The 72,089-nt window shown below is 43.0% G+C and overlaps 2 long non-coding RNA genes across 3 annotated transcripts; one reads left to right on the top strand and one right to left on the bottom strand.

The window, feature by feature from the left end:
• Nucleotides 1-22,274: 22,274 nt before the first annotated feature.
• On the bottom strand, nucleotides 22,275-33,055 carry LOC103691317 (uncharacterized). 2 transcript variants are annotated; one of them, XR_590627.4, is made up of 5 exons: nucleotides 32,767-33,055; nucleotides 27,877-27,988; nucleotides 26,071-26,739; nucleotides 23,316-23,409; nucleotides 22,275-22,508 (listed from the first exon to the last, which is right to left on the bottom strand). It is a non-coding gene; the product is annotated as an uncharacterized LOC103691317 (long non-coding RNA). The 2 variants fall into 2 exon arrangements; XR_001836114.3 differs by lacking the exon at nucleotides 23,316-23,409.
• Nucleotides 33,056-33,743: 688 nt separating this feature from the next.
• On the top strand, nucleotides 33,744-67,220 carry LOC134483984 (uncharacterized). The gene is made up of 4 exons (XR_010061237.1): nucleotides 33,744-34,010; nucleotides 37,830-38,133; nucleotides 54,014-54,077; nucleotides 66,158-67,220. It is a non-coding gene; the product is annotated as an uncharacterized LOC134483984 (long non-coding RNA).
• The last annotated feature ends 4,869 nt before the right edge of the window (nucleotides 67,221-72,089 follow it).

The following is a 72,089-nucleotide window of genomic DNA, read 5'->3' as shown; positions in this document are numbered from 1 at the left end:
TTTTTGGGCCTTTTGTGCGACTCACAGATGTATTGAAGGACTGGGGCTTTGTTCTTTGCTAGTAGTTATCAGCTTGAAAGAGATGTCTCCTTGTGACCTGACCATGGCTGAGCAATGAAATTGTGTGCTCCCTGACATATTTTGGTAAACTTTTTTTTTTCTCCTCATTGCTTTCTAGGAGCTGGCCAAGGATCTCCATTGCCTTTGCCCCACCCCCACCCCACCCTGCAGTCTCTGTAGCTCACAGGGAGAAGACAGGGCATGCCCACATCTGTTTCTGACTCATGTCTTACAATGAAGCTAATCGCTAAAGGAGCCAGGGTGATGTGAAATGCATTCTAGATGATATTCATAATTTTATAACACAAGACATTTTAGTGTGGGGGGGGGAATACCTCAATCCAGAAAGTGGACAAAATGGTATTTTAAGGTCTTTCAGAGGCTCCAGTAGCTGTAAAATAGCTGTCTTCTTCCTTGGGGAGGAATGACCAGCATAGCTTGTGGGTATTAGTCTGTGCGTCTGGGATATTAGTTGATCAGGAGTTAGGCCATGGAGGTGACTCTGTTCTCTTTGGCTTTATTCTAGCAATAGGAATCCTTCAGCAAGTAGGGGAAAGAAGCCTTTTTTTAAAATAAGCATTTCACTTGATGAAAAATTCTGGGGCAGGTCTTACAATTCATCAGAGCTTCTCAGAGCCCTTAGATAGTAGGACTTGTTAGTTCAGAAATGCCAGGTGCATTAGCAGGGATCATCAGTGGTTTTCCTCTTCTGACACACATTCTCATGCTTGGGTTTGAAACCCTGGGAGAGGTCTACTTCTGCCTCCCCTATCATGTTTTGATATATCTGTTGACTGCCTTACTGGTGAGACTGGGCCTCTGAGAGTCCCAGCTGCCGTTTTGACAGGCTACCACCCTCACAACCCGGGTGTCATGTGTGCCCAAGTGTCTATGAGATGCCCCAGCTGTTCAGAATCCCACTATGCAATGGAGGACATGCTTTTCTTCACTTAGGTCTTTTATGATGCTGTATGGTTCCAAAGCAATGGTACACGGGCTTTATACACTTTAAATGGCTCTTCTGAGCAGTGATACTCACTTTTGCTTAAAGACACAAATTCTCCACAGGACTGAGGCATTGGGTGGGTAATTAGGTTGGGCACTAAAAGTGACAGGTGCTTTAAGGCATCAATAATCACCCTCCATGGCTCTGTTCCCGATCCAGCTGGTGTTTGATTCTTTTTCCCTCTAGGATAACATCTTCCTCAGAAGGTTGCTTAGCACTACGCAGATTGACCGGTGGCAGGTCTATCTTGCCAGCTTGTTGAGAACACAAAGCTGCCTCCTTCCATAGCCTATTCATATACTTTCCAAGAGAGATTACATCATACTTTTCTCTTCATGCCATCACCCTGACCAGTTGCTGTGTGAGAGAATTTGATGCATTCAACCACCATTTTGGCAACGTCTTAAGTGATAAAATACATTAATGAGAAATTCAGTCGGTAATTTGCTGCCATACCCTAATAGTGCAGTGATGTTTCAAAAGGTTGTAATTAGGATTAATTTGTTTGGTGGTTAATGAGGTCATCATGAATCAAAAATGTAGAGTAAAAAGTTAGTATACTTGCTCATTTGTATTCAAGAATATGTGTTGCTGATGAGACAGTCAAACACCAGGATTCAAGTGGAATTTATAATAGTTTCTAAAAGCTTGTACTTGGTCATTAAGCGAATGTTCTGGAATTCTTAGTTTGGCATTTCAGAGGCCCTCCCCCTTTTCTCCCCAAATCACATTCTGAGGTGTCCTAGAGGGTCATCAGAAACCCTTTTAGCTGAAGAGGAGAGAAGGAATGTTCCAATGTTTGCCCTGTTGAGTAGAGTCAATGCATAGAATTACAGGTAACTAGTGTGGTGATATTGCATTGCTTCCATAAAACAGTTGAATATTTGAGCAAATTGACAGTGTCACTTTCAATCTGTATACCATTGACAGAGAGGTGCATTGCTAAGTGTTTATTTAACCACCGAGGTACACCCGTAGACCCTAGAAGGGCATGGGCTATATCCTCTGCAGGAGTAACACTGGAAAACATGTACCTACCATTTATGTATTACATTAGGATGACCTGTTCTATAGCACAATTTTATATCTTTAGTGTTATTCTTTGAAATCCTACTGGTTGAACTTGATTTTTTTTTTTTTTTTTAGAAAGCAAATTTTGTTTTGCAAGGTGGATTTCCTGAGAACTCAAAAAGATTTCTTAGTAGTTGATATATTAATATGCAAACCTTTTTTACTATAATAAAAGGGCTTAGAGGTAGACATTATAAATTCCCCACGTGATATAAAAACACAAAGGACGCAGACAATTTTCAAAGTAAAGTCAAAGAACAAGCTTCAGCATGGAAAAGTGCCCCCCCCCCCCGCCCCCGCAGCTGTTCTAGAAGCAACTGGTCCCCTAGTCCCCTAGTTGTGGTTTGCCCTGAAGTTATCTGTATTTTGATGCTAATTCCACTGCCCTGAGGACTGCTGCCTAGTCAATGACTCAGAACTCAGGTGACTTCACCAGAACCACCTCCCCATTGAATTTGTAAAGTACAGGTGAGGGGCAGGTACAGGATAAAAGGAGGCCTGTCATTGGAGGAGAAGGAAGGATGGGCGGGAGAGAAGTTTGAAGGAAGAGGAGGGGACTAGGGGAGAGAGGAGGAGACAGAGAGAGGGGAGAAGCCTTGGCAGGTGATGTTAAGATTCTGCTCTGTGTATTTACAGGTTGTTATTAATGTTCTCAAGGGATGGATAGTACTGGGCATTGTGTGTTTAATTGTGGAATTTCCAGCAGATAGGATGGACTAGCAGGAGGAACTCTGAACAAACAGATGTATAAGTGTTCTTGGCTTTGGCCGTCATGGCCTCTTCTTTTAGGAATTTCAAGTGTATTGGGGATGGGAGCTGATGTCCAGGGATGGCCAGAGGCAGCAGCTGAGCTGTCTGGGCTAAAAGGAGAACCCACAAGCAAGCAGAGAGTCAGGACATATGAAGAACAAGAAGTGGACAGGCTGCAAGAGTAGAAAATGGCTAGCTGGCCATCGGCTGCCCTACATCCTCCTCAGCTGACCTGCATCCTCCTCAACTGTCAAGCTTTGGGCTGTGTGGAATCCTTCCAGTAACCTCAGATGAAAGGTGTGAGTGGGAACACAGGCACACAGTGTGAACTGCATTGCAGGGACCCTCATAAATGCATAGAAGGGAAGCTGCAGTTAGCCTGAGCACTCTTCTTCATGAGGCCTGCTGTGAGTATCCCTTGATGTATGTGCAGAACAGAAGAACAGGCCGTTTCAACTTAGTAATTGGACAGGATACGATTTGTCTAGCCATTCCTAGTCTCATCCTTAACTGTAACAGCTTTGCATTACTAAATAATTTAAAAAGTCATTTTACTGGGAGTTAAGTGTTCGTGGTTCAGGTACGCCATTTTTCAGGAATGTAACCTGGCATGAAAGTTAGGGAATCTTTGAATAACCTTCATGTAGCTGTTATCAAAGGTGACTTTGTGACACAATTTTAAGTCAGGTGTCTTGTTTCATAGCCAGCACGCCATGCAATTGTTGTTGCTGCTTCTCTTTAAAACATCTAGAAGGGCGCAGGAGCCATGGTTTAGTGGTTAAGAACATGTACCACTCCTTCAGAGGCTACTGTTCAGAGGAGCCACGTTCTAATCCCAGCACCCGCATATGTGGCTTACAACTGCTTATAACTGCAGCTCTGGGGATCTGACACCTTCTGCCTTCTGAAGGCACCCGCACTCATGTACATATCAACACACATATGCAAACACATGATAAAAACAAATCAATGTTTAAAAAAAACCTAAGAATGCATTATCTTTAAGGAAAAATTCCCAGACCAACATTTCCTTAAATCCCAGTAATGAGCAGGGCACTTTTGATTACTACTTCCTATTGGAACCTCTAGACTTGATAGACAAGTAGATATTATAATATTTTCCAAAGAAAGTGATATTAAGTGGCCAATCTTTTAACACACAGATAGAGAAGAAGGGCGCTAGACATAAACCCCATAAATAATGAGGATGCTGGCTAGGGCTTATTGAGCTGTAACCATGAGCTACATGCTGTAATAAGCCTGAAATTGTACCCATAATACAGATGAGAAAACCAAGAACTCGATAAATCCAAACTGCTACCACACGAAGAAGAGAAGCTTTAAAAGGCTATTTTGTATATTGATAGGTGACTTCGGGAGCTGTTTGTAGGTAGCAGCTGTTGCCAGGGGCAGATCTGGAGAACAAAATGGGATCTGGCCCGATGCTCAAGTAAGGTAAAGACAGGAAGCCACATATCATCAACCATCGGCACAGCTGTGAAGAAGGCTTCAGACTGGGAGGTGAGGCACCAAAAGGAGCCATTCTGGAATGTGATTTCTTTTCCTCACTAAGCAGGTGCAGGGCGGAAGCCAGGAATAAAAGAGTCAGCACCTGGAATTTAGGAAGCTCTGTGACGTATGCCTTTGCTCAAAGATGGAGTGGGTACAACTTGGGTTTCTACATTGAAAAGGTTGTCCTCTTAGACTATCAAGAAGTGACCATGTGTCTGAGGAAATGACTCTTGTTTAACATGCTAACTGCTCTTGCAAAGGACAAAGTTTTGGTTTCCAGCACCCACGTGTTGGCTTATAACCCTCTGTAACTCCATTTCCAGGGGATCCAAGACCCTCTCTGGCCTCCATGGGCACTGTATCGATGCTATGTGTTGCCCATGCATGTAGGTATATACTCATATACATAAATGAAAAATAAATAAGCTTTTAAAAAGTGAATCTGACTCCAGGTCAATTGGAGGACAACAAAGAAGGACCAATTATGGAATTAGACTGAGAGATATTTGGGCTAAATATTCACTTGTCCACCAGATTTTTTTTGTTTACTTAGAGCATATACCACCATGTCTTCCTTACATTACAAGGTTATAGCTCAAGGCCTCAATGGCTATGTAGGACAGAAAAGTCCTTTGCATAGTGCAGAGTGGCTACTGGAATTACCAGCAGTGTCTGTTTCGTGACACCTGAATTGTCGTCATCATTCTCTAAATAGAAAAAGTAACAATGAGATTACTTTCTAAAGCACTTGGGTCAACCAAGCATTTATTGTAATTGAAGACATCCTGGGGCTTCACAATTGGAGAGCATGGAATCATGTCTGTAATGTCTCTGAGCCCCACTTAGATCCTTTTAGCCCTCACCACTGAGGTCTTTCAGCTCATTAGACCAGTGTGATCATTTGCCTGAATTACCAAGAAGTCATTGCACATGAAGTTCTACCTGGATTCCTGCCTTCACCTTCTTCTTCTTCTTCTTCTTCTTCTTCTTCTTCTTCTTCTTCTTCTTCTTCTTCTTCTTCTTCTTCTTCTTCTTCTTCTTCTTCTTCTTCTTCTTCTTCTTCTTGGCTCTGGCTCATCTATGGCTCTCTAGGATTTCTGTTCCATGGAAGGATGCTTGTATCCCCAGCCCCACCCAGATCTCTTGCTTGACTTACAAGCTTACTGCACACCAGGCACTTTCTCCATATTCACCTGACATATCTGCCTGCAGACTTCAGATGCCTAAATTCATGCAGGCTAAAATAGGACCATCATCTTCCAATCCCCCCACCCCAAACCCTTCCATCCCACTCCTGCCCAAACCAGATGTTTAGGTGTCTGAGATTTGTGCCATTGTGGTTCTAATTGCTTATGCTGAAAATCTTGGATGTTCCTTTTTAGTCATCCCTCTTCCTGCCTGGTATGACAATTTAGTTTGCCCTCTTCAGAATAATGCACTCTCTAAAAGGTACCCAAAATGAGCCTTCTAAGATGCTGATTTGATGCTGCCATTCCACTCGTGTAGAGAACTCTTAATGGCTTCCTATGCTCTCATGTTAGCAGGATAATTCCATAGAGTGATTCATGAGAGGTCTTTGCTCATTTGGTACCCACCATTTCCTCCCTCTCATCCTAGCTTTCTGTCATTTCAGCATACCTTCATTTGTTCCTGCGTGTGTTACTCATTCTTCGTCGATGCAACTTAGCATCATGGTACCCTATACTAGCACTCACTCTGAGTCATCTTTAATTCCTTTAATTCCTGTTGTTTTTTCCTAGCTTAGATGTCACCTCATCTTGGAAGTTTTCATTGCCTTGGGAGTCTGAGTTAGTTATTCCTCCTGTGAGGAGACCTGTGGAGACAGGATCTTTTTCTTCTTCCTTGCTTGGGCTCTTGTTATGCACATAGCACAGTATATGACTTAGGAATGGTGCTCATACTATTTTTGCTGTGCATACCCTGAATCCAAAATACCTACCAAATCCACTGAGTAATAATGCCATCAGTATAAATTCAGTGAGTAAATGAAGCCTTATTTTAGGGTTCCCATATGCATTCCACTAATATGATGGCAATTGAGAACTGTTGCATATTTTCTTGTAATCTTTTGTCCCAGAGGCATTTTAATGGAAATTTGAGTCATTCCTTTCAAACTTGCTCCCATTTACTTTTACAACATGACTCCAGCACCTGTCTCATTCTCTCATGCCATATCATCCTTAGGGGCTATTGTGTTTCCACCAGCTTCAACTGTCACATCTGGCCACATATAGAACTGTTGCATGTTTAAGTCTTAAAATGCTGACTTTGGAAACTCTCCCTTCCTTCTTTCCATTCACTCACCACCAGAGTTAACATGGCAAATACCCAACGATCCTTGGAGCTTTCTAACATGGATGATCCAGGCCACCTGTCATGCTGCTTTACCTCATAGCCACAAACCTCACAGTCAGGAATTTCAGTGATGTGTTTGCCATACAGACAGCTACTTCATTCCCTTTACATTTAACCATCCACCAGCTGCGGATGACTTCCCAAAGGGAAGTCCCATGTGCTTGTCTTCTCGTGTTCCTCAGTTGTTGAATGACACTAGAGGAAATGGGCAGAGCAGCTTCAGCCAGTTCACGAGTTTAATATCATTAGCTGGATGCGAGAAAACTCAAGTGCAACTGAGAAAACCTTTCATGTATCCATCTTGTTCACACATGATCTACATCCTATAGCTGTTCTACAAGGTCCCTCCTCTTCGAGGCTGTAGTGAAGGTCTTTCCCACAACACCAATGGAGTCATAGAGTGCTACCTTCACTGAGTCACTTCTTGTTCTGAAATCACGGTGTTGGAAGAAGCAATGCTGAAGGAGAGCTTCCAGGGACTAGGTGGAAGCTGACCCTGAGAGAAGAATGGTGATATGAGAGATGCAGAGGTGAAAAAAATACTGAGAGAATTTGATTAAGGAAAAAGTTTAGTTCCAAAAGTAAATATCAAATGCCTTGCCTTTCTCCAAAGAAATTTAATAAACACTGCATCTTTCCTCTCACATTCAGGATTTACACATTTTAAATATACACATATGTGTATTTGTGTGTATGAGTGATGGTCATGTAATTCAAATGCAGATCACAAGGGGCAAAATAGAGATCTTGAAGGGAGGAGAAGAGAATAGAAAGCAATAAAGACAGCCAACTTTCAAGCCCAACCTGGGCTGTGCATCCCATGCTGTGGCCCAGGCTGACTAGAATCTCTCTCACCCCTCATCAAAGAAGCATCTTGCTGCAGCAGACGGGGATGAGTACAGAGATCTACATCTGGACCCAATGCAGAGAATCAGGAAAACCACAGGATGCCATGATTTATCTGCCATACAACCTCTCCACTTAAGACTCCGGGAGACTTTGGAAGAGGTGGCAGAAAGACTCGAAGAGCCAGAAGACCCAGGCGCTTGCTGTAAGGTGGTGTCTACCGTATATGCCAGAAGAGTTCTACCTATGAGCTTGCAGCAATATGGCTGCCTGAACAAGGCCAGCATAACGACATCAGTTGGCATGCCAGTGTAGACAGGGGAAATACTATGTGAGCTCATCTTCGGATGAAGACCTAAGAGAGGGACAATCATTGTCCTGCAGGGAAGAGCTACCACATAGGATGTATGTTATGTATATATGCATATATGTATGTGTGTGTATGTATAACAGTAATAAATAAGAAAATATTATAACTTTAGGAAGGAGCACACAAGAGGAGTTGTAAGGGAAAAAAGGGAGCAGGCATGAGGTGATACAGTGGTCATGTATGAGAAAAATTAAAATAATTACATTTAAAAAAATGAGAAGAGGGAACAGCAGAATATATGTGACGTGAAAGCTGAAAAGGGTTACAGGGAGAGGAAAGGCTCTGAGGGAAGGGCAAGGGTGAGCAAAATATGGGGTCTGGAGAAATGCTTGTGTGTCAGAGCACTTGCTTTTGCAGAGGACCTGGATTTCACTCCGGGCACCCACATGGGGGCTCACAACTGTCTGTAACTCTAGTTCCAAGAGAACTAATATCCTCTTCTGGACTCCTCTGGCCTCATACATGTACATGGTACACACAAATTATACACACACACACACACACACACACACACACACACACACACACACGTATATATATGCCACATACACATGAACTTTAAAAAGAACTTTAAATGTGTGTATGAAAATGCCCAGGAAAACCTGTTAAGTTAGCAATAGGTAAAACTAAGTAGCATGCTAAGTTTAAAAATTAATTAAAAATACTAGGCAAATTTGCATACTTGAAAAAAAGGACCCATCGGGATACTGGTGACTTTTGGCCTCAAATATACCATCACCTGAAGGAAATAGTTGTCCTAACCTGAAGGAGAAATTAATGGACCAAGAGTAACCAGACTTTCTGAGTGTCACAGCAACTCTCAATAGTATGGGTTGCCGTGGTATAGAAGATTCTGGAAAGTGTGTACGGGCATTTTGACATGCTGTCTTTGATAAGATGACACAGGATCTCCCATGGCATTTAGGAAATGCATACTGATACTGGCCAGTGCTGACTTGTACTTGAGAGATTCATTCCAATCTGAATGTTAGCCGTGATACTGCAGAAATCTTAGAGGCAAAGGCCATTTGTATACCTTTTGTAACTTGGCAGCCACACTTCGAACCAGCTGAGCATCTAGGGGTTTGTTCAGCCACAACTTGGGAAGTAAATCTTGCACCTACAATGTTGTATAGGGCACATTATCCTAAGTCTGTGGATGGCTTTCTGTCGACATACATTTTAATTTCAGAGATGCTTAATCTTCACTTCTGATTGACTTTTAATTGGCAGCGACTCCTAACACAGAGCAAGCTCAGTTATTAAAATGGAACCCTGCAGGGAATCCATTTGTAAAGCGATAAATCCTTTTACAGTGTGAATAATCACCCATTAATTGATCTGGTTTGTAAATTTGAATTTTCATATGCTGCATTTTTTTTTCCATGAACACGAGTACCATTATGGTCTCTTCATTATAATCTTAAGAGTTCAAGAGGGTCTAACACATATGAAAGTTAAAAAAACAGTATTTATAAGAGTCGTTTTAGGTAACTGTTAAGTTCTCCTCTTTTCTGTTTACAGGATGTCTTAAGCCACGCTGCTTGAATAAAATCGTTTGTGCCTTGCAACACTATTGGTCTGTTCACTTGATTTTGAAATAAAATAGCAAAGCTATTTGTCCCTAGGGAATCTCTGGGTAGCTAACAGGTTTGTAAGTCATATTTATTCCTAGAGAGTTTTCTTCCTATATCCTTCCTTTTACCACATGGTGCCATTCCCCCTCCCTCCCCCTCCAAATCTGCCAATCTAGTGCCAGCAGAATCTAGATCACCCCACCTCATTAAAGGCCCGCCTCTCAACTCAGTATTTTACTTTCACAGGACTGTGTGCAGAATGCTTCCCGTGACTGGCATGAAGTCATTATGAGAAATGGTCACTTGAGTGAGTCTCTCCGGAGAATGTTACAGGTGTCTGTCTGTATAGCTGATTCTAACAAATTTCCTCCCCAGCCTATTTTCTGGAAATGAACTCCGTTACATTAGGCTTTCCATTGGTAAAACCATGCCTGATAATATTCCATCCTGCAGCTTTGGGCATTATAGCAGTTCATGCAGAAAGGACTGGATTAGCCTCATCACAGATGATGATGGGGATAGAAATGTGCATGGAATATTATTACCAATAATTACAGAGGGAGCATTTAGACCGGTGTTCAATGCACGACGCCCGTAGTGTAGGTTATAACAAGAAGACTCACAAATGGTCTAAAGGCACCTGCTTTGGAAGCAATCATACCATAGGGGGTCTTGGTAGCCTTAATTAATGTGTAGTATAACCAGAGGAGGGATTTTTATTTAAGGTTGCTATGGTACTCCTCCACACCCCAGTTTCAAATTAGGCTATTTATTTATTTATTTATTTGCCTGCCCTGCTCAGAATGATGCAGGCATCACTCTCTGTAATATCTCTGTAATATATTTTCCTTCTATTATTCTGTCCTCGGATTTATTAATCCATCATTTTATTTTGTCCCATTTTTTCAAATGTTAGATGTGAGCTGTGATATTTGTCTTGGCTAGTAAAATGCAAGGGGCATGAAGATCCATTCCAAATGCGTCTTTTCTCGTGTTCTTTCATGTCTCAATGAGAAACTGGGAGCCTTACTTCCTTGTGATTTTATCCCCCTCAGACTAGCCCCTGCCCAGCCCCTGTTTCCCTTTTATCTGTAGATAACATTTGGGTCCTGAGAGCCAGTTAATGATGCCTCTGCCCAGACAGGTGGTGGAAGTCAGGAAAAGGAAGATGAGGATTTGTCAGAAAGAAAAAAGAAAGAAAAAAAAAAACAAAGACAAAAAACCCTAAGTGGTTGCTCCCTTAGCACAACACCTCTCCACCCAAAGAGAGTGGGGGACAAGGCAGAAAGAGACAATAACATTAAAAGCAATATTTCTGTCATGAGGCCTTCTCAGAACTGTGAAACTAACCTGTGTGTATTTTTTTTCCATAGCCCATAAAAGGGCTCACAGCCAGAAAATACAAATCCCATAGGCTGCTATTATGCTGATGACAGTGTAGAAAGGAAAGAAAATTGTTTCATTGCTGAATTGCAGATATAATTATGACATTTTATATATTTTGCAGAGTGTACCAAAGAGTAGTATTAATATCCACTATGCCCTGTAGCTGGAGAGAAGTTTGCTCCTAGGGCAGGGGACCCAGAGTCTTACTTCAGCGGGATTGAATCCCCCTGGTTGTTTGCTAATAGGAATTTTGTGGTTAAAGGAGAAATTCAGAAGCAGGTGATAATGGCTGCATCCTTCACAGGATCAGCTGATTCATACAAATCATTTGTACCAGCTCAGGGAAGGAAGCTAATTGCACTTGCACAGTGTCTTTCATTGCCAAGATCTGCAGCAAAAGTCTCGCTGCTTCCTTTCGCCAAAAATGGATACAATGAGGCATTGAAAGACATTTAAATACATAGCCCTAGTTCATGAGAGAGACGCTTGCGAGTTGATTTGGGGGGCCTTGCGAACCCACACAGAGATGACAAAGGTGAAACTCTTTGTGCACACCAGTGTTTGCGGGTTGAAGGGTTGGAAAAGGGTCTATGTGTCACAGGGATGGACCTATCTATCATTAATCCATGTAGCTCAGACCTCAGGGCTGAGTCCACATCCAATATTAAGAATTAAGTATTCCTGCGCAACAGCGAGCCAATAAATAAACAAACAACATTTTGGGAGATGCAGAACAGACAAGGAAATAAAATGTATAGTAATGAAATATTCATAACCTTGCATTTTATGGACCTCAAACACTACTTTCGTGATTTACACCATTTCTGCATACAGTAGTATGAGATCTGCCGAACACTAATAAAGATGGCATTAGTATACTATTGCCTCAGTGTCGTGGCAAACGGAGGAGTCGTCAGAACTGCATGGTGGCTGTAAACTCGAGTAAACAGAAACACATATGGGCATCATTTTCCTGCACATGCCAAAACAGAAACACATATGGGCACCGCTTTCCGGCACACGCTATGTCTGGCCCATGAAAATGGGGCAGATGAGAAATGTTGCGATTATGAAAATGGGAGTTAACATCCAGCTCATTGTGAATCCTTACATTATTCTATGAGCCTGCCGCTGACGAGGAGTCATCTCTGCATCCTAAACGTGGCCCGCCTGCATCCTTAGCTCAAAATGCTGTACTCCGTTGCTGCCCGTCTCCCTGAACATGAAACTGTGGGTCTTCTTCAGCCTGACTTTTGCCTCACCTCTGTCATGGATGTGTAATCTAGAAAGGTGGACTGTTGCTTAAAAGACTATCTGCACCATGCCAGTTCTCTACCAACCTCAGGCTCTTCCGACTTGCTCTTGGCTCTGATTTTCCAGGTTCACCTGGGCTCCAGCACAGGACAGACAGTTTTTCTGACACTGTCCTTCTCTTAAGCAGGGTTCAGCTTGGCTCTGTTTTTACCAGAGATTATGCAACACTCTTTGCTTGGGGCTTAATATACCCTTTAGCTGGGATGAAACTATAGTAACATGGCACTGGTCCCTGAAAACCATGTTCTCTTTGCATTTGTCTCCTGTCTTTCGGACTCACGAGGCTCTGCCTGACACCGGAGCGCTCTTCTCTAGAGCTCGCTTCATTAGACAAATATAGAGAATTAATTGATCATCAACCTGCCTCTCAGGAAGGACTCGGTACGCAGGATTCAGTCACCAAATTTCCCATGGGACAAGCCTGCATAACCTTCATTAAACTGAAGCCACTCTTCTTTCCTCTTATGTCATGGTAAGTCTTGGTACCTTCTGGTCTCCATCAGGAGACAACAGCCTGAGCTGCCTTCAGGTGTGTATTAGGATTCTCATGAAAATGACTTATCTCACTTTCATGCCCTCCAGCATTTATGATAAACACTTATTACTTCAGTTCTGACAGGACAGTTGTAACTAAACTTTTCAAATGACTGAATTGTCATCCCCACAGAGAAGCAGTAGTAGCGTTGGTGATGGATACACATAAGCAGTAGATTGACTATCAGTCGTGGGAATGTGAGTTTTTTTTTTTTCTTCTTTTTTTTTTTTTTGCTTTTATTTTATTTTATTTTTCTATTAACTTGAGTATTTCTTATATACATTTCGAGTGTTATTCCCTTTCCCGGTTTCCGGGCAAACATCCCCCTCCCCCCTCCCCTTCCTTATGGGTGTTCTCCTCCCAACCCTCTCCCCATTGCCGCCCTCCCCCCATAGACTAGTTCACTGGGGGTTCAGTCTTAGCAGGACCCAGGGCTTCCCCTTCCACTGGTGCTCTTACTAGGATATTCATTGCTACCTATGGGGTCAGAGTCCAGGGTCAGACCATGTATAGTATTTAGGTAGTGGCTTAGTCCCTGGAAGCTCTGGTTGCTTGGCATTGTTGTACTTTTGGGGTCTCGAGCCCCTTCAAGCTCTTCCAGTTCTTTCTCTGATTCCTTCAACGGGGGACCTATTCTCAGTTCAGTGGTTTGCTGCTGGCATTCGCCTCTGTATTTGCTGTATTCTGGCTGTGTCTCTTAGGAGCGATCTACATCCGGCTCCTGTCGGTCTGCACTTCTTTGCTTCATCCATCTTGTCTAATTGCCTGGCTGTATATGTATGGGCCACATGTGGGGCAGGCTCTGAATGGGTGTTCCTTCAGTCTCGAACAGAGATTTCTTAAAAGAATAAATAAGAGATGTCTTTAAAAGTGTTTAAAATGTTTAGCAATTAGAAAATTGCAAATTAAACTTTTTTTAACATTTCATGTTTATCCCAATCAGAATGGCTAAGATCGAGAAAATAGCTGAAAATAAATCCCTTTTCATTTCTGATTTTGTTAATTTGGACGCACTCTCTGTGTCCTCTCGTTAGTCTGGCTAAGGGTTTATCTATCTTGTTGATTTTCTCAAAGAACCAACTTTTGTTTCTCTTGATTCTTTCTATGGTCCTTTTTGTTTCTACTTGGTTGATTTCAGCTCTGAGTTTGATTATTTCCTGCCTTCTACTCCTCCTGGGTGTATTTGCTTCTTTTTGTTCTAGAGCTTTTAGGTGTGCTGTCAAGCTGCTGACATATGCTCTTTCCTGTTTCTTTCTGCAGGCACTCAGCGCTATGAGTTTTCCTCTTAGCACAGCTTTCATTGTGTCCCATAAGTTTGGGTATGTTGTACCTTCATTTTCATTAAATTCTAAAAAGTATTTAATTTCTTTCTTTATTTCTTCCTTGACCAGGTTATCATTGAGTAGAGCATTGTTCAATTTCCACGTATATGTGGGCATTCTTCCCTTATTGTTATTGAAGACCAGTTTTAGGCCGTGGTGGTCTGATAGCACGCATGGGATTATTTCTATCTTTCTGTACCTGTTGAGGCCCGTTTTTTGACCAATTATATGGTCAATTTTGGAGAAAGTACCATGAGGAGCTGAGAAGAAGGTATATCCTTTTGCTTTAGGATAGAATGTTCTATAAATATCCGTTAAGTCCTTTTGGCTCATGACTTCTCTTAGTCTGTCGACATCACTGTTTAATTTCTGTTTCCATGATCTGTCCATTGATGAGAGTGGGGTGTTGAAATCTCCCACTATTATTGTGTGAGGTGCAATGTGTGTTTTGAGCTTTAGTAAGGTTTCTTTTACATATGTAGGTGCCCTTGTATTTGGGGCATAGATATTTAGGATTGAGAGTTCATCTTGGTGGATTTTTCCTTTGATGAATATGAAGTGTCCTTCCTTATCTTCTTTGATGACTTTTAGTTGAAAATTGATTTTATTTGATATTACAATGGCTACTCCAGCTTGCTTCTTCTGACCATTTGCTTGGAAAGTTGTTTTCCAGCCTTTCACTCTGAGGTAGTGTCTGTCTTTGTCTCTGAGGTGTGTTTCCTGCAGGCAGCAGAATGCAGGGTCCTCGTTGCGTATCCAGTTTGTTAATCTATGTCTTTTTATTGGGGAGTTGAGGCCATTGATGTTGAGAAATATTAAGGAATAGTGATTATTGCTTCCCATTATATTCATATTTGGATGTGAGGTTATGTTTGTGTGCTTTTCTTCTCTTTGTTTTGTTGCCAAGACGATTAGTTTCTTGCTTCTTCTAGGGTGTAGCTTGCCTCCTTATGTTGGGCTTTACCATTTATTATCCTTTGTAGTGCTGGATTTGTAGAAAGATATTGTGTAAATTTGGTTTTGTCATGGAATATCTTGGTTTCTCCATCAATGTTAATTGAGAGTTTTGCTGGATACAGTAATCTGGGCTGGCATTTGTGTTCTCTTAGGGTCTGTATGACATCAGTCCATGATCTTCTGGCCTTCATAGTTTCTGGCGAGAAGTCTGGTGTGATTCTGATAGGTCTGCCTTTATATGTTACTTGACCTTTTTCCCTTACTGCTTTTAATATTCTTTCTTTATTTTGTGCGTTTGGTGTTTTGACAATTATGTGACGGGAGGTGTTTCTTTTCTGGTCCAATCTATTTGGAGTTCTGTAGGCTTCTTGTATGTGTATGGGTATCTCTTTTTTTAGGTTAGGGAAGTTTTCTTCTATGATTTTGTTGAAGATATTTACTGGTCCTTTGAGCTGGGAGTCTTCACTCTCTTCTATACCTATTATCCTTAGGTTTGATCTTCTCATTGAGTCCTGGATTTCCTGTATGTTTTGGACAAGTAGCTTTTTCTGCTTTACATTATCTTTGACAGTTGAGTCAATGATTTCTATGGAATCTTCTGCTCCTGAGATTCTCTCTTTCATCTCTTGTATTCTGTTCGTGAAGCTTGTATCTACAGCTCCTTGTCTCTTCTTTTGGTTTTCTATATCTAGGGTTGTTTCCATGTGTTCTTTCTTGATTGCTTCTATTTCCATTTTTAATTCCTTCAACTGTTTGATTGTGTTTTCCTGGAATTCTTTCAGGGATTTTTGTGTCTCCTCTCTATAGGCTTCTACTTGTTTATTTATGTTTTCCTGGAATTCTTTCAGGCATTTTTGCGTCTCCTCTCTATGGGCTTCTACTTGTTCTCTAAGGGAATTCTTCACGTCTTTCTTGAAGTCCTCCAGCATCATGATCAAAAATGATTTTGAAACTAGATCTTGCTTTTCTGGTGTGTTTGGATATTCCATGTTTGTTTTGATGGGAGAATTGGGCTCCGATGGTGCCATGTAATCTTGGTTTCTGTTGCTTGGGTTCCTGTGCTTGCCTCTCGCCATCAGATTATCTCTAGTGTTACTTTGTTCTGCTATTTCTGACAGTGGCTAGACTGTCCTATAAGCCTGTGTGTCAGGAGTGCTGTAGACCTGTTTTCCTCTCTTTCAGTCAGTTATGGGGACAGAGTGTTCTGCTTTCGGGCGTGTAGTTTTTCCTCTCTACAGGTCTTCAGCTGTTCCTGTGGGCCTGTGTCTTGAGTTCACCAGGCATCTTTCTTGCAGCAGAAAATTTGGTCTTACCTGTGGTCCCGAGGCTCAAGTTCGCTCGTGGGGTGCTGCCCATGGGCTCTCTGCAGCGGTAGCAACCAGGAAGACCTGTGCCGCCCCTTCCGGGAGCTTCAGTGCACCAGGGTTCCAGATGGTCTTTGGCTTTTTCCTCTGGCGTCCGAGATGTGTGTGCAGAGAGCAGTCTCTTCTGGTTTTCCAGGCTTGTCTGCCTCTCTGAAGGTTTAGCTCTCCCTTCCACGGGATTTGGGTGCAGAGAACTGTTTATCTGGTCTGTTTCCTTCAGGTTCCGGAGGTGTCTCAGGCAGGGGTCCTGCCGCTCCTGGGCCCTCCCCCACGGGAGCCCAGAGGCCTTATACAGTTTCCTCTTGGGCAGGGGTGAGCAGTGTTGGTGGTCTCTTCTGCTCTGCAGCCTCAGGAGTGTCCACCCGACGAGGTGGTTGGGTCTCTCTCTCACGGGGTCTGGGAGCAGAGAGCTGCTGCGGGCCGGGATCCGCGGGTGTGGGACTTGGAATGTGAGTTTTTAACTTCTTTTTTTTTTTTTTTTTTCCCGGAGCTGGGGACCGAACCCAGGGCCTTGCGCTTCCTAGGAGTTTTTAACTTCTTGATAAGCCTCTATTTTCATTGTTCAAAACTTGGAGAGATGAGCACATAATTAAAACAGGTTCTGAGAGAATGTTCAAGAAATGAATAGATGAACATATGGCATTGGTGAACTGCTCATGCCCTGGCATGCTACAGGAGTTGGCCGTCACATTGTTTACTGAGCAATTAATTCAGGAGAGGATGTGTTATTGTCTAGAGTGATCTAGTTGGAACAGTGACCTGTCCACTTCAGTTTCTCCACCGTATGTGTATAAATACACCACACAAACATATATGTGCACATGCTTTTACATGTTCATATGTGTTGAATGTGTGTTCATACCTTTACATGATCATGTGTGTTTACATGCGTGGCCCTACACATGGCACAGCCCTTGTGCACATGTGTGAAGGTTAGAGATACTTTAGGCATTGGTACTTGTGTTCCAGTTTTTTCCAGACAGGGCCTTTTGTTCAGAGTGGTGTAAGGTAGGCTAGCCACTGAGGAGCTTCCAGGGACACCCCTGTCTCTGCCCCCCAACTCTGCACAAGAACACTGTGGTTATTTGTAGACATGAGCTACCATATCCGGTTTTACACAAGTGCTAGGGATCCAAACTTGCATTCTCATGCTTGCATAGCAAGCCTTTTCTCACTGAAACACTTTGTCCAGACCCCATCCCATATATTTTACACATGTACACACACACACACACACACACACACACACACACACACTCACACATGCATACTATGTAGCACAAGGAGCAACAGGTTAATAAACTAATGTTCTACAACTTTATTGCCTACTTCAGAAGAGCCCTAAAAGAATAAAATCTTAGGGTATTTTGGTCCAAATGAAACAATGTGCATATATATATTACACATTACATATATCATATATTATACATACATTATATAATATTAATATCTCTGTGTGTTGCTACATGATGCCTGGTGTCCACAGAGATCAGAATGGGCCATTGAATGCCCTGGAACTATAGTTATGGATGGTTGTGAACTACTTTGTAGGTGCTTGGAACCAAACCTAGGTCCTCATCAAGAACATCTTACCTACACACACACACACACACACACACACACACACACACACACACACATCAGATATTAACGATGTTGAAGGCAGCCAATTCCCTGAAAGTAATGAAAGAAACACTGCCTACCTTTGGGAATCAATGCCATGTCCCATCTTGGTTTTTATGCAAAGTGATTGATCATCAAGCACAAGTTTTCAACGGGGCCAAAAACTTGGTTCTGAAGCCATGAAGTTTGATGGACTCTCTCAAACCAGCAATCCTGCAAATGTTTTTCTTTTAGCCTTTGGTCTCTCTGTCCAGACTCCCTAAAACAGTCTTCAAAAGAAACATACCTCTTTTCCAGAGCAGTAATAATAGTAGCTCCCCAAATGAAGTTGCACTTGTAATAAGTTGCCAGCTCTGCCCCTTTCTTTCCTTGGCTCCTGCTGGCATCCCTATAGATGTTTCGCTGACTAACATTTTGGTCTAAGCTGGATAAAGCACACCTTCCTAGGGTTCTCTGTTTGCTAATAGAAAAAGAGCAGGAGTGCGGCCATTGAACTCACTGTGAAGGGCTTTGACTTTAAGCGAGCTCACAATCAGCTTATCACCGTGGTGCTGCGCTTTGGGTTGTAATTAAAAGATTTTCTTATGGAACATGACTGTGCTGTTAGCACATTCCTTTCATGTCCTCTAGGAAGAACAACATCAATCACTCATTTGCCTTTTTATAGGATTTGTTTTTAAAGACAGCATGGTAAAAACGGAAAAGCCGAGGCCAGACGAGGTCTAGTTTTAAGTCCTCACACTGGCAATTAGGACGTTTTTGAACTTGGACAAATCACTTAATACTGCTGGACTTCAGTTTCTTCAACCGTTCAATGGGTCAGTGTTGGCAGCCTTGCAGGATTCCAGTGGGATTAAGTAATGGATGGAAAACGTGTTCATTTCATATGATGTGTCCCATTTTATAAAATCTGTTTCTTTCAGTGTTCTTACTTCTCCACGCAATGGTGTGATTCTTCTAGGCTCCAGCAAAGGCTTATGAGAACTTGTGAGCTCATTTCCTTTGGTCAGATTCCATTTATTCCGTGAGAATTTATCGTTGCCTTGATGCAGTCCAGAACTTTGTGTCTATCTCTATTTCAGTAACAGCAATAATAATACATTAATAATAATAACATATATATCATCATAATCTGTGGGCTACATGAGTCTAGCAGATTTGAGGAAGGCTCAACTTTGTTTCTGTCATAGATGATAAAACCATGTTTGAGGGGCTGAGGACATTGCTTGTCTAGGGTAGAGACTGCAGTAGGATGCTCTAATGGATTTGAAAAGGAAAGAAATATCGAGTCTATCACCCTTCCATTCTACTTTGCAGAAGTCCTTAGTATACCTGCACAATCAATTCAAAGATAAATTCTTGATTATTTATTTTATCATCTATGCCATATCTCTACCTATCAATCAATCTACTTTCTATCTATCTATCTATCTATCTATCTATCTATCTATCATCTATCATCTATCTATACATTTTTGGATTAGGTCTTGTTCTATAGCCCAGGCTTGCCTTGTATTCCTTCTGCATCAGCCTCCTGAGTACTGACGCTCCTAGAGTACAGAGTGCAGGACCTAGGCATGTACTGACACAGCTTGCTTTTCTATGATTAATAAGTAAGAGAATGGCCCCAATCTTTGTGCTCAGTTCATGAAGAAACTTGGGAGATTTCCTGGGTTTGCTTACCTGCCATTCTTCTTGAGAAGGCCAGAGTTTAACCTCTCCTTACACCATCACCTTTAAGACTACCAGGAAGAAACTAAATCTGTCCAAAGTTCTGAATCTCCCTGTGCCTTTTATAAAAGTAGCCTATAGTCTTCAAAATGGATGATTAATAAGAACAGTGCCATCATGAATTATGGCGAGGTCATGCAGACAATTCCTTTCAAAACCTCTGTGAGAGACAGTAGAATTGGGAGGGTGCGGCAGAACTTTCAATGAGGAAGAAAATGAACACAGTTTTGCATGTGGCTGAATGTGAAATCTAGGCTCTCTTACTAGTCAGTTCTCCTTCACTTGCCTGTATAGTGGGGTTGAAGTAACCTCTAATTCTGTGAGAATCTCTAGTTTGTTCATCATTTGCTATATACTTAACTAACAACCGAGGGTCACGGCAGCAGACTCGCCAAGGACACAGACCTTGGCTTTGCTTTTCCTACTTACCCTCCGTTCTAGGGAAGTCCTTTCACCTGAGTCCAGTTTCTTCATTTGTAGTGTGAGGATGATGATGTAATCCACCTGGCAGGGCTGGTGTGACCAAGTGCTACTATATACACATAGGTTTGATAAATGTCCTGCTGTGTGCTTGACAACATGTTTAGCTAAAATGAAGTAACAAAACTCACTTCGGATAGAGTCTACAAATTTGCTAGATACATGAAGCTACATGGTAGGTATTAAATGAGTGGAGTGGCTGCTGTTCTTGAAAAGCCAGTCATCATAGTAGGAAGAAAATTACATAAGTATATGATTATGCTTGAGTAGTTTGTCACAAAAAGTTGAATAAACATTGTTAATGGATAGAAGTTGGGGTACCTTTGTAGAAAAGTTATACTAGTCTGAGTTCTTCAGAGGAACAGAACAGATAGAAAGAATACATATTAAAAGATTTCTAAATTAGCTTAGATGATACCAGATGGGCAGTCTGAAAGGAGAGTATGCATGCCCAAGAGGCTGAGAACACAGAAGCTCAGTCCACAAGGCTGGATAGTCCATCAGTCCTAATCTGGTGCTGAAAGTCTGAAGAATTCCTGGTCTTCACATTGGAAGGCTGAAGAATCTGCAGTCCTCTCTCGGCAGAGGATTTGGCAGTGGAATTGGTAGACTCGATGTAACTCACCTGCAAGGGCAGGCAAAACACAGCAGGGCTTCCCTTCAGAACTTATGTCCTAGTTCCTGTTAGAAGGCATGATTTATTCTGCAAAAGACCTTCCAAGTTCCATTAATCCTTCCAAGAAATAAAGTCACAGACTCACTCAAAGATACATTTATTAGTTGATACCAGATCTAACTGCATTGACCAACACTACAGAGGTCAACAATGGTGCTGGGCCTTGAGAGAGGAGTCACTGTTTCTCAGGCAGTGAAGGAGAGCCCAAGTCTGAATGTGTTTTATGCAGGGTCAGGCGCTCTGACATGGCTTGAATGGAAAGGATATAGCTAGAGCAGGGGTGAAGGGTTCCAGGAAGGTGCTAAATAGATGATTCTGATTCCAGAGCAGCTCTGTGAGGTTATGTTTCATACCGTTTGAGGGTGTACTTACTTTATTCTTCTGCTCCCAATACACACATATCCAAGAACACCAAGGGAAGGGCTGAGAGGGCCTAGATGTGCATGGGAAGGCTGGGAGGGGATACACAACCAAAGTGAAGCCTATTTCATTATTCTAAAACTGCTGAACTTCCCTGCAAGACTCCCAAGTTGGTCATGTTGTAAGCATGCCATGAGTACCCTTATATTGATTTGAGGGAAAACACAACAATATTTTAGACAACACAACCTACGCGCTCATTGCCAGCCCCCTCTGTGCCTATGATTGCAGCTCTGCACTCATTCTTCAAGTCTCTGCACCCCATTTCCTCATGGGCTGTCAGATGATAATGCTGTGTGGATAACACGTTGGTTGTAAAAGGTAAAGGGACAAGCCATTGTACTTAGTATGTCCACTTTAAAGGGTTTTGTTAAGAAGCATCAATTAAATGGAACTACTAGCCCACTCACTGACAGCAGTGTCTTTTCAGTGAGCTAGAGTGGATGGGGGGGGGGCAGGCCTGTGTGCTTTCCAGCTATGGAGTCATACACATCAAAATGCTAGAAGACAAGGTTATAAATATGTATAACCGTTATCTGCTAATTAAAAAGAATGTTTTCAATTTTCAAAAAGTATAGGAAAACACCAGCAAAAATAACAACAAAAGGAAATAGAGCCGGAAAAGAGGAAAACTGTTACATAAGACTAACACACACTCCTCCCCTATGGGTAAAATTCCAAGGCCTAGAATTAGGGTTCTACATGGCGGCAGTTTGGGGTGATGGTTCAGAGGGAGCCTTTACAATCGAGTGCATAGGGTGAACCTTTAATTTCTTTTTAAATTTTGGGCTCTTGAGTTTTCATCTCGGTCTCAATTCGTTCATCTGTAAAGTGGGGGAAAAACATGAATATTTCAGAGAATCGTTATCAAGACAGAATGAGATAACACAATAAAATGTTTAGCATAGTAGTAGCTCTTGACTTTGGTAAATTTATTCATCATCTCTATTTACATTTGTGAAAAGTGCAATGACAATTGCTTCCTAATTGTGCATCCATAGCTTGCCAAACACATACTTGTCAAACTTTAAACTTAAACATACGCAGCTCCATGTCCCTTCTATTCTGCTTCTCCTGATGTGTCGTAGATCCCAACACAAAAGAGCTCGAGCTATCGTCCAAAAAGGGGGATCTGAAAGTGAGCAGAGATACTGTTTCTAGATTGTCTGTCAAAATGTGCAATGGGAAACAACCAATACCAAGACCTAAGACGAACTGTGTATCAAGAGCCTTTCTTCTCAATAATTTAAGCTCTTATCAGCAGTGGATAAAAAGTACTAATTAAAAAAAAAGCTGTATATGATATTTTTACCCCAATGCATTTTTTTACATCTAATGCAATGTACATAGTATAAATAAGTAATGCAATCAAGTTTATCTTTGAAAGAAAAAGTTAATAATCTTACTGGAGAATTGGGGATAAATGGTGCTCTTATTGCATTTATTATAAATCATACCAATCAAAGCTCCTCAGTCTGAAATGTGTCCTTCGAATACACTTAAGTCCTTCATGGCCCTTCTTAGCATCTATGTTTTATATAGTGCCTGATGCAGAATGTAGAATATAGGACCGGCCAACAGCCATGAGGATCTTCTATGAATGAATACTCTGAGGCTTTCTAATGCACGGGACACCTGTATGCTCCATTCATGGGTGTTTCATTTGGGAGGTTAAGATTCTAGGTGGCTGGCTGTGTTCAGGATCTTTGGGACCTAGAAGGGCTTGTCTCACTCAGCATGGGGGTGACAAATACTTGGCAGAACAGGCTCACACTTAAGATGGTAGAAGGATGTCCTCTAGCTCTGTGAGACTTCAGAATCAATGAGCTGTATGAGGAGTGATGAAAAGAGTTGGACACCAAGTGGACAGTGGCTGTGGGATGCTATTGGAAAGAGGGAGGAAAAAGTGGGGACCAGGTAGGTTCCTGTGGTGTCTCACCTGAACCTGCTGTCAGAAGAATTTCTTCAAGGTCGGGATCAGATGCTGGTAGAACATGGTGTAGAGACTGATGACACAGCCAGCATCCTTGATCCTTGAGAAAGTTAATTCTTATTTTGAGCCTGCATTCCTAAGCTTGGCATCTAGAACTGGTGAACAGAGGGTCCTGGAGGGTCCTGGTTAGCTATGGGCTTTGGCCCCAGGGTCTTATCCTTGTTCAGAACAGAGGCTGAAATCTTTCCATGTGCATCAAGCTACTTTTCCTGCCTTCGGTTTTTATCAGTCACCCTCCCTTTCTCTAGTAATTTTGATGTCTCTATGATTGGTACTTTCTTCTTAGCTTTAAAACATACAGGTCTCTTCAACAAAAGCAAGAAGAATAAAATCCAGGAACTCGAGCGGGAGAGATGGCTCAGGAGTTAAGAGCACTGACTGCTCTTCCACAGGTCTTGAGTTCAATTCCCAGAAACCACATGGTGGCTCACAACCATCTATAATGGGATTCAATGCCCTCTTCTGGTGTGTCTGAAAACAGCTACAGTGTACTCATATACATTAAATAAATAATTCGAAAGAAAGGAAGGAAGAAAGAAAGAAAAAAGAAAGAAAGAAAGTAAGAAAGGAAGAAAGAAAGAAAGAAAGAAAGAAAGAAAGAAAGAAAGAAAGAAGGAAAGCATCACAATGTGGGTAGATTTGAAAAGTCCAAGGACTCCCTTCAAGATCACCTTTCCTTTGAGAAACCTTATGAAGCTGCCCTCACCTGCAGCTGAGTTGGGATTCCTCACTGTGTCTCTAGAATTCTATGCATCCTTCTGCATAGAGTAGCTGGCTACCGGCTGGCATCCTGGGTTGTATCCTCCCTTGTCTCTTAGTAGCCCACGAGTTCGGTCAGAAATGGTGACCTACCTCTCCTCTCCATCCCTGTGCTTATCCTGGACCATGGGCTTAGAAGATGCTCAGTGTGCCAAAATTTCTCTTTTCTACTTATTGTATTAGTCAGATTTTTCTAGAGGAAAGGAACTGATAGCAGACAGAGAGATGGAAAGATGGAGGGTAGTTATGGAAAAAAAATGTACCACAGGGAATTAACTAGCTGGCACAGTTATGGAAGATCAGATGTCCCCAGAGCCAAAGGTGGCAGGTTGGAAAGTCAAAAAAGCTGCTAGCATGTTTCAGGGCCGAAGACCAGGACAATCTTGGAAACAGGACTCTTCTGCTTTCCTCTTCTCTCCATTTCTCCAATGGGGCATCCTTATACTCCAGAAGGAAGCCAACCTTCCCTAGGCCAATGCTGATGCTAATGGCATGTAGCAACGACCTTGTGGGTACACCCAGAATAATACTTTACCAAATATCTAGGCACCCCATGTTTTCCCCGAACATATAAAATCATCTATCATCCTGGCACATCACATTTTCCAATACCCATCACAGGTTCTATTTTGTTCTATGAAACATTGATCTCAGCTCTCAGAAGTCCCTCTTTCAGCTCCTTCCAGCTCTATGGTCTGCACTGATTTGAAGCTCAATTACTGTTCCCTTCTAGTGTCCCATGTTCTGTGAGCAGGTGGAGCGGTTTGCTAAAACGCTAAGTTCTTCATATGCTCGACTCTTGTTAGGTCTTGTTTTGTCAAACATATGCTCCACTGCAAGTGACTGGGAAACAGAGGGAGAGGAAGAGGAGCTGAGAACCCTTCAAGAGTGGGTGGGAGGTCCCAATGTCCCCCTCAAGGGTTCTTCCTCATTTACTTTATTTAAAGGTTCCACCAGCTGCCATAGACTCATCAGCTGGGGCATATGCCTTTAACTCATGACACTTTCAGGGGCATTTAAAGTACTTGACTGGCAATTGCTAATATATATTCTCCTTTTATCACTTTGGAATCTGGCAATGGGCTACAGACCCATACCAAGAATTGTGAAAGATTCAGTAAAAGCAGTATAATAATGACCCAAGGAGTTTATATCTCAAGTTAAAAAACAAGAGCAGCATTTGTGAAAACTCAGAACAATAGGTGAGAGTTTTAGGTAGATCTTATATTATGTGATGTCGATCAGCTCTGGAGGAAATAGGAGAAAGAACAAACCTCTATGAAATATATGAAGTTGCTTTGTCCATTTGTGTTGGAGGTGGAGTACTTTATAAAGAAAAGAGACTTGTTAGGTTTATAGTTACATAGGATAAAAATCCAAGATCAGTTGGCCCTATCTGCTAACTTCCTGTGAAGCCATCCTGTGGGGCCACAGCATAGTGGATGACATCTTGTGGTAGATGGAAAAGATTCAAAGAGGAAAGAGGAGGAGGAGGAGGAAGAGGAGGAGGAAGAGGAGAGGAGGAGGAAGAGGAGGAGGAGGAGGAGAGGAGGAGGAGGAGGAGGAAGAGGAGGAGGAGGAGGAAGGATAATCATATAACAATAAACGGAAGATTGCATAGTGTCCAGGGTTGCTCGATAACAGCCCACTGTGTGAACTAATCCCAGTATAACCCACCCATTGGAGAGGCTGAGGGTGAGACTTTCACCTATTAAACAAGTGATTTTCAACCTGGGGGTCACCCCTTCAGGCTTGCATATCAGATATTTCCATTTAATTCATCACAGTAGCAAGTTTACAGTTATGAAGTAGTAACAATGTAATTTTATGGTTGGGTCACCACCACGTGAGGGACTGTGTGACAGGGTGGCAGCATTAGGAAGGTTGAGAATTATTGTTCACCACTCTCAACCCAACCATAGAGAGGCTTGGCCTTTGGTACCTGCATCTTTGTTTGGTTCCTCTGTAGCCTCATCAGGTGACCAGGTAGTGGCCGTGCAGTACTTTCCAGAAGGGTTTCAGGGAGCATGCTTCAGGGCGGCTGCCTCAACGGGATGCTATGTGGTTTTCTTTGCCTTTTTCTCTTCTGGTTGCCGGGACCCCCAGACAAGATGCTAGAACCCCAGTAGCCAACGTGAGGCTGGAGGCTATGTGCTAAGAATGGTAAAACAGAAAAGATGTGAGCCGTCCTGGTTCCTGGAGTCTTTGTAGAGCTGCCCTCCCCACCCCGGACTGCTCATTTCCGGATGTCTTTTACATGAAAGAATAGATCCGACCGGTGTGGCTTTAAACCTCTCAACAGAGGTTTTTCTTTTCTTTTGGATTTTCTATTTTATGTAGCAGAACATAATCCTAACTGAAACAGATACGAATTAATTTTTGCAAAAGAATGAAAAGAAAGTATTGTCTTGAACTCGAGGCAAAAAAATTTTTTTTTAGTTACAAAAGGGCATTTATACTAATATCGGAGGCATGAGTGAGAAATGACTCTCAGATCTATTTGGTATTACGAATATAAACTCTATCCCATTTTTCCATTTTCTTTTCCATCACTCGGAATCCTTCCGTGATGTGTGGCTTTGGCTTGTCTTCCCATGCAAGGATGATTTTCCTGTAAATTAGAGCAAGAAAGAAGAAAGCCTTGTAAATCACCGAGCTCACTTAACTCGCCCATTGTCCTCTCTCGGCAGGAAGCCTACAGGTTGCCGAAGAAAATGGCTGCTGGGAATGCAGCCCGGAGGAGAACGTGGTTTTGAAATGAGGTGAGAATACGTGAAATTAGTGTAACAGTAGCCGGTGCCCGTTCTCAGCTCACTCTCCTAACTTAAAATTGAGGAAATTACTGAGAAGAGGCCTTTGTTTTAAATGAACCTGAGACAAGGCACATCGTTTTCAGGACCACATTAAATTAGGAGGAAGGAGGCCCCTGGGATGCTCAGTCAGACTCCCAACTCTTCTGTCCATCTCCCTGCAGTGTAACCCATCAGGCCACAGGGGGGACCATTTTGTATGGTGTGCTTAGAAAAAAAGGCCCTTTTTAGGGCTGTAATAATTTAGAAAGCCACTCACCCAGAATATGGACACCAAAATCGTGGTACAGTTCTAAAATTCTGCAGTTGTCTTCTAAGAAAAGCCATAATTCATTAACAAAATCAATGAATCAGTGTGTGTGTGTGTGTGTGTGTGTGTGTGTGTGTGTGTGTGTGATGACAATATCCAAAGTAAAGAGCAGGAGGGTTTGGAAAGCAACTAGCCCTACTTTATGGGGTTTTGGGGGCGTGGGGGAAATGAGCACAGTGGACCTTCTAGACAGACATTGTGGTCTGCCAGCAGCAGAAAGAAACCTTGGGAGGGAATCCCTGTAGGAATACCAACTCAGAGAGGGTCATATGGGCTGGGCCTGGGAGCCTCCCTCTCCTTAGCTGGGAACACTAGAACAAGAGTCTCAGAACTAGCATTCGGAGACCCTAAGATAGAATAGCAGGATACTTGATACCCCAGGCTTAGAAGTCATCGGGTGTCCCTTCTCTACCTCGTACTTTGTATGTAAGGCCATCACAAACTTGCACACAGTCTCAAAGGGATAGACATACATCCATTGCTTCGGTGGTACAGGACCAAGGTTGCATTGTATGAAGCATACGTGAGATGGGGCCTGCTATGTTACCATATGGGCTGTTCCAGGAAAAGCACATTACTAGGAGGGGTCAGGAACTTTATCCGTCTTCTAACCAGCGACAGGGCCTACCTTTGTAGCACTTGCTCTTCCAAGCTGGGAAGGCATCAGGAGGGAAGAGTCCACGCCCACTGCATGCTGGTACCACAGGCGGGGCTGAGTCAGAGTCATAGGGCTCATGAGCCTTGCAGAAATGAAAAGAATCAAATATAGTCACATTTCCAGGTTCCAGAACATTCAGTAAACTCTGCGCTTTTCTAAAAATAAAGTGGTTTTGAGGAAACTGCTCTTGCCTGCCTTTGTCCACTGAAAGCCAGGCCATCTTAAACTCAGGTTTCCATGGCAGTGGGATTCTGTGTTAATGCCTTCCTGCCACAGTCAATCTCGAGCCTTGGGGTGGGAGGGCGAGGCAATGCATGCTGGGAGCTGGCCTCCAGACAGCGTAGTCTCTACTAATGCCATACTGACATGAATTCATATTGAGGTGAATAAAATTCCTGGTTTGGATATAAACAAGGCCGCGGGAATAAAAATCATGTTTCAGGGGTCTGTACTACCAACAGAAGGCTGGGGTTTCCTCAGGTGTCCCCACTGCACGTTCACCTCTTTAACTTTTGCTGCAAGCCGTGTGGATCAGATTCCCTACCCTGAAACCATTCAAAGGTAGGCCTCTCCTCACTTTACCACTGCTGGTAAGGACCCTGTCAGTGCTTTAGGGAACAGAACAGTTCAGGAGGTAGAGGGTGGCAGAGGTGGACAGAATATTTCCCGCTCCATCCTTTCTTCCTGGGTCCCTGATTTGGGGTTTCACTGTTACTTGGATTCCAGAGAATAATGTTTGAGCTCTTCTGTTTCCCAGAGCCCCAAATAACAACAGTCTCATTGGACCCCGCAAACAACCTTTCTCTCCTCATGGCTTCAACTTAAACCAACTTAGTAATAGATGTTGGTAGAAAGCCTACCCTTACCAGGCCATTGGATGTCTCCAGACATAACTGATCCTCAAGCCCAGAACACAAATTAGACCCAAATGCAAATTTCTGCTACATTTCTTAAAGTGAAAGAACACCTTAGTGCTTTTCTATGACGTAGGCGGGGCTGATACTGTGTGACATCCATCTTTCCTGGAGGTCCAAGGCACTAAATGAGAGCATGCTGAAAATGTGGGGTGGGACAGGATGAGCATCCTGAAAGTCAATGCTGGATCTCTTTGGAGTGACTTTCTGATGACAGGTCACCATTGTTGGCCAGGACACTCTAGACAGTAGATGCCTTTCCCCTCTCAGTCATCACAGCATATTGGACTGGTGCAGCATTTGTCACCCTTTATAACACCACTTTAAATGTCAGTCCTCCCCACAAAATGTCTCTTGTGCCAGCAAAATGCCTGGCATAGGGAAGGTACTCTATAAATATTTAGGGGTGGACAAGTATTGATGGCCTAATATGTCTCTAATGGAGGAGGCCTCCTCCTATCCTAAAGGATATTTGGGAACATGGGAACATTTCTGCTTGTCACAATACTTGGAAGTGATATTCTTCTGTCTTTAGTGACCAGAGCCCCGGGCACTGAGCATCTTAGAATCTTTTCTGCTTCTAAGGCTGTTATTTCTCTGAGAATAACTGCAAGTAAGGTCACATAAGTTCCCAGGACCTAAAGCCTCCAGATTCAACTAAGAACAGTTTAGTTACCTGCAACCTTGCTGTTTGAGTTTTGGGGTCTGTGATGGTTTGAATGAAAATGGCCCTCATAGGGTCATAAGCTTGAATTCTTAATTTTCAGTTGATGGGACTGTTTGGGGGAAAACTAGAAGGTGTGGCCTTATTGGAGGAGGAGGTGTGTCACTGGGGTGGGATTTGAGATCTTAAAAACCCTTGCCATTCTTAGTGTTCTTTCTCTGTCTTTCTGTCTCCGTGTCTCTGTTTCTGTGTCTCTCTCTGTCTGTCTCTTGACTGTCTCTCTCTCATGCAAGCTCTTAGCAATGTTCTGGCCCTGTGCCTGACTGCTTGCTGCCATGTTCCCTCCAAATCCTTAAGCCTCCTTAAAACTTGTTATTCTCTAAGTTGCCTATCATAACTTTTAAAAAGCTTGCTGTTCAATGCCTGCTTAGAGTAAGTTTTTATAAAGTTGCTACATCACACACAAACACACACACACAAACACACACACACACACACACACACACACACACACACACACACTATTCTGATTTCTGTGAGATCCATTTCATATTATGTCCTTTCCACATCTCCACGTAGGTTGCATAGTTACGATGTTTAACGACTGAAAAATATTCTCCTGCTTTTATATGTCCTCTCATCTCATTGCAGATTGAGGTGGTCCTCATAAATATTCTTTTACAAACAGTTTTTCGTGCTGCTGCTTTGTCAAAGTAGCACGAACATTGTGCTTCCTGCTCAGACTTTCCATGTTTATTTCCCAAAAGGTTGCTATGATCTGTGGTGCCTTCAGAAGCATGTGGGAATCCAGCTTTATAGCTTTTAATGACATGTTTCTTTTTAATTAGCAGATTCAGGTACTGAAGGGGTGTCTCAGTCAGTAAAGTGCTTGCCACTCAAACATAATAATCTGAGTTCAGATTCTCAAAGCCCATGTAGTGATCTGAGAAATGTATTTGTAATCCTAACCCTGGGGCAGCAGAGACAGGAGGATTTCCAAGGCTTGCTGACTGACTAGTTTGGCAGGATTAGTGAGTGCTGCATCCATTAAGAGATCTTATCTAAAAGATAAGGTGGAAGACAACAGAGGAAGGTGTTTGGCATTGACATCTGCCTTCACATGCATATTTGTGGACACACATGTTCATACACACATGAACACGGATCCACATACAAAATCAACATACATGCAAAAATTAGTGTGTATAAAATGACATAATGAAAATTTAAAAATTTGAATATATTTCAGCGTCAAATATTGTTTTCTATACATTTCTCTTCATACTTCTATTTCCACTGTTCATATAATCAAACATTCCCCTAAGCACACTTGTAGTACTATACTTGTACATGTTCATATATAGTAGTAATGAATGCTTCTCATTTGAGTTGATGTGTTCTCTCCAAGAGTGAAAGACCATCTAACAAAAATCCCAAAACCACACATGAGATACCTTCTTTTGGGTTGTTGGCCAGGGATGTCTAAGAGACACCCAAGACATACAGCAATTGCTATTGGCCTTGGTTACTCCCTAGAGGGGGAAGGTAATGGAAGGTAATCCTCTATTGTTAAAGACATCATGTACTGTGGAAACAGGACCAAGAGGTCCATGAGCTGGAAGTACCTGGATGCCCCCTCCCTGATACCTCACGGTATCAGAAGTCACCTTCCGAAAGGAGGGACGCAACCAACAGCCCTACCCACTTTTGACATATATGTACTTCATCGACCACAAGCTTGGCATGTAAACCCTATGAGAGCAGTAATGGCACATATATGTAGGTGGTAACCAACTTCTCTCTAATTGGACTTAAGACCAATTCAACAAGAGGGATACCATGCCCAGAGCTGGAAACTACCTAACTAATCAGTACTGGTGAAATCATGGCTATTGTAGGAAAAGCTATGGCCACTGATTTGCTCAACCAGCACAATTCCTAACAACAATCTGCAAACATTTGTCTTTATGCTGACAGATAAGGGCAGTCTTCACACCTCATCAAGGAAATGGTTCTTTGCAGAAAATCACAAATAATCAATTGGCAGAGTTGTGATGCCCAGTCCCAGTGGATAAATCTATAAAACACTCAGAAATTTAAAGCTTAGGGAACAATGAGGAGGAGGTGGTGTGGAAAGATTGGGAGAGACAGAGGATAAGGGAGTTTGCACTGAGACTGTATCTCCTAGAAACATCAGAAGCTACCTGAAAAGTCTAACCAACATGAGCTGAACAACGAGGACATCAATGAACAGGCCAAACTGCATAAAGGCAAGTCCACAAGAACTCAACTTTACACAAAGAACCACAGGCAACTGAGGAAAGCTGGGAATAGGAGAGGTGACCTTCACCAGGGAAGAACACACCAAGTGGTTGTCTATTGCCAAAGAGTCAGCCTTAAAAATATACAAGACATATTATAAGGACTTAGCTGGTTATATTTAGGGATACATATGTACATACAAATACATATGTACGGGTTGTAACAACTGAGGTGGGAAAAAGCCATGAGTTTGAAGGAGAGAAGGAATACACACACACACACACACACACACACACACTCATATATATATATATATATATATATATGGAAGTACATATATATGTATATATGTGTATATATATATGCATATATATATATATATGTATAACAACAAAAGAACAGTGGGCTAATGCAGGGTCTCTAGATCCACTGACTCTGACAGAATAACAAAACAGTGGGTCAAAACATGAGCCTCCAGATTCACTGTCTTCTAACTTAACTATGTTCTAATTAACACATCTCTTTTTTACCTGAGTGGAGTAGGGTGGTCTTGGATGGTTCCTAGCTCTAAAAGTAAATTACTCCATTCAAAAGACACCAAAGTCAACTGTATACCATATGATAACTTATTGTTCCCACTATCAGAATAGCTAAATATATGGATTTTGCAATCAGAATATCTAAATACCTGAACTCTGACATGGAGGCATCTGCAATTCCTTTCTCCCTCTCCCTCTCCCTCTCCCTCTCCCTCTCCCTCTCCCTCCCCCTCCCCCTCCCCCTCTCCCTCTCCCTCCCCCTCTCCCTCTCCCTCTCCCTCTCCCTCTCCCTCTCCCTCCCCCTCCCCCTCTCCCTCTCCCTCTCCCTCTCCCTCTCCCTCCCCCTCCCCCTCTCCCTCTCCCTCTCCCTCTCCCTCTCCCTCTCCCCCTCCCTCTCCCTCTCCCTCTCCCTCTCCCTCTCCCTCTCCCTTTTGGTTTTGTTGGAAGCGTCTTTCAACGTAGCCTAAGATCTCAAACTCACTATTCTCACGTCTGATCGTTCAGAGCAGTGTCATGACAGGTGTGTGCTTCCATACTCAGCTGGAATTCTTCACAGATTTCAGAGAATCTCATGACTGCAGAGGCAGAGGGAAACTCTTCATCCATCCCCTACATCCTTCCCACTCATTCATCCAGCAGATGTTTCAAGGTGATCTAGAACACCCTGGCCTCCATTACAGACACTTTGCAGGTATCGATGAAGACAATACTGTTATAGAGGCTCCATGGTCAGGTGGAGAAGGCTGAGGGACATAGTGCTCCCGGGAGGGGCTTGTGATACAGTCAGCAGCACAGTCAACCCCCATTTAGGAGGGCTCCTCAGAGGAGGAAGAGTGGGAGCTGGGACTTACGGGAAAGAAGAGGAAGGTTTTGCCAATAGGATGATGGGAGAGTGGGTTGAAAGGACATTTTTGGCATGTAGGAAGAGACATTTGGACAGCACGGAATTATATACAAAGGCAATTACTGATAATAGTAAGAAGTCAGGTCTCTGGAATGTATTGTGCATTGGGCACAAATAGAGCTGGACAGATAAATGGGGGTTAGACGGTAGGCTGGGCAACAGTCTGGTTTTGTTTCTTTCTTTCTTTTTTTTTTTAAAAGTCTTCCTGGAACTGGGGAACTGGGATACAGCAGAGAGTCAGCCAGAGGGTTTTAAGCAAGGGAGTGGCATGGCTGGAGAATTTTCTTTTCTTTTTAAAGATCACTTCTGGGAATTTACAAGTGCCATTAGAATGTACTCATCTCAAAGCAGGGGGCTCATTTGGTGAACACAAAGATTCTGGTTGGGGGCACTGATTGCTTTAGCTCAATGCAGTGTTGAGTGCCATGGTGTCCCCTATGAATAGCAGGTCTCTGAAAAGTTGGGAAACGTAGGACAAGCTTGTTTTTAAGTAATGTGTTTCAGATAACATACACAGTGTTTTTCCTTCAAACTCCAGGGCATCATTTCCGGTGAAGCACCTCTACATTCACAATGGGTCCCTTTGTGAGTCGGTAAAAAGTACAGCGGATGAAGTGTCGGGGTTGGATAATAAGTCGCATGGTCCCATTATTTCATGGGGTGTATCACAGACCCCATGGCAGAAGGAAGGAGAAGACGGCAGAGCCATGGTGTGGCTTCGATTCAGACAGAGCATGCATCCACCCCACGAGGTTTTTCACTGAGGAAAGCAAGCCATATGCCAATTTCTACAGTCAAAATACTGCTGCCAGGATGGTGATGTAAGTCTCATGGCAAACTCTTGTGTGCAGCTAGTCTGTGCACTCACGGCATTCGCATAGATAGAAATCAGTTATTAAGGAAAGTCTTAACTAGTCTTCGAGGGATGAATCAGGTCCAGTAATTTTCCATCTGTTCTTGACTCTGCTCCCGTAACTCGCCAACCCCACCTTGTATTCTATTTCAGATCAGTGACCCTTGCCAGGTATGTTCCCTGGGCTTTGGCTTCCTCAGTTTTTATTGACTGATGATTGATTGACTGATTGATTGATTGATTGATTGATGGTAGGCTCTGGCAAGTGCTTGGAGGATGTGAGGAAGGGAACACTCTGGGCACACCCTCCAACCTCCTACCCCCCCCCCCCCCGCTTCTGTTAAGATCTCTGAGTGTAGCTACAACCATCATTAGGCTGCTTCTGGATACCAGCTACCTGTGAGCGGTTCACACTTTCCAGGCATTGTCTGGCTTTACTTATCTCAAAGCTGTGTAGGGACGGGGACTTATTCAGATGCACACAGTCATAAATGTAGGGATTTAATTATTTTTAAGTCTCTGGTTATATTAGTGGACTTTAAAGAGTTTATTAAGAGCATTCAGCATAGAATGATCCCACCCAAAGAATGCTTCATTTAGAAGCTTGTATGCTTTGTATCGACCCTCTATTGATGTCTTTGATATATAATAAAGGAAGCACAGTTTTAAATTTGGAAGGGAGTTGATAGAGGCACGGAAGAAAAAGGATTTGATGGCACCCAGACAGTTTTTTTTTTTTTTTAATAAGCACTGAGTGAATGGGCTAGTGACAGGCTCTGAGACAACAGAGTCACATGATGCATTCCCCTGAATTATCAAGAGGATTTTGCTTCAAGGTCTAAGGGGAGAGGAGCAGAAAGGGCTGGTTTCTAGGGAACAGTTTGTTCATCCTGACTCAGTGTGTTGCTGGTCTTGCAACAGCTGCTGCTAGGGAAGTACTTTGGAACCAGCAGTGCCAAGTGGTTCCTTCTGGTGCAGAGGAACCCTGGAGAGCTTCTCCCCAGTGTCTATCACCTCAGGGCAGGCCAGCGGTGCTTATGGGAGTCAAAATGACACAGCTTCCTAGGAGGGGCCTTACCTAAGGAATGTAGTGGCACTCGGCCACTCTTGCTCCTGAGGGTGGACCATAGAAACAGAATGACCTGGATTTCTGTCCCAGCCCAGTCCCTTATTAGCTCTGTGACCTTGAGCATGTTATAATGTTGTTGGCTCATAGTTGCTGCATCTGTAAGGTGGGGATTATAATGTCTTACTGGGCAGCAATAGAAGGACAATTCTAGGTTTACAAAGGCCCTTAATGATGCACAGTCTTGGTGATAATAACAGTTATTGTATTCCTACATGTGTAAACTGATTTTTAACTCTATCCTTCCACCTTCCTTCCATAGTCCAGGTATCTGTTCATGCCATTTTCTCCCTACATAGACTAAATCCCTTAATCGAAGAGAGTGTAAAAATAGCAACACCACACATCAACCCTTGTCCAAGATTTGATAACCAGTGAGCAGCAAACACGCAGCTATAACACAGCTTTCACTGTTTATCCTGTGGTCCTTTCTACTCAATTAGGAACACCACACACATGGCAGCTTGGTGTCTGAGTTCTTCCTCGCCATCTCTTTCCCCCAACAGTGGGAGAGTGTGTTGATTTTCATCCATCATTTACCACCCCTTAAGTGTTTTGACATACTGTTGATAATCTGTTTTGTTTTTTTGTTTTTTGTTCTTTTAAATTCATTCAGCACTTCTGAGGGAATCAAACACTGTGGAAAAAAATGCTTATGGCTATTCCAAGACCTCATTATGGTCAGAGGAAATGGACTTGTGGACGGCACCTTCCACACACAAAGGCCACTGAAGACCATGGTGCACCAGGAACCTCCTACCAGAAGGAGGCAGCATAGTCTGGTGGTTGGCAGCATAGACTCAGGAGTCAGATGGAATCCCTGGGTTTGAGGGTCAGCCCCTCCCCTCTACACTGTAATTGTATAGATCCAGTGAACTCTGTATCTCTGGTTTCTTCACCCAGGATGGAGGGATCCTAATAGTTAATAGTACATGATAGTGTCCTTATGCAAAAATGTTGAAAATGTTAAATGCGTAAGCATGTTTAGAGGTAGCCATCTCTCATTAAGTACAGATCTGAGCAGGATAAGGGCAGGGAGTCTGTGTAAGAGAACACAGTAAACATTTGATAAATGCCATTTCTTGTTGCCCGAAGAAGGGGAACGAGCAAAGATTACTTATTACTGAAAAGCTGGGGCTTGAGGTTATTTGTGAAATAGAATCAAGCTCTTTCTTCCTGTTGACAGCCAAAGCAAAAAAAAAAAAAAAAAAAAAAAAAAAACAACCCCAAAACCAAAACCCTCATAGGTCTGCCCCAAACTCAATGATCAGCATCCTCACAAGAGGCAGAGGAACTGACCCCAAGGCTGTCTGATGATTGACTTTCTGGGGAGGTCGGCCTGTCTGAGTGGTGCTGATGGGCAAAACTTTGGAAAAAATCCTACCTCTTACAACCTGTGCGGTCCAGCAGTGGGGCAAACAAAGAATGGTGTATGTGATGTCAGAGCTCTGACTAGAGCCCAGGACTGCATGTCTCTGGGTGTGGGGGAAACGGTTGACTTGCTGAATACTTGATTTCTTTCCTAGCCTTCTTTCTCACTAAAGGATACTCACAGGGCTGAAGTCATGAGGCCATTTCCCTACCTTGATGGCTCTATTTCCTGTGCTAGGCGAGATGATCATTTCCCATTTAGCTCCCAGCCAAGACAGAAGTTCCCCAGGCAAAAACAAAAACATAGGGAAAAAAAAATTCCTCCTAGCCAGAATGAAACACAAAAGTCCTCTGCTTGGCTGTGGTATTTTGAAGAGTGAGCTTGCTAGAAAGGGGCATAGCATGCTTGTGAGTTTCAGGGACCCTTTATGTTGGCATGGTCTGTGTGAATCAATCTGTCTGTCTGTCTGCCTGTCTTTCTGTCTCTCTGTGGATGCGTATGTAAGATGTATGTGTGAATGTGTACGTGTATTTGTGTGTGAGTGTTCATGTGCACGAGCGCATGAATGAGTATGTTTGTGGGGGTGGGGACTGATTTAAAGGAGATTGCTATTCCTCAGACAGGGTGGAAACTCATTTTCGTTCGGAATCAAATGCATTCAAGGCTGGATAAAATGAAAAACTTTATTCAGCATTTTCCGAAAGAAGCCACCACAGGTCTCCCTTTTCAGCATCGGGGACCGCAAATGCCACCTAAGCCACATAGGCTGTGCCCATGCACACACATATGTAATTTTTAATATCCTCATATGGCCAGAATGGATTTGTTCCATTCAGTGGGAAGCCACAACATTTATTACATCTCTTTCTCAAATAAACCTCAAAGCGAACATTTCATCTTTCCTCATGTAATCATCATAAGGTAGAAAATGAAATTTTCCAAACCTAAAAGCATGTTGCTAAGAGCTCCGGGGCACAGCATGTCACTTCTTACTTTGATGTGTTCATGGAGGGGGTGGGGGATGCAGAGAGAGAGAGAGAGAGAGAGAGAGAGAGAGAGAGAGAGAGAGATTCAGAGACAGAGACATACAGAGAAAGAGACACACACAGAGAGAGAAATTCAGAGACAGACAGACAGACAGACAGACAGACACACACACACACACACACACACACAGAGAGAGAGAGAGAGAGAGAGAGAGAGAGAGAGAGAGAGAGAGAGAGAGAGAGACAGCACAGCACCTTTCTTGAGGTTTTCAGTAAGCTTTTTTATTTTTTAACTCCTTATAGAATGACAAGATGGAGCTGATTAAAGGAAGGCAAGGGAGGTCCGTGTGGTGTGCCAGGCCACTTCAGAAACAAGCATTCCAGTAAGGCGTGTACGAGCTCCTGTCGGAAGCAGGAACGATTTCACGGCCCCTCTTGCATATTAATGAACTGCACGTAACCCCAGCTTCTTGGTACAGATGCAGCCTTTCGGGAGCTGTGCCAGAATGTAGCGATAAATACCAGCTCGAGGGGAAATACATTTCATGATAGAATTAGGAGAGCAGCCATCTGAGACGTCCACAGAAACCAGCCCCCTTCCAAGAAGGTAAGTTTTCTGGGGAGCAGAGCACTGGTGGCATATCGAGTGTGGGGTGTCCCGAGTCATTTACCTGAATCTGGTTCATGGTTATGAGCTCCATCTTCAACTGCCACACTGTCTATATAAGACAGCATCCACCGGAAGGTCAGACTCAGGTGAACTGATGAACATTGCTATTTTCCTGGTGTGAATAACCCCGCCCCCCCAAAACAAAACAAAATAAAACAAAAAACATGCTTAAACATATAATCCTCTTTGCTTTTGTAGCAAAACAGCCCTTTTCGCCTCTTCTCCTCCACCCCCAACCTCCTGTCAGGTGCCGTGCTTTCACATCTTCCTGCAACCTGTGGGAGCATTTTTAGACAGAAGGCAAACTCTTGGCAATTCTTTTTCTCCCAGAGCTTCTCCAGGATCTGTTCGCTTCTCACCTCCTTGTTCCCCCGTTCCCCTTTGCCCCATCTGCAGAGTGTAACCGTCACTCTCTTCTGTGCTCACCATCTGCTTCCAAAATTCCTATGATACAGAAATCACATGACAGTCTGAGGTGCAGCCATTTCAATATTGCAAGCTTTTGGCAGGGTTGGGCAGCAGTGGCTGTAATTCTACTGAATGAGGCTGACCAGATCACACAATGAGGGGCGGTAGCGGTGGAGGTGTGTGTCTGTGTGGGTGGGTGGGGGTGATTGTAGTCCTCTTGAAGGACCTCTAAAAGCAGCTGCCGACCACAGACTATATCAAATCTCTCTTCGAGATTGAAACACGGAGAATAATGCCTTCATTTTTCAGCTGAGTCCCAGACTAGATTAGAGCCGAAGAGAATACAGGGACAGAGCAATGTCTTGTTGTCGTGGAGGAAAATAACACACTTTGAATTGAATTAGTTGTTCTGTAACCAACCCTTGTCACGTTAATGCTGCGTGTATCAAAACACCCAGAGCTGTCAGCTTTGTACAGCCGTGATTCAGTGCTGCTCAGAAGTCTGCAGGTCAGCTGGGGGCCTGGTTGGCAAAGGACAGGGCTGCTGGGCTTGCTCCCCTGCCTCCACACTGCAGATTAAGTTGAGGTCTACTTCCCATGTCTCTCATCCTTTTGAACAGGTAGCTGCCTGGCAGAAATCTGAGAGGACAGTCAGTTCAATTGGGTCTGTGTTGTATGTATGTACCAGCATTCTATTGGCCAAACCATGTCATGTGACCAAACCCAACGCCAAGGATAGAGACAGTTTTGTTACCTGCTTAACCTAAGTTTCTGTAGAGGTTGGAAAGTATGCTGTTCCCATGGATAGAGAGGAAGTAAAGATAATTAATTTAAATCATAAAACCTACCATACTTGCTATGGCAGACAGGTGATTTCTACCTGAATGTCCACCCATTTTTAATTAATTACCTTGATATTTATCTGATACTATAGTTATTCATGACTTATAGCATTTTAGGAAACCAGTGCTCTACCACAATAAGAGATAAGCTATGTAGACAAGGCTCGAGTTACCAGTGTAAGCCAGCTGTTGTATTTATAGTTTCTATTGCTGTGGCAAAACACCATGGCCAAAAACAATTTGGGAAGGAAAGGGTTTATTTCAGTTTAAAATTTCACAACACAGGCAAGCATTGAAGGAAGTGAGAGTAGGAATTGCCTGGAACCTACAGGCAAGAACTGAATCAGAAGCTGTGGAGGAGTGCTGCTTACTGGCGTGCACCTCATAGCTGCTCAGCCTGCTTTCCTATACAGCTCGTGTCTGAGGCTGCACCTTCACCACTGGCCTCTCCTGGCCTATCACGGTGCCAAGCCTCGGCTGCCATCCACACCTTTTCATGCGTTCGAAACCAGTACTACCTGAAGGACTCTTACATATTACCAAGTTTTGCCCCCTCTGGACCCAGTTTCTGTGTGCTGTCTCTGAGGAAACAATTCTTCAAAGATTTCACCTCAGTAAGAATCACTTCTTCTCACCCACCACTAACTTCTCAACTTCAGGCAACCTGTATCAATTATCCCAGTAAAGCAAAGATTTTACTCCAGTGGTCACCTGTCCATCGCAGCCAACTCTTGAGCTCTACTGACCAGACACCACAGATTCTTAGCATATAACATCACCCAAATGGCCCTTATATGGTCTTCGCTTTCCTCTGAAACTTCGCAAGCCAGGCCTCTGCTATCTGAATTGATCTCAGCATTATCCCCAAGTTTCCACAACATCTCCCCAAATTTGGAACACTCAATGACGTTTCTTGTGCAGAGTTCTAAAGTCCTTCCATAATCTTCCCAAAACACATGGTCAAGTCTGTCACAGCAGTATCCTATCGTCTGGTACAATTTCTGTATTAGTTAGAGTTTCTAGTGCTGTGAAAAACACATGACTAAAAGCAACTCGGAGAGGAAAGCAACTTCAGCTTCTGGGTCCATCCCCATCATCGAAGTAAGTCAGGACAGAAACTCTAGACAGGAATCTAGAGCCGAAGCCATAGAGGAACATTGCTTATGGAATTGCTCCTTGTGGCTTTCCCAGGAATGGCAACACCCACATTAACCCTTAAGCAAGAAAATTCTTAACAAGCTGGTACTAAGAAGCTTTAGCCCTCCTGAATAGTGTTCACAGTACTGGAAGGTATACTGCACAATATCGGAAAATAAATGTTATCATCAATATCACCTAGCTACAAATCATGTAACCCTCCACAGCAACCTTCCCATAAGATACTCTGGTGTAACAGTGACACAACTGTTATTACAGTAACCAATCACCTTTTGATTAGGTCTTCCCTATATGTTACAACTCATATATGACACTGGTATAGCTGTCAAAAAACCTGAGACTAGATAGGTTGTAGGCCTGGAAGAAAAACATACTACTATTATCCTGCTAAAGGAACACAGCAAAGAAATACTGCTTAATCATTGTACCCATTGAGCAGTGCCTGTTCAACTCACACCAGAGAAACTTCTTCTTTCAGTAGCAATTAACACAGAGACCCATGGAGAGTGAGCGACTTTGGGGCACTCAGTCCTAAGTGGGATGTCCTCACCAAACTCTCCCTTTAAGGATCAGGGGTCTATGTGGAAGAAGAGGTAGAAAGATTGTAAGAGCGAGAGGTGATAGATGACTGCAGTGAAACAGTGTCTTTCAAATGTAACAGGACTGGTGCCCATGTGACACCTGCTCAGGCTCAAGCCAAATGGTGTCCCAGCACTGAGAGGGCAAAGTGAGCACTGGGTCCAATCTTTAACCAAAAAGCAATTTGTGACTGATACCTGTTGGCAGAAGTAAAAATCACTTTTCTCTGATGGAGTGTCACTAAGTATGTTAACCACACTCCAGGGCAGGCCCCCTTTCTAGGAGTAGTTGGAACACAAAATGGTTCCACGTGTGTGTGTGTGTGTGTGTGTGTGTGTGTGTGTGTGTGTGTGTGTGCGCGCGCACGCGCGCGTGTGTTTTCTTTGTTTTGGCATTTTTTGTCATATTGGTTTTGTTTGCTTTTATTTTTGTTTTTGCGAATTTTTTTTTAAGAAGAGAGTGGGAGAACGTGAAGTTGGGTGGGGAGGGAGGATTAGAAGATCTGGGAGGAGTTAGGGGAGGGGGAAACATGATAAAAATACTGCATCAAAATTTTTAAATAAAGAAAAAGAAAAGAAATGCTCAACAGATTTGCCTACAGGCCAATCTTATAGAGGCGTTTTCTCAGTTGAGAGTCCCTGTTCCCAAATGACTCTGGCTTATGTCAAGTTGACAAAACAATAAGCCAGACATCAGCCCTCTGTTTACAATTACTGGTTAAAAGATAAAAGTGCTCCATTATTCAAGGCTCTCCAGAGACACAAAACCAGCAGGATATATGAGCGATTTATTAGAGGAATTAGCTGCTGTAATTATGGCAGCTGAGAACCATCCCTGGAGAGCACATGTAGTCAGAAGACCCTGGGATGTGCACTGTGTAGAACCATCTAAGTTCTAAAGCCTCTGAGCCAGGAAGACCACGTAGGTAATTCAGCTTGAGACTAAAAGGCTGAGTATCTAGGAAGGAGACTGCGATAGGAGTCCTAAAGTCCAAAGGTCAGCAAACCTGGAGATCTAAGTCCAAGATACTATGCCAGAATACCCCACATTTCAGTGACGGACACCAATCTGCCTTTTTGTTTAATCTGTCTCAGTCCCCAGCCCAACCACACTAAGGGCCCAGCTTCCTCCCCCGGATCTTTCAGATACACATGCCAACCTCTTGTGCGTGCACACAGCCGTAGTCACATCCTAAAAACAATTCTTACTAGGGTACCTAGGTATTTCTCAATCTAGCCAAACAGACTCCTGCAGTTAATCATCAAACTGTAAGGAGACTCTTAGAAGCAGGACCCAAGGAATTAGCTTGGATAGCTAATAGATACTTTAAGAGGCATGGAATATAGATATCTTTGCAGTTGGCGAGGTATGATATGTGAAGATGAGACTGGTACCCAAAGAACAGGAAAGAAAGAATTGTGGGAAACTCAATGCACCCTGACCAAACTTAACCTGAAGCCTACTCTATTCTTGGGGTTGTTAACTAAGTCAGCTAACTGTCCTGATTGTGTTATCATAATGCAAGGCTACTGGTTGAGTCCCTGGTACACAGTGGCACATCCGTCTCTAACCTGTCTGCCGGGAGTGAGGAGAACTGAGCAGCATGTAATCTCAGGCCCTGGTAGAAAACACAAGCAATTTTTTCTCCCCTTTTCCTTCTAGAATCATTGCTCCTCTTCAAAAAAATAAAACTATGCTAATTTCTTGGTTGTTCACTGACAGAAGTTTTTAAGAACGTTATTCATTTGTATTGCCTTTCCCTTAGAGAGCAGGACATTTCTCTAGTACTCTCGAGTCACTTCTTTCCCCCCAAACCCCTCCTTAGCTTCCTTCCTTTCTCATTGCTTTAGGTTTCTTACCCTCACATACTTTCCCAAAACTCTGTTTACTCTTTCTGTTTTCTCCTCCACCTCTCTATTTCTGGGTTCCTCTCTCCGTTTTAGAAAGGACTTGGAACGACTTGAGCTACTCAGTCTCAGGGTCCCTGTCTGGTGATGGCTGACACATGTTCTTGAAAAGCAGTTGTTTCTGAAAGATGCTGGTTTGAGCACGTATCCTGGTTCCATGACTTTGGGCACACTAATCTTCCTGTGTTGATTTTCCCCTTCTCGGAATTACACTCATTTACATACCTGCAGGGTCACTGAGGCAGACTACACTCATCACCCGTGCCAATGCCTGGGGCCACATGAACAATGGCTGTAGCTTCTCCTTCCAGCTTCAGTACACACAGATATAGTGGTAAAGGGACAGAGTCACGGGATAGTGACTGAAACATCATTTGAATGGGATTTGCATAGAAGAGCCGCTGACGCCATCATTTTCTTGTCTTAGTCCTTTTCCCTGTAAACAAGTCTTTTCCTAATTGTTTGAGTAGTTGAAGCATCTCTTGTCCAAACATGGTCAGGGAACGTAAAGGTGAACCTTGTTGTTCATGCTGAGCAAATTCTGGGAATGCTTCTCATATGCCCTTAGGCAGATGGTCAGCCCACATATATTTCAACAGCACAAATTAATGTAAAACAGACGCATGTATATATTAATTAATGCTAATGTATTCAGAAGTGACTCAGATAATGGGCAGTCCATTCTGACACTTCCTTTCTAATTCATTTACTCTAAAGAAACTGATTTTTGCTTAAATTTAGGCTCTCATAAAATGCATCTACTGAGATTTCAGGTAGTCCCTGTCTTTCACACTCTCGGCTGGCATAGAACCTCTCCCATTGGAGAAGACAGCCTCGAAACTGTAATTTGGTGTGGGGAGAAGCATTATCCATAAGCATCCTTGGCTAAAAGAGTATGAAGAGATGGGATGAACCTCTGTCTTGAGAGATACCAGGTAAAACATAGGAGTCAGAGTAAAGTCGCACAAATTGAGTGCCCCCAAACTGGAGATCTAAACTCAGAAATCTGACCCTGAACCAAATCTTCTTGAGCGCAGGCACAATGCCCCAAGTAGAATTTTGGCACCTCATCTCATGTGACAGTGTGCAGCCAAAACAGAGGCCTATGAACACATTTTATAAAATCACTTTCAGCAGCTTTATGGATAGGATCACCCCCAAGATACTTCATTACATGCATGCATATGGTCCCAAGTCAGAAACACTCATCCTAACCTTTTGGGATAAGGCATATGTAACTTGTATGCAAGAGAGGAAGTCCCTTGGGTAGAAGAGGGCCCAGAAAGGACAACCAGGAGTAAAAAGGTAAGAATGGAGATTTAGAAAATCGCCAAAGTGGTTGTGTGAATCAGGAACACCCAAGATACAATTCGCAGACCATGTGAACCTCTAGAAGAAGGAAGATCAAAGTGTGCATACTTCAGTCCTTCTTAGAAGGGGGAACAAAATACACACAGGAGACAAAAAGGAGACAAAATGTGGAGCAGAGACTGAAGAAAAGGTCATCCAGAGACTGCCTCACCATGGGGATCCATCCCACATGCAGCCACCAAACCCAGACACTATTGCTGATGCCAAGAAGTGCATGCTGACAGGAGCCTGATATAGCTGTCTCCTGAGAGGCTCTGCCAGAGCATGACAAATACAGAGGCAGATGCTTGCAGCCAACCATTGGACTGAGAATGGGGACCCCAATGGAGTTAGAGAAAGGACTGAAGGAGCTGAAGATGTTTGCAACCCCATAAGAAGAACAACAATATCAACCAACCAGACCCACCAGAGCTCCCAGGGTCTAAATCAAAGAGAACACATGGAAGGACCCATGACTCCAGGCACCTATGTATAAGAGGATAGCCTCGTAGGGCATCAATGGGAGGAGGGGCCCTTGTCTTGATGCCCCAGTGTAGGGGAAGCAGGAGAGAGTGGGTGGGTGGGTGGAGGAGCACCTTCCTAGAACCAGGGGAAGGGGGGATAGGATTAGGGTTTTCCAGAGGGGAAACCTGGAAAAGGGATAACATTTGAAATGTAAATTTAAAAAAATCCAATAAAAGAAAAGGAAAAAAATATAGAGAAGCCATGTTCTAAAGATTTGTTTTTGTGTTGAAAAGAATGATAGAGTTTAAACAAGATTGAATTTCAGGTGATTTCTATTGCTGCTATTTTAAGACTCGTAAAGTTTATTTTTTAGTGTGTATGTGTGTGTGTGTGTGTTATGTGTGTGTGTGTTATGTGTGAGTGTATGTGTGTGTGTTATGTGTGTGAGTGTATGTGTGTGTGTTTGTGTTTGTGTGTGTGTGTGTGTGTGTGTGTGTGTGTGTCCATGAGCGCAAGCAATGCCTCTAGAAGCCAGAAGATGCCAGATCACCCAGGGTAGGAGAGTCCTAGATGAGCCTGTCAGTGCTGATGAGTAGTGAGTACTGAGAACCAAAATGACCCAAAATGTGTACTAAACCCCTAAGCAGTCTCTCCAGTCCTTATTGCTACCTCTTTATTTATTTATTTATTTATTTATTTATTTATTTATTTATTTTGTAAATCCAAATTTCTTTTAGTACAGGAGCACCTTCTTCAGGGGATTATTTAACAGTGGAATCTGCTTGTAGAGCTCTGAGGATCTGATACCTGCCTTCAAGCATTTTACCATCAAACTAAGATAACTATATAAGGCAGTATCGAACATCTGTAATTGCCTTCCTCTTCTCTGGTCTCTGATCCCTCATCTCCCATAAGCCTGCTTGACCTCGTGTCTGCTGGGTTTGTGGGTATTCTGGGATCCTATTATCAGGATATCTTAGGAGGTAAGCAGCTAGAAAGTGGTGTAGTTGTCTGTGGAGATTATGAGATTTTCATGAAAGGGAGGGAGAGAGAAAGGAGGGAGGGAGACCACAAGCCTAACCAATGTATAATATGTGGAGTGAAGAAGAATGTAATGTCAGTCGGCATGGATGCCAAGGGAATGAGTCAACGAGAGGAGAAAAGCCAGCAGTTGACTGTGCTGGGCGGTGCTCAAGTCTGTCAGAGGCATGTGTTAGAAACTAGTCTTCCATTCCGATATGCCTATGCTTTGGTGGATCAATTGCTTGGAGGAAATGGCTGTTGGGGCTGGATCCTGCTAAGATGTTCCCAAGGTCCCTAGACTCCTGGTATTAGTATCCTTGGGAAAAACTCCCTTGTGTAGGTAGAATGCGATAGTATTTGTGTTTGCTTCTGAAACTGGATGAGAAAAACCAATCTTCTTCTCTGTCTTGGTTACCCTTACCCTGGGGGAAGCTGCGATGTGGTAAAGAACCCATGGTTTCTAGCCCCCAAGGCTATCTATAGGGGTTTCTAGCCCCCTACAGTCATAGGAGAGATCTCAGAAATAGATCAATCCCCTGCTGAATCTCAAAATGTCATCAGCTTGCAGGGCAGGTGAGCTTGGGCTATCTAGCCAGGCTTCCCCTGTGTTTCTAGCCTACGCCAACTACAAGATAACAGGCATTTGCGGTTTTCAGTCATTGAGGTTTGAGATAGTTTGTTACACAGCAGTAAAGAATGAATATGGTTGCCCTTTGGTGACATTATGTTTCATTGTCTGCTTGTGAAGTAAATTATGCCTGTTGTTAAGACAGAAAACCAGAGAAATCAAAAGAACCACCTTAAAATGTGTAAATAAGTTTAGTCATATTTCCCGCAGAATAGATGGAGTGAGCTCTTTGAAATGTCAAGCAGACTATGTTATTCCACTTTTCCACCATCCAGTGATCCCCTGTTTTATTTGGAATATCAACCAAAGTTCTTGCTGTGGCCTCTCAGGCTAGGGTACTCCCCAACAACCATTGCTGGTGGGGCCCTGGTCTCATGAAGCCTCTTCTGCTTACCAAGTCTGTCCCACATGCTTTGGATTTCATACTTGCTGCTCTTCCCCAGGTCAACCTCGTGGCTGGTTTCCTTGCTACATTCCTCTCAGTTAGGACCACCCTCATCTGTATTCAAATGGTGCTCCACAAAGATGGTTCTGGAGAGGGTCAGTCCAAACAACACCCTTCACCCACTAGTTCTGCACTTCAGGGCTGCCACACTATTACTAATTTACAATGCCACTCATGGCCTGTTTCAGCATCTCCCACCAGAGTGCTGAAACTACAAATGCAAGGGTTTTGTTTTATTCACTGCTGTATCCCCAGTGCATCGAACACGCGTGGAATAGATGCTGCAAATATTCGCTTTATCCCATACAATTATTTTTTTCCTTCCCTCCATGTAGGGTTTAGATTTTTTCAAAAATATTTTGATTTTATAAGGAGAAAAATGAAACATAACTTTAAAAGATTAAAACTAAGCTTGTGAGATGGCTCGGTGGAGTAGAGCCACTTGCCACGAAGCCTCGTGACCTGGGTGCAATTCCTGCAGGACTGTCTCGGTGGAAGGAAAGAGCTAACTCCTGCCAGCTGTTTTTTTGCACCCTCATGTGCACTGTGACATGTGCATGTGACATCCCCGCACACACAGGAGATAAAATTTAAAAAGGGCTCAGTAAAGACACAGACTGTAAAGTCCTCAGACTTTTGGTTCTTTTTTTCGGAGCTGGGGACCGAACCCAGGACCTTGCGCTTTCTAGGCAAGCGCTCTACCACTGAGCTAAATCCCCAATCCCGAGTCCTCAGACTTTTAAAATTTTATCGTCATCATCATTGTTTTGTGTTTTGAAGCTGGGGTCTTGCTCAGCCAGAGCCTAGGCTGACCTCCAGCTTGAAGTCTTCTCATCTAACCCTTCTGAGTGCTGGGACTACAGGTGTGCATCACCACACCCCACTTGCAATTTCGTGAGCCTCTTTTATCTTGTGAATGTGCGATTGGAAAAGCGGGCCATCTGGGCTTTCCATGTTTCCTTTTCTCCATCCTAAATGTGGAGAAACGTCAAAGATATCCCGGTGAGCTCTGAATAGGACAGTGAAGCAGTCTCCAGCAGGATCCTAAGGGGACATGTGTTCAAAAGGCATGCACGGGGAAAAGCTCTCCAGTCACCTCCAAGCATCTTCCCCACCTCATTCGTGTCTTCAGATCACCTTCATTGCCACGTGCTTTTATTCTTCAGGCACCCTACCTTTCTTCCATGATAGGCAAGCTATGTTTTCCATACCTTAGGTGCAAACACATCATCCCTAGTCAGTTCCCCTTTCTTGGGGAAACGTATTTGAAGATGAGATGGGGTACCAAAAGAGTCAAGGAAACAGCTTGCCCCAAGTTCTCCTGAGATAAAGTCAAGATTATTGGGAACTCATCAGAAAAGAAGTCCTCTGATACTAGTGTGTACATTCTTTAAAGTCGTGATCCACATAAATGCAATAGTTCACTTCTGATTATTAGACCATTGGTTTCAGAGCTTCTTCAGTGTGACTCTTGATGTCCTGAACAACTTTTGTTTTTTCTTTTAAACTTCACTTTGATATGTTTTAAATTTTTATTTTATGTGTATGGGTGTTTTACCTGCATGTAGGTTGATGCACTGGATGGGTGCAGTTGGCTCTCCTTGGGAAGGGAGTTATGGATGGTAGTTAGCCACTGTCTTGTTGCTGGGAATTGATAGCATGGGCCTCTAGGAGAGAAGTCAGTGCGCAGAACCTCACAGCAGATCTTTAGCCCCTGAACGTCTTTGTATGCTTTCCAGAACACCACTATTTCTCTAGGAGGATACATTAGTTATATTTATACGGAAACAGAAGGCACACTTAAATGGAGTGTCTAAGAACAAATCTTAAAGTGTGGGCTGCATTAAGAGGGAGGGAGCCCGGTGATAAACCAGCTGAAACTGGGAGGAAGTGGAGTGAAAGCTAAGGTATGTGCAGAAGCCTTGTCTGTGTTGGAGTAATTAAGTTGCTTCGAATCTGTGTCCTCCTCCGGAAGCCAGGGTGCATTATCCCCAACTCCACGTCCTCTAATCCAGTCAGTGATTCCCATGGATCGAATCTGAGAGCTTGGGAGAATATGGAGGCCATGATACAGGGAGAAGAAAGGATGGATACCAGATTTGGAGGGTACCCCATGGGAAAAACTTCTAGAAGTGGCAGGTTTTGGACAAAGGGTATGGATAGACTTAAAATGTTTAAACACAGCCCTGGGCTGAGGAGATTGCTCAGTGGGTAAAGAGACTTACTGAAAAGCTAGTCTTGAACCCTGGGACCCATATGATGGAAGGAGAAAACTAACTCCCATGAGTTGAGTTTGGGGGTGTGTGTCTTTATAGCCCCAACATGTAAGACATACTTTTAATGACTCACTTATTATTTTATGTGCATTGTTGTTTTGCCTCCCATGTATGTCTGTGTGAAGGCATCAGATTCCCAGGATCTGGAGTTACAGACAGAGATGATCTGCCACATGGGTGCTGGGAACTGAGCCCTGGTCCTCCAGAAAAACAGGCAATGCTCTTACCCTCTCTACGCTATCTCTCCATCCCCATAATTTATTTTTAAAATCTTACAATCTGTGGTAGAAACTATGTTCACCAAAATTGTCTCCTCTCTCCTTTGACACTCAGAATAGACCCCATGACTGCCCACAACACTGTGGTCCTGCGGCAAGCACTTTTGCCCACTGAATCTTGAAGATACTACGCTAAGTGAGATAAAACAGACAAAATGGAACAAATACCATATACTGTCACTAATACGGATTACCTGCAATGATCAAAACCATGGAAACAGGAAGTATTGCGAAGTCTGGCAGGGTGCCAGAGGTAGGGAAGATAGGAAGTTAGTGTTTAGTAAACATGGCATTTGAGTTTGGGTTTAAAGAATTCTACAGATGGTGGTGATGGTGTTTGCTCAGTCCTTACTCATCCACAGTCTACATGGGAGTGCTTACTCTGGTTCTACTTCTTTAGCTTATTGTGTGGATGAGCTGGGAAGATAAGTAGAGAGACATGACTGGTGTCCCTAAGTCACCAGATGGCTGGCTGTGGGGCTGGAGACATGGATCAGTAGTAAAGTCCATTTACTTCTTTGACTGAGAACCTGAGTTTGGTTTCTAGCACCTACATCAGGTGGTTCACAGACATATACATATAATAAAAGATAAAATAAACCCTTGAAAAAGATGCTAGACCACAGGAGCCATATTTGGAGCAGGGAAAGATTGTACATCTTCTGGGTTTTGAGCAGTGCTTGGGGAAGGGATTTGAATGTCTTTCTAGATTTTCTTTTTTTAAAAGATTTTTTATTATTTTATTATTTTAATGTTTATTATTCCTATTATTTTGATAATTTTGTACATGTTCCTTCCCTACCCACTACTCACCCAACTATGTCTTTTTTTTTTAAACCTAGGCTAGTTTGTGCTTCCCAAATACTCTTGGATGTGACACCTTCCACTAGACTTCAGCTTACAAGGGATTAGACTCTTAAAGAAAATAGACTTTCCTCTTCTAGCATTTATCATTTGCTAATACCTCCTTGGTTATGGGTAGGACTTCATGCATAGCTTCCCTTGCCATTTGGGGAGTTGGTCTAGATTGAACTTGTAGAGGCATTATGTATCTATTACAACCACTGCGAATTCATACATGAAACTGCTTTGTTGTATCTAAAACATAGTGTATTCCTACAGCCATCCACTGCCTCTGGATCTTACATTCTTTCTACCCCTTCATCCACAAGATCCATGATCTCTCTCTCTCTCTTTCTCTCTCTCTCTCTCTCTCTCTCTCTCTCTCTCTCTCTCTCTCTCTCTCTGTTGTATTGTAAATGTTCCATTATGAATGAGCATCCCAGAGTATGGGTTAGTTCTTTTGGAGTTGTTGGTCCATAAGGTCCCACAGACTCCCATAAACATTACAGCTATTTCTAATATTTTTGTATACACTCTAGAACCTGATAGTAATGCCCTATAACTGAAGATACCACATACTCTAATAATACAACACAAGGAACTCGAGCTGGAAGTGACCTGGAAGCTTCTTTCCAACCGGCTGGTTTCACAGTGCTGGAAGGTGCTATGGCATAATGCTAGAGGACAATTGTAATCATTAGTCGTACCTAGCTGTGGATCTCTGTGAACTGCAATAGTGACTGCTCTGGCGTGGCACATCTGCTGGTGCAATAGTGGCACGGGCATCATGAGAGTAACCACCTACTTTCTGATTATATTTAAGTCCTGTTCCACAAGCCAAAACTCAAAGCCTGCACATTATTGGGCTAAGAATCTAAGAATAGGCAGGTTGTAGACCCTGGGGTTGTAGTGTGGGAACCCTACTACTATTATGCAGCTAAGACATGGGGTTAAACTGATTCCTAATGAGTTATCATTATACCCATAGATGAATGTATCTCTCAATTCTTATCAGAGAAGCTTCAACTTGCAGCAGACAGTGATTAATACAGAGCCTCATGGTGGCCATTATAAAGAGAAAGAGAGACCAAGGAAAAAGGCAAGTGCATGCTATACATGGAGATGAGGTTAAAGGGACTATTTAGTGATCAGAAGAGTAGATTATAGTGTGTCAGCAGCACTTGATTTTGTTTACAAGGCACACAACTACACCAGATTTTCCCAGATTTCCTTAAAGCTAAGAGTGGCCAAGTACCAATCCTACAACAGATAGAGGCCTTATATCCAAAATATACAAAGAACTCAAGAAGTTAGACCACAGGGAGACAAATAACCGTATTAAAAAATGGGGCTCAGAGCTAAACAAAGAGTTCACAGCTGAGGAATGCCGAATGGCAGAGAAACACCTCAAGAAATGTTCAACATCTTTAGTCATAAGGGAAATGCAAATCAAAACAACCCTGAGATTTCACCTCATACCAGTGAGAATGGCTAAGATCAAAAACTCAGGTGACAGCAGATGCTGGAGAGGATGTGGAGAAAGAGGAACACTCCTCCATTGTTGATGGGGTTGCAGACTGATACAACCATTCTGGAGGTTCCTCAGAAAATTGGACATTGAACTGCCTGAGGATCCAGCTATACCTCTCTTGGGCATATACCCAAAAAATGCCCCAACATATAAAAAAGACACGTGCTCCACTATGTTCATCGCAGCCTTATTTATAATAGCTAGAAGCTGGAAAGAACCCAGATGCCCTTCAACAGAGGAATGGATACAGAAAATGTGGTACATCTACACAATGGAATATTACTCAGCTATCAAAAACAATGACTTTATGAAATTCGTAGGCAAATGGTTGGAACTGGAAAATATCATCCTGAGTGAGCTAACCCAATCACAGAAAGATACACATGATATGCACTCATTGATAAGTGGCTATTAGCCCAAATGCTTGAATTACCCTAGATGCCTAGAACAAATGAAACTCAAGATGGATGATCAAAATGTGAATGCATCACTCCTTCTTTAAAAGGGGAACAAGAATACCCTTGGCAGGGAATAGAGAGGCAAAGATTAAAACAGAGACTGAAGGAACACCTTCAGAGCCTGCCCCACATGTGGCCCATACATATATAGCCACCCAATTAGACAAGATGGATGAAGCAAAGAAGTGCAGGCCGACAGGAGCTGTATGTAGATCGCTCCTGAGAGACACAGCCAGAATACAGCAAATACAGAGGCGAATGCCAGCAGCAAACCACTGAACTGAGAATAGGACCCCCATTGAAGGAATCAGAGAAAGAACTGGAAGAGCTTGAAGGGGCTCGAGACCCCTTAGGAACAACAATACCAAGCAACCAGAGCTTCCAGGGACTAAGCCACTACCTAAAGACTATACATGGACTGACCTTGGACTCTGACCTCATAGGTAGCAATGAATATCCTAGTAAGAGCACCAGTGGAAGGGGAAGCCCTGGGTCCTGCTAAGACTGAACCCCCAGTGAACTAGACTGTTGGGGGGAGGGCGGCAATGGGGGGAGGGTGGGGAGGGGAACACCCATAAGGAAGGGGAGGGGGGAGGGGAATGTTTGCCCGGAAACCCGGAAAAGGAATAACACTCGAAATGTATATAAGAAATACTCAAGTTAATAAAAAAAACAAAACAAAACAAAACAAAAAAACAACAACAACAAAAAAAAAACAAGATGGCGCTGGCCTCCACCGCGCCAGCCGACTTCCTTTCAGGAAGTTAACTGTGTGCGCATGTGCAAGAGTGCCTTCGTGCCAGGTCTTTGCCCACTCCGGGGCATGCCTAATGAGATCATGGGTAAGCGACCAATCAGGTGTGGATGCGCCGCGCTAGGGTGTATATAAGCCGAGCCATGCGGGTGCGCGGGGCTTCTCCTTAAGATTGAATAAAAGTTTGGCTGCAGCAAGGAAAAAAAAAAAAAGAGTGGCCAAGTGATTGAGATTTGACCAGTAGAGAAATAGACAAAAGTGGTGATTGACCTCTAGGCAGGTATCATGCATTCTTCTGACAGGACAGTGCTTTAATTAAGAATTAAAGGAAGAGATCCAGGATGTGAGAAAAACTCAGGGGTCACTTGTGGAGAGCCACACAGCCGTGAGATGAGAGGGTCTGGGTCCCTGAGTTATACTTGAAGGAAGGGTACCGATCAGGAACAATCTGTGCAGACTGATAGAAGCAAGAAACAATGTGTGCCCTGATGAGCCACCAGGAGCTGGAGATGCCTTTCCTGATATGCTATTGTATTACATAAAATATGTGCTGATTGTAGATGATTTGATAAGTTCGGAAAGTAATAGAAAGGGGGGACTGTTTTTCCACTGCCCAGCGATAACAGCCTTTACTATTGTAGTGTGGCTATCCCCACCCTTCCACTTGTTTTGCATGAGTATAGTAGGCCATACGATGATGATAACAGGAAGAGAGTTTCGTGGTAGAAAATTTCCACAATCAAAGTCTCTAATTGCTCAGTTCCTTCATGATGTACTTTACAGTGGCTTTTGTTTAAGGCTGAATCTCGTGGTATAGTTCTGACTGGCCTGGTCTTACATGTTGTGTGACTCTCTCACATCTTTCTCCTCAGTGCTGGGATTGGAGATACGTACCTGCCTTTGTGTTATTTTGCTGACCTGCTTGCACTCTAACTGGTAAGCTATTCCCCCACCTCTCAAAATATATATTTTAAGAGTATAAACTCTGAGGTTGGCCAGATCTCTTAGTGATTAACTAAATGTACTACTCTTTAGAGGGCCTGATTTTGGTTTCTAGCATCCTTGCTCGATGGCTCACAACTGCATAACTCCAGCTAAAGGAGTTCCCATACCTCTAGCACCCAGAAGAAGCTGAACTCACACACACAACCCTACTACACATAATTTAAAAATTAAAAAAATTAATAAAAGTGTACCTATAAACCTATCTTGTGATTATTAACATTAGCAATAAAATGGACTTTAAAAATAGATTTCTAATCCTATTCAAGCTCACAAATCTTGTGAAACAAGGAATTATTTGTTATTTAAGCCTCACTTTGCAGTACAACATTTAACAAACAGAAAAGTCTAAGCACCTCCTGCTGAATAAATTGGTCCCTGAATAAATGGATGGGTGAATAAAGTAGGCAAATTTACCTAAGTGCAACAGGAAAAGAAGTTTTAATCAACCATCTTAGCGATGCCTGAAACCTGTAAATAGTTCCAGCATTTTGGAGGGTCTGGGCAGCAGCAATTGTTTTAAGCACAGATCAAATATGCTAATATATTGGCCCCTCCCCCAGAGCAGTGGGAAGAACATGACTTAAAGATATATTTCTTCTTTTTGGAAAAGAACAGAAACAGAAATAAAGAAAGGCCAGACCAAGAGAGCCAAATATTTGGCGTAGGCTGTAGTATTCACCTGAGAAGAATACAATTCAAATGGGTTCTTGGGTTTCTTGTTTGCTAAACAAGAAAGCATGACTTGAATTCTCCATTCAATTCTGTTATAAAATAATTTCTCCATTAATTAGAATGCAGCCTTATTTAGTTTTTTTTTTTCAATAAACAATCTGAAAAGGTTTTCTCTGTAAAGAAATGGACCATCTGGGAATAAAAATACCTGCAGCAATACTTCTGTAAAACAACAGAATTTAATTCCGTTGATTTTTATACAAATTACTTCAGTGTAATGTGGGGTCAACCTGATATCCTTTTGTCTTGGTGATTCCTGTGTTTAATTTCCCCTACTCTTCCAGGGTTATCTTTCTTCGTATTAATTCAAAAAGGTTGCCAGTTGTCTAAGCCTGGGTTTGCTGGTTTTATCAAACCTCATGCTATGCGCTCTTTTAATTTACTTGCTCTGTCTTTCTCAACTTAGGTGGGCTCATGCAGCTATCTTAATGAAAGTTTACTTCCTGGACACTGCCTCACCTCCTTAATGCAGAAACTCTGCCTTAGTCATGTTTGTATTTTTAGCACACAGCAAACATGCAATGATGGGACCATGGAAATGGACTCACACTAGACTTGACTGCAGAGATCTATTGTAAAGAAAGTCTGTCTAGAGAATATTTTATTGTGTTGGTTTTCCACCTCTATTTTATTCCCCAAGTCTGCAAGGTCAGCTGTGATGTATTTCTTCAACCAGCGAAACTACAGCGGACTTGATTCAGCTGATAGGACAGTAGAGAGGCACCTTGGAAGCAGAGGTGAACTTGCTCATTGAAGCATCCTCTAAGTCCTGGGGAGGCTAAGACTGTCACGAGAAGATCTGCTAGCCCATAGGATGATTCAGCGCCACTTCAAATCAGACACGTGCCTTCTCTTTAGACCAGACACCCAGGGCTTCAGGCCAGACACCTGGGACCACCTAACACTATCCGGGTCTAGCAAACCTGGTCAGTTCTAAAGCAGTTCCCACTAAGGGATAAATGATGAGAGTTGCTTCAGGCCAGTGAGTATGGAGTGATTTGTTAGGCAGCAAAAGCTAATTGGCACAGGAAGCCAGCCAGTCATTCCAATTTATAAGGTCATTAACTAACTAACTTTATCTGATTTTATATTTTTAAGATTTTATCTTGTTTCTGGGAGACAACAGAGTGATAGTTCCTAATTTTAGGCAACAATGTACTTAGCCAAATAAATAATAGGATGTAAGGGAAAATACAAATATTTTGCAATATAGAAAAGCTTAGAATAGTTTACTTGCCAGGTAAACTTTCTGGGGAATTAGTGGGGAACTAAAAGTTCTTAAACAATCCCTCCCTCCCTCCTTCTCTCTATTCTCCTTCCCACCAAACAAACCATCAAACAAACAAAGAAACAAACAAATAAGATGCAAAGGTGGTGGATGCAATCTGTCTTAATTTCTTTATCTGTCCTGGAAAAATGCCCCAGTAAAAGCAATTTAAGGTAGAAGGCATATTTAACCCACAGTTCCAGATTACAGTCCCTAGAAAGTCAAGGCATCAGGAGTGTGACTCAATTTGTCCCATTATTTTTGTACTCAGAAGAAAAGAATAATGAAGGCATGCCTGTTAGTGTTCAGCTTCCTTTCTTCATTCTTCTACAGTTCATCCCAGTATTCCCTTGCCTAGGGAATGGTGCCACCCACAGTGGTTGGCGTTTTTTCACATCAACCAGTTTGATCAAGATAATTCCAAGGTATGCCCAGGGATTCATCTCCCAGGTGATTCTAGATTTTTTTCAATTAACAATTAAATCTAACCATCACAGAACCCAAATCTGTTCCAGGTTATTAAAGTTTTATTCTTAATTACACTTATGCATATGCATCTGTGTGTAGGTATATGAACATAGATATAGGTTAGAGGCCAGGAAAAGGTGGCAGATTTCTTGATGCTGCAATTGTTATTATGACCTGCCCAGTGTAAACCCAAATCTAGATCCTCCAAAAGGGCAGTTCTTGCCTTTAATCACTGAGCAATCACTTTAGCCCTGCTCACAATGTATTTTTGATGGAACTCAGTTTCACACCGATCCTTGATTCATTCTTCTTACTTCTGGGACCTGAAGCCTAAAATCACCTTCCTGAAACTTTACAACCAGCTGGATTCTGATTTGATTCACATGATGTGACAACTGTGAATGAAGTTAGAAGTAGGTGTGGGGTAGGTGGCCTAATCTAGCAGAGACTTCACAATTGACAAGTCACATTGACAGGACTTCCAATGGTATCTGTGGGAATAACCCTACAACATCAGGGGAAATGAAGACTTAATGGCTTCTTGTCAGAAAATGGGAGTGTGAATTCAGTAGGTCCTGAGTAGAAGTAGATCTCTACAGGTGCCGTCCCCGGATCATACCACCTAATATCTTTTGTAGATATTAGGTTCTTCTAGTACATTGTAATGAAAGACTTAAATTGAATCCATCCTTGCTTTAGTTAACCTATGGTTTGTTCTTTGAATAATGAGATAGAGTCACAGGTTGAGAAGTGTTTCAGTAGACTTTGAAAGCCATCGATCTACTTTATATCAAAAGTCAATGAGTTCCAAGAACATCTTCCAGAGGAAGAACAGAACAACTCCTAAGTATTAGAAAGGGCAGTCTAGCAACATGATGAGGAAATCATACAGTTCTTCGCCGAGAAAGAAAATATGAGTATAATGCCAGGGAAACTTCAAACTATATAGGACTAATGGTCAAAATATGAAGCAAACTAAATTGTGGCATGATGTCCTCGACAAAGAGTTTACACTTGACCTAGATTCTAGGCCCAGTGTACTTGGTGTGATATGATAATCATTTTCTTAGACATGCCTGGGAAACAGATGTAACCCTAGAACATACTCAGTTCTGCCTGAGCAGATGGGCAACTTTACCTTTTCATTTCATTTCTGACAGCCAATTCAATAAAAGTAAGAGAGACTGCTCCTCAATGACAGTTTCATAACATAGTGCAAGCATCTAGAGCTGAGAACAGGAGTGAATACGGACGGCAGGGCAGCTTCTGGGTAGGACACTTTCATTTAAGCCTGATGACCTGAGTTGGACTTCTGAGACCTCCATGGTGGGAAGAGAGAACCAACTCATGCAAACTATCTTCTTTTTTTTTTTTTTTTTTTTATTCTTTTTTTCGGAGCTGGGGATCGAACCCAGGGCTTTGCGCTTCCTAGGTAAGCGCTCTACCACTGAGCTAAATCCCCAGCCCCGCAAACTATCTTCTGATCTCCACATTTGTGCCACGGCACACACAGCCATACCCTCCATAGAACAATAAATAAAATAACTTAAGGAGAAGTACTACAGGAAGTAGAATAACAGAAAAATGGAAGAAAATGGGTAGTTGAAGTAAGCAAAACTCTACATTTTCTTGGTGAGGAGTCAACTTTCTCAAATCACAACAGCCTTTGCTATCTATAAAGAATCGTTGTATACCATTTTCATGTTCAGATACTACTTTGATAAGAGGACTTTTTTTTTTGAAGGAAATGCTGCATCAGGGAAGGAAGATGCCTGATAATGTTCTTATGAACAAACCTCACAAGCCAACTCCCTCATCATCTGTAGAATGAATTACTTGGATTCAATCTTTTGGGGCCTCTGCTCTCGAAAGCAGTGTCTGTGAAGGAGAGTGTGCATCCTTCCATCTCCTTTCCTCCCTAGGGTCACAGTCAGGAAAAGCCTCTCAAGTTGCCAGGTTTTAATCTTGCAGGCAAAAACGATGATAGAGTTAACAGGGAAGACATTTGGGAGAGGCTTCTGGGAAAGCCAGGCTTCAGATTTGGCAATTTGTCAAATCAGAAGAAATACATGTGAACGTGATGACTCACGCCACGTTATTAGAGAAAGGCAGGGGCCGAGCTTACAGTTCAAAAAGAGCAAATCGGCATTCTGACATGATAGCAAAACAAAACAAGGCCTCCTCAGAGGAATTTTTTCCCTTTTGAAGGTCATGGTAATTTGAGGAAGTGTTTTCTACCCTAAATGTCTGAGCAAAAGTACTAAGATTTATTTATGTGTTTTGATTCAAAATGATGGATGTCTAATATCCCAGCAAGGGCTGAGATCCACAGCCCAGTGACTTATTTTGTTCCCCAGGGTTGTTAGATAAAAATTTTCATCCTAAATTAAAATTATTATTTTTTCATGCCCTCTTAGAGATTATTTTGGTAAAGGGTTGCCAAGTTATCTGGAGTCATCCTTCTGGTGGGCATGGCAGTTTAGGCCATTCACTGAAACCTGCAGGTCCTGGACCTATTTCTTTTTCTTCTGTGTGCCAAATTCACTTTGAAAATGAAGGCTATGCTAAGACTGAACCCCACCCCCCCGCCCCGTGAATGTGATTGTTGGGGGGAGGGCGGCAATGGGGTGAGGATGGGGAGGGGAACACCCATAAAGAAGGGGAGGGGGAGGGATTAGGGGGATGTTTGCCCGGAAACCGGGAAAGGGAATAACACTCGAAATGTAAATAAGAAATACTCAAGTTAATAAAGAAAAAAAAAGAAAGAAAAGAAAATGAAGGCTAGTAACTATCCCTTCCGAAAGGAAAATCATACCCCCCTTTAATCTATAGGTTGTCACTTTGTCCCATTACATATTCTAATCCTTTTTGCCACTATGGGGCTTTGTGTGATGTGTCAAAAAGCCAGGCGTCTAAATAACTGAAAGGACTTTGTGTCAACTTAGATGCTGGCATCGTGGGCCAGAAGGCACTTGCTACCCAGATGGGCTATGGGCTGCTTTCATTTCTTTCCCTGCAACTCCTAAACTACGACCATCTTAGCAATTCTTTTTTTTTCCTTAACTTAAAAGAGGGTGGGTAGTTTTAACTATTGTCTGATCCTTCGAAGAAAACGACAGTTTTATTTCTGCAAGGGGCTCTCGTCCTTATAGTCTTCTTTGTTTTCCACGGGGAGAAATGATTTCTTTCCATGCTGAGAAAATTGCTTTCAGGACACGTTCCCTCTTTATTTATTCACGTATGTTTGTGTACCTATCTATGGCATGCTGTTATGAAAATTCAAGGCAGCTTTTGTGTTAATCCTGTTCGCTGGACTTCTGGGTTCTACATGTCTCATGTAAGCCTTCCTTTCCAATACTCTTTCTATTTTATTTTCTAAGTAACTTTGCTCAATGGTTTCTTGGACTTGGCTTAGTTTTCATTTGCCCACATAGAACAAAATTAATTGGTTAATGGCAGACGCTCCTTTGTTGATATAGAACCAGGTGTTATTAGCTTTGCAGATGAACCCTTTAAGAAGAGCATAGTCACCAATATTCAACCTCATAGATGGCCAGTGGTGCCAAAGCCCACTGAAGCTTCCTAGTATCCCCTTCTATGTTCACTCCACAAATCTCTCCTCCACACTTTCCTCTGCTATTGTTTCAGCTCCTCAGTAAGCTGACACCAGTGCTGATGGGTTGTCTCCATTAAATGCTCAGATAGTCCATTGAAGTCTCTGTGTCCTCAGTGGTTGACCAGCACAAATAGCAACATCTGGAAATGACAGCCTTGCTGGGGTCTTCAGCTGGGGATACAACTCCTTCAGCCTTAGGCAATGTTTGATGATGATAAAATTTAAAGTTCTCAGATGCTATAAATCTGTCATTGCCTTCCCTGCCCATGAATTTCACAATGGGAGTGGACTTTCCTTTGGCCAGAAGAAATGGCTGGTGTGTTGACAGGGAGACCCCTTACAATCAGGCATTCAGTCACTTCAGAACTAACCTTTACTCAGCTATGCTTCAGGAACTACGCTTCAGAAAGGGTAGATGCCACATCCTCCCTCTAGATAGCACTATCCTCCACTCTCCCTTAGCATCTAGGATGGCTTTCCCACCCTTTAAGGTTCTCCTATAACAGGACAGCAAGGTGCATAGACAGACCAGGTATTCTGTCTCATCACAGCTGTGTAACAGTGGAAATAGAATAAACCGCCAATATGACCTCTCCATGGTATGGGTCAGGGGAAAGTTTCCATTGTAGTTATTTTGGGGGTGTGTGGACTGTGCCACCAGAGGAATTTGAATGGAACCAGCAAGGTGGAACATGTTCAAACCCCTGAAGTCATAAAACTTAAGATTTAAATCTTATCCTGAAGCCTGCAGGAATGGGACTAACTCCCTTCTGTTTTTGTGCCTGCCTTGGAGCATGTAATCCGGTGACCTCCATCCAGGTGGTCACAGGTAGCTAGCCTGTCACAGTACCTGGGATTCTTCCTCCATACAAATAGAGCATCACTAGCATCTTCACCTCAGCCAATAGAATGCATTTACCCCCCATTAGCCCCACCTCCAAGTTGATATAGTCCTTGTCCACATGCAATAAAGACCATAAACTATTTTAGCAAGGATGGTCTGAGACTGGTGTTTTTACTGAGTTTTAACACTTGGGGAAGACTCTCTTCCCACTAAAACTTTCATCATTGGACCTTTGGATCCAATGCCTGGATCTGCCTGGCCAGGCTCCCATTGCTTGCAGAGGCTTGCATCAGAGCATGACCTCCTGCCCCCGACATTGCTGCTGCTGCAGCCACTGAGGTAATCCGGACCTTGATCACCTGACCCTATGCCTGCCACAGGAACCTCTTTATTCCTTCTCTAAGAGCTGTAATGTGATTCCAGCATTTCCTGCCCGACTGGAGTTCTGTGGACCCCATTAGTCCTAGACTCTACATCATCCCGTCCTGTCGATGTGACGGACCTGGAGTGCAGTGGTGTCTAATGCTCCAGAGGAAGAAACAGATCACCAGAGCCACCCATTCACATCTTATCCCAGTCCTCTCTGAACTGGTGTAACAGCAGCATCTCACACCCCAACAGGGGAGGCAGAACTCAGAGGCACAGATGTGAGAGAGAGAGCAGCCAATGGCATCTGGAAGAGTAGAGAAGGGAGAGAAAGAAGTAGACTGAACATGGCCAGAAGACTAGACCTAGCCACAAGAGGAGCAGGAATAGAGCAGAAAGAGAAAAGGGAAGGGCATAGAGAGAGGGAGAGGAACAGAGGAAAAGAGAGGAGTGGAGGGAACCCACACATCAAAGACAGCAGGGTAATAAGGAGAATGAATGGCTGGAGGAAGGAAGCCGGTAAGCTGAAAGGAAGTTTAGGGTAGGGCAGGAGAGAGGGCTGGGCTGTTAGCATGGGTTCTGAAATGTATGACAGGTACTTGAGATAGTGAGGGAGCCTGGGCTGGCGTGAGCTTTGACATGCTAGTGGGCCCTATAGAGAGGCACTTGTCCAGTGATGACTCTCTTTTGTAGAGGGGAACCAGCTTCATAAGTTCCTGAGGGATATTGGCTTTGTCTAACTACCAGAAAGCCTTCTATAGTCCAGGTCATGTCTATTTCTGGATATGTGGAAAGCATTTTGGAGTGTTGGGAACTCAAGTTCCCTTTTGGACCTAACAAAAACATTGTCTCTTGACTGAAGGAGAGAAGCTACTCAGAGGTTCAGAACATAAATAAAACTCAACAGTCCTGGGAAGGCTGAAGTTAATAAGATTCCGAGACCCCACTCCAAAGGGCAGTAAAGGGAGGAAGGATACCAGGTGGGGTTTGCCACAGTGTGGGCACAGTACTCAGTCAGTTATGTGAAACTGGGTCTCCACCCATTGAAATCAGGGATTTTTCAGCGAGAGACTAAACCAGAAAATTAGAACCTCAATTAACTTGTATTTGAGAGCATTTATCTTGGGCACTGAAATACTTTTTATGATAAAGTCAGAAAAAGAGGAGTTAGGTGATTCTAAAAACCAAATGCCAGAAGCTGGAAACAACTTCTGTCCCCTTAACAAAGGAATGGATACAGAAAATGTACATTTACACAACGGAGTACTACATAGCAATTAAAAACAATGATTTCATGAAATTCGCAGGCAAATGGATAGAACTTGAAAATATCATCCTGAGTGAGGTAACCCAGTCACAAAAGAACACACATAGTATGCGCTCACTGATAAGTGTTTATTAGCCAAAAGGAAGCTTAGAACACCCATGATACAACTCACAGACCATATGAAACTCAAGAAGAAAGATCACACCGAAGTGTGGATGCTACAGTTCTACTCAGTAGGGGGAAGAGAATAATCTCTGAGAAATAGAGGGAGAGAGGGACCTGGGAGGGAAGGAGGAAGAGGAGGGAAAATGGAGACCAGTTTAGATATGGGAGGAGATAGGGGAGAAACACAGAGGGTCAGGAATTTGAAAGTAGGTGTGTGGGGGAGGGGGAACTAGGGGTAGCCACTAGAAAGTCCCAGATGCCAGGGACCCAAGAGGTTCCCAGGACCCAACAGGGAGGACATTAGCCTAAATACCCAACAAAGGGGGAGATAGAACCTGTAGAGACCATATCCAGTGGATAGGCATGGCCCCCAGTTGATGGATAGGGCCACCCATCCGCCTCAAAAATATTAATCTAGAATTCCTCCTGTCAAAAGGAAATGCAAGGACAAAGAGTGGAGCAGAGACTGAAGGAAAGGCCATCCAGAGACTGCCCCACCAAGGAATCCATCCCATCTGCAAACACCAAATCCAGACACTATTGCTGATGCCAAGAAGCTCTTACTGACAGGAACCCTGTATAGGTGTTCCCTGGGAGTCTCTGCCAGAGCTGGGCCAATAAAGATGCAGATGCACACAGCCAAACATCAGACTGAGTATGGGGACCACAATGAGGAAGTTAGAGCAAGGACTGTAGGAGCTGATGGGGTTTGCAACCTCTTAGGAAGATCAACAATATCAACCAACCAGACCCCTCAATCCTCCCAGGGACTAAACCACCAACCAAAGAGTACATAATGGGTACCCATGGCTCAAGCTCAATATGTAGCAGAGGATGACCTTATCAAGCACCACTGGGAGGGGAGCCCCTGGTTTTGTGGAGGCTTGATGGCCCAGGATAGGGGAACATTCGGCTGCTTGAGGCAGGAGTGGGTGGGTGGGTGGGGAAACATCCTAATAGAGGCATGGGAGAGAGAGGAGAGGGGAAAATGGGAAGGGGTGACATTTGAAATGAAAATAAATAACCAGTTAAAAACAAATGACATCACATTGAATTAAAGTACTATCTTTATCTTTATTCGGGAACATGTCAGTAAAATCTGGATATTAAAGTTTCATGGAACAAGATTCCCCACTCCTGGTCAGTCTGTTTAGGTAATCCCAAATTCATCTTTGTAACCCTTCTTGTCTGTGCCTCCATTCCAAAATCTTTCCTCTTGACTGATATTTTTCAGGATGTGGTTTTCGTCTGTATTCTTGCCTTAGTTTCTTGCTAGCTTGGAGACATCCTATGCCTAAGGTACCTTTGTGCATAGTAGGTCAGGTCCATGAGTGTGCACTTGTACCCTGCCCTTTACAATTACAGTAATTCCAAATTAATGAGGCATAACTTGTTATGGTAAACATAGGCTATTGTAAACGTTCAAATACAGCTACTAACAACAGGGTCTACCTGTAGAAATGTGTTCTTTATGATACGATTGATGGCTGGAGGTTAGAAATTCATGAGAAACAATATCCCAGAAGAGTCCTCTAAACTTCAATGTGGGCTTTACAAGCATTCGTGATCTCCATCTCTTTTGCTGTGGCAAGTTGGTAAGGTGATGGTTTTCTCCAGCACTTTGGGAATGGAGCGAAGAGACAACAGAATGAGGCTTTGTTGAGACTGCTCGATGGGAAATGAAGCAGAAAAATACACAGCAGTGCCCTATGCGGCAAGAAAGGGATGCTGCTCCCCCGTCCTACTGATTAAGCCAAGCGCTCCATGTTTGTTCCCTTAGCGATTAGATCACTTTGTACCATATGTCATTTCTTGGTCATCTTTCCCTTCAGATTACATTCCAAGAATATACTTCTCTGAAGAGTGTGAGCTGTTTTGTAGGGTAAACGATGTTTGTAAAAGGAAGAAAAAGCAAGCAAGGGATGCTCCATTCCATGCTTCGCCATTGCCAACATTTAGGGGTCTCTCCCAATACCTGGGAAGCATTTAATTCAAAATTATTTCCTGGACTTCTCTAAGAAGGCTGCTCTTGCTTCCTGGCAGAGGAAGTCATGGAAGCTGGATGTAGCTTTTGGGATAGAAGATGCTTTTGCCAGAGTGGAGTCAAATGATTTAGAGTCACAGACAGGTGAGCTGGGAGCAAGGGAAGTTAGGAGTTGGGGACTGCAGGCTTTATTCACCCTTCCCAGCCACATTCTTCTCCATTTAAAAATACATGTATGAATTTTCCATGAGGCGACTTCCTGCCAGACTTTGGGAGCCACAAACTGAACACTTTCTGTCTTTGTGCCTCAGTTTACTTACCTAAAGTGTTGAGGTGCTCCACTTTATACATGGAGACTTGAATACTCCGATCCTTCCTCCCCCACAAGCAGATTTCCAGCATGAAGTCCTCGGGCTCGTTTCCACTCATTTCCCGGGAAGTTGAGTCCAGCTCTGTCGCTCAATGTCTTTTGGCTTCAAGTAACAGGAACCTCAAGGAACGTGAGGTAAATGTAGGGTTGTCGGTTTTTCTTGCATAATATGAATTCTAACGCGAGGCAGCTGTTGGCTTCTGAAATTCAGTGGCTTGTTATGTCAGGCCTGCTGCCTCAGGCGTCTTATCTGTCCGTTTTGTTGGAGAGCCGGTAGTAGGGCTGCGGTGAAAGGGTTGAGGAGCTTGAAGCAGCAGAGCTCTGTGGGTTCCCCTTCAGATTAGCTAAAGCTCTCTTCTGACAGCGCCGTTAGACTCAGACTCGGCTCTCATTGGTTAGAATGATGTTATGTGGCCAGGTCTAGCTTCACCCAACAGGAAACATCCAAAAGCTTACTCACCATCGTTAGCGAAGTCCAGAAGTGGACTATATAGAAGACAAGGCTGTTTTGTTTGATGGTTAAGAAAAGTCATATTTTACGGTTGTTTTGTATGTGTAGGTGATTTCAGGTGAAAATCATCTTTTAAAATGGGGAAGGAGAACAGACTGTCAGCAGTTCCCAGCGCTATCAGGTCTGTCGTCTTCCTTTCAATCTAATGTACAGTTCAGATGATAATTCTAACCTAGCTATTGTCCCCAAATCTCAAGTTCCTTCCTAGATACACGTATGAGAGAAGAAGAAACCAGCCCACAGATCCTGCTTCACAGAGCTGGGACCTCCAGTCCAGTTATGCGCAGTGCTCTGTGGCGCCAAGGGAGTCTACTCTGTAGAGCTCAGCTTTCCCGAGGAGGCGAGCCAGGGAAGGGATTTTAGTATTTCTCCACAGTGTCTTCCACACGTTCCTTTATCCTTCTCATCTACCCTTTCCTAGGATTCTCTGCTCTGTCACTGGTCTTTATGAGTTGAAAGGAAGAACCCAACCACAGAATAGAAGCAATGGACCAAATCTCCAAAGGCTGGAGGTGGCACAGTTATCGCAGCAGGATGCTTTTGATTCTGGGTCGTGGAGCAGCTTTTTGGAGGAGCCTGAGAGCGAGGCTCCATTCTCTCCTCTACTTTGAGGCCACCTAGTGAGAAGGCTGTGGTGTTATCGTGCCAGGGAATGCCAACTGGCAGTAAAAGAAGCAAGCTACCTACCGCTCTCCACAAACGAATCAATCAGTCAATCATTTCGAATCTACAAAGCAAGATTCAGAAGACAACATACCCTGAAATGCCCCTATGGATCTTTTTGTACAGCTCAAATCGAAGCAAATTTGAATAACATATTTCACGTGTATGCGGGTCTATAATTCTAAATAGTGATAAAAGAAAGGCGGTGGTGAATGCTGAGATTGGGACGTGTTGATTTTAAAGGAAGTCGAGAGGACAGGCCAGAAGGAGATTGCTGTGAAACAGGCTATGTCAGGTATTAGTTTGGTAGGGCTGCCTAAAAAACCCGCTCTGTACTCAGTGGCTTAATCAACAGAGCTTTCTCGGCTCACATTTTCAAAGGAGGCTGGAATTTCTAAATTTCTTGTGTCTCTTTACCTCGTTTGACTACCTTTATATTCATTCTCCTTTAATATAGGACCCCCATGTCACAGGCTATGACAGAGCCTGTGGTGGTTTGAGGGAGAATGGCTCACATGGGCTCCCTCCTATGCCTGACTGCTTGGTCAGTGCTTGATGGGCAGTTTAAAAAGGATTGGGGGTGTGGCCTTGTTGGAGGGAGTGTGTTGCTACAGATATGCTTTGAGGTTTCCAAAACTCATTCTAGATTCATTACCATGAATTCTCCTTGTTTCCTGCTTGTGGATCAGAGGTAAGCATTCAGCTACTGCTCCTAGCACCGTCATGGCCGCCTGCTGCCTTATGGACTCTCTGCCATAATGGTTATGGACTCTCACCCTTTGAAACTGTAAGCAAGCCCTCAATTAAATGCTTTCTTTTTTACATTGCCTCGGTCGGTCATGGTGTTTCTTCACAGCAATAGAAAAGCAACTAAGATAGACCCTGAGATAATTAATTACCAGGCTATGACACGACACTCCCTAAAGACCTTACCTTAACTAATTTTATTCATAATGATCTGATTTTTAAGATCGTATTGATTTTTAAGGTCATATACCGAGGGGCTAGATGCTAAAATGGCAGCACATGAATTTCAGGGGGGCACAATTCAACCTATAACATTGACACTGAATTTTAATTCTGTGTTGGCATAAAGGGTTATAGGCACTCATTGTCCTATTAAAATAAAAGAGGATTGTCCCAGGACTAATGCTAATTGTCAACTAAGAAGTAACCCAGTTTGTGGAACTGAGTTTCACATGAGAGAGAGAAAATAATCCCTGCTCAGACAGACCGCAGTCTCAGTGCAGCTGTCGGAGTGGAGGTGGAATCAAGGCTGAGCTGAGGCTCTGAATGGGGCGCCTGAATAAATATTGATGAGCAGTAGCTTTTTTTGACAAAACAATTTTTTTTGGCTGGGTGAGCAATAAAATAATTTGTGTAATAAAGCTTCAAGGCAAAGCTGGTTTGCTACAGAGAGAGCTTACTCTGTAGGACCGAGGAGGAAATAGTAAAAAATTGTTCAAATTACACTTAATGTCTATTCTGGGAAAGGTTGTAGACAGGGCTGGCTTCATACACCATCAATGCTCACCAACTCACGGAGCTGCCCTAGCTAAGATGAAGTTTCCTTCTACATAGAATGGGAACATGAAATTCCGCAAATTCTCAGGTCATTTTGGTTGAGAAGACCACTGGATTGATCAGAGGGTCTTCATGTGGGTCCCCCAACAACTGAAGCAGAGGCTGTCCCTGAATCTGTTCCCTGCCTGTGGATCCTGTTCCCCTCACGGGGCTTCCTTGTCTGGCCTCAATGGGAGACGATGAGATGGACCTAGTCTTGCAGTAAACTTGATGTGCCAGGGTGGGGTGATACCCAGGGGCCTTTCCCCCTTCTCAGAGGAGAAGCTGAGGTGGGATGGGGGAGGGGCTGTGTGAGGGGGTAACTAGGAGGAAAGGTGGGGCTGCAATTAGGATGTAAAGTGAACAAATAAACACATTAATGAAAAGACATAATTTCTCAGTTCAAATTTTAGAGTTTTGCTGGGGGAATGATGGTGGATTATCTCTGTTGAATGTTCTCAAAGGCAGTACATTGCCCTGTAAATTGTCCAGTGGGAGCAATCCTCTATTTAGAGAGGAACAGTCAAGGTGCTGGTATGCTTTTGAAAAAAGGAAAAATTCTTGCATTTCCATCATCATTTCTAACTGAGAAAAATGTCATCATCTTTAGGACTGTCATAGCCTCCTGATGCCATGGGGAAAGGGCGATGATTATAGAGCAGGTAGCTGAGCATGTCCCCTGCTGTCTGTTCTAAAAGAATACTCCTCACATTAAAGAGGGGGGAGACTCAGAAAATGCCAGCAAACTTTCCAATGCCAGTGTTGGTACCCACTTAGTAATTCCTGCATCCTTCAAAGAGAGTCATTCCTCTAAGCTCATGAGATTTCCCTCCTTTTCTACTGACAGCTCTGTTTGGCTTGATAAGTCAGCCACAGTCATGCTGAGCTGACTACCTACCAGTTCTTGATCAGACTGTTTTTGTTTAGGTCTAAAGAGTGAAAGAGTTGAGACGAATAAAGATTAAAAAGTTCAATGCCAACTTGCAAGGAATTGAGTATTTTTAAAATACTGATTGTTGGGTGCCCAGCCCCAGTTTACACATCTACAGCACAATTCCTACATCTAAGACTCAGTGGACGTCAAAGAAAAGGGTAGGCTGTCTAAAGACCTGAACAGTACAAGGCCAGTTGACATTCCAAGTGGATGGCGGACATCTCCAAGGCCCCATGATTAGATGAAGAACTACAAGCAATTAACAACTGGAGAGAAAGAGAGAGAGAGAGTGAGAGAGAGAGAGAGAGAGAGAGAGAGAGAGAGAATTAGTTTTTCCCAAAGATAAGCACACACACACACACACACACACACACACATATATATATTATTAACTTGAGTATTTCTTATTTACATTTCGAGTGTTATTCCCTTTCCCGGTTGCCGGGCCAACATCCCCCAACTCCTCTCCCTCCCCTTCTTTATGGGTGTTCCCCTCCCCATCCTCCCCCCATTGCCGCCCTCCCCCCAACAATCACGTTCACTGGGGGTTCAGTCTTAGCAGGACCCAGGGCTTCCCCTTCCACTGGTGCTCTTACTAGGCTATTCATTGCTACCTAAGAGGTCAGATATGAGTGTGTAAAAATAACAACAAAAGAAAAAGAATCCATTAGTTTGAGAGTGAGTGGAATGGGAAGACATGAGATTAGAGAGAGGAGATTATGATGTAATTATATAGAAATTAAATAATAGATGGTGTCATCTTGAATGGGGGCATCGAAGGTTTTGTTCACGGCCAGATTGGGGAACTCAGTAAATCTTTAGGAATCAATAAGTAGCATTTTTAATAGAGACGATTATAGTTTAAAATTAAAGATGACAATATATTTATAAGTTAAATGTATTTTTATTACATATGCCACACTTTGCCTTTTAGTATTATTGTTTATGTTATATGTTCTCTATATAACCCATGCCACACACCTGCCATCTCTCCTACTATGTCTGCCAATGTCTTCTCCCTTCAGTGCACCTCTCACAAATCAACCTTGCATAATAGGGAGGCTCAAGTTGCTTCCCGCTCTATCTGTGCTTCAATCCAGATGTTTCTGAGATGATCAGTGCAGTGTGTTCCAACTGTCCTCACACTAGTGGCACCAAGAGCTTCTGGGTTCCAGCCCAGGGCTTCTCAGTGACATCAAGGTAGAGATGAGAGCAGTACTATATAATTTGCACCTATCACATACAACTGGAAACTATCCATCTGTTATCTACAGGGGGCTGCTCAAACAGAGTGCCGTTGACTGGGCAGCTCATTTACAATAGCAACTTATTTCTTATAATTAGGTAGGCTGATAAATCCACGGTCAATTCTGCCAGTGGATCTGGCATTCTCTGAGGTCCATTTCTGACTGGATGATGATCACTCTTTGCTATGTTCCCATAGGAGAAATGAAAGGCCTTCCTTAAGTACACTATTCCCCATTCGTAAGGACTTTGACCTCTGACTCAATCACCTACCAAAGACCTGACCTCATCATTCCATTGCATTGGGGATCAGAGTTTCAATTTAGAAAGTTTAAGAGCATTATATATTCAGACTTTACGAGGTGACTTTGATCCGTAAGAGATGGAGAATGGTATGTGTCCCTCTAACACTAAGATGTATCATACCGAAATAGAATTTATCCAGTTTTTTAGAGTGCTGTCCACAACACTGAAGCAGTCAGTTCAGTATTGTCTCTCATTAGCTCTCTTCCAATGTTTCCTTTCCTGCTTTATCTTTCCTTTGATGGACTCGAGTGTTCCAGAAATTATAAAATGGTTCACTTGTGGCAGAGTATTATTCAGAGATAGAAGTTTTGCATTTTTCTTCTTGCATAGCTCCAACCCAAACTTTTCAACCAAAAATGGAAAATAAGGACTTTTGCTTTCTTTTTTTTTATTTTAAAATGTTTTGAAGAGATCCATCACTCACTTAGGGCATTGGGAATACAGAGAGTAATTATAAGGAGAGAGGTAAAGTTGTACAGAGATACCAGGGAAGGAGGCAAAGCCAAGAAGCCACTGAGGCATCACAGAAGATCTAACACCAACCCTGTGTTCAACTTAGGCATAGCTATGGTCTCCTAGATGATAGTCATATGAGACTCCTGGGCAGTCCGGCTCCCCAGCACATGGGACATCATGTGTTTTGCACTTCCTAGCTGACACCAAATTCATTTGTTGAATGCATCAAGGGACAATGACTGTCTTGGTGGTATCCTGCATGGAGCCAAATCAGGAGGAGTCTTCTTGATATCTTGGCTTTAATGAAAGATTCTAGGGAGAGAGCCCAAGAACCTCTGGGTAAATCGCAAAAATAAACAGAGTTCATTTCTGGCCATTCTGTATGGAGTTAATAAAATAAAACGGACATTCATGTGTCCTATTTCTGCAGACAGGGATTCAGGTCTGTAATAAGACTTCTTTTAATACTTAATTAAATGTTCCCATGGACTAACTGCCCTAGATCTACACAAAAGCACTCCCTTGGCCTTGCTCAGACTTCTTGCTTTGTTTAAAAAAGGTATGGGCGTTTAGCAAGGTGTCTTCTGTCTTGTCACCAGAGCCCCTCAAATAAAGGCACTTGACTGGTTGAACTGTTTGCATCCTGCTTGTAAGGATTAAAGGTCAGCTGAAGAGAGTAAAGGCACAGAAAGGATCTGCCAGGGTCAGTGACAGCCCAGCCAGGCAGTAGCATTGTTGGAGTTGACGCACTGAGTAACTGCCATTGACTCCTTCAGGTAGGTCTTGGAGGCTATCGCTTTGAAGGTCATTCTGGGCCATAGAACTGGCATTTGGATGATTTTGTTTGTAATGAATTATTTCTCAGAGAATGACTTTATGGCACTATTTGCTATTATTTTGATGAACAAAAGCCTAGGATGACGAAGGGCAGTGCGCACAGAGCCCTGTGTGCACGTGTGCCTGCATTCTGGCTCGTCATAAACAAAAGCCGGTTATTTCTCAAGGGGCCCAGGGTGTCTGAAGTGTGCTGCTGGAATAGGCTTATATTTCTAAAGAGAGTTAGTCCTGAGAAGAAACAATGGGACGGGCTCTGCTGGCTTTTCTGACTCCAGTTGTTTTTCAAGAAACCCAAGAAATTATATTGCTGTGGCTAGCGTAGAAATTCTCAATTATGAGGGCAACTGCC

The sequence above is a fragment of the Rattus norvegicus genome, chromosome 1, assembly GCF_036323735.1.
Source record: "Rattus norvegicus strain BN/NHsdMcwi chromosome 1, GRCr8, whole genome shotgun sequence".
NCBI classification, from domain to species: Eukaryota; Metazoa; Chordata; class Mammalia; order Rodentia; family Muridae; genus Rattus; species Rattus norvegicus.
This window is presented reverse-complemented; position numbering and strand designations above follow the sequence as displayed.